The sequence below is a fragment of the Sinohyriopsis cumingii genome, chromosome 8, assembly GCF_028554795.1.
Source record: "Sinohyriopsis cumingii isolate HCF-2022 chromosome 8, ASM2855479v2, whole genome shotgun sequence".
NCBI classification, from domain to species: domain Eukaryota; kingdom Metazoa; phylum Mollusca; class Bivalvia; order Unionida; family Unionidae; genus Sinohyriopsis; species Sinohyriopsis cumingii.
In genome coordinates, this window is record NC_142968.1 from 27,638,713 (window position 1) to 27,710,801 (window position 72,089).

Sequence of the window (72,089 nt, forward strand, 5' to 3'; positions counted from 1 at the left end):
GTGTAATGTATTTTGCCATAAGAGAAGAGGACGATGTTGTTTTAAAACGGCAGAGAATTACATTTATGATGGAACAAAATTTGATCTAGCATCCACCAACAAATACGGTTCACTGTGTATCATGACCTATTTTCCCACAAATGCATTAATTATTGTGTGGAGCTACCACATTGTCATAAAGACTTCATTTCAGAACGTCCACTGAGTACCCTTTATATATATATATATATATATATATATATATATATATATATATATATATATATATATATATATATATATGTGTGTGTGTGAGTGTGTGTGTGTGTGTGTGTGTGTAAGTATGTACATATCTATCAGTTCCTGTCACTCATCTTTTAGCTTTCTATTAGTATTAATTTATTGTAATGAACTATATTTCCGTTTCCCTCCCTTCTATGTAATTTCGCAAATATAGAATATACATTTCCATCCACATCAGGAAATAATGATTCAAAGCTGAGATAAAGTACCGACACAATAAACTAAAGGAATTGATTGTTGTGTTTGTTGTGATTTCCAGGCGTAATTTGAGGATGCAGTCGATGATGTTGTCTATTATTCTACTTATGTGGTTTCTTCCTAGAGGGTGCTGGACGCCACTCTGGATGTCTATTGTGGTCTGGTCAGTTGTACAATTCAATTATACAGTGATAGATCATTAACATCCTCGTCACTGAACACAGGAAATTACATCCTCTGCTATCTGCTACTGTTTAAGTCTAACATTTTCCAGAAAGTAATCACTGTATAACATATATTAATGCACAAAGATGCAACATTAGACGATGTGATAATTTCATACCAGCATACTGGATTATGTATCTCTTACAGATAGTGCTTTGTTGCCTAATTTACGACTTTTCAGAAGGACGAATCGTGCAGGGTATAATTGGAAGAAACTTTTCTTTTTCTTTGACATTCAACAATATATGGAAGGATAGTATTCAGATAACACATAACTCGTCACTTTTCCTTCGGGTATGGCCTGCTTATAATTTTTTTTCCCTGAGTGCACAAGTTGACCGGGTAAAAGTTTTGGTAGATACATCTGCAAAAGGGACCGTAACGGTGACTGTTAACTATTTGAACATCACGAAAAGCGATAGCGGGATATACAAGGTGATACAACAATATAATGCAGAGGAACTTGACATCGTTGTTGTAGAAACGATTGGTATGTAGCTTAAATTTTATTTTGTTATAATTTTCTCCATAATAAAACAGGAAATCAAATTAGGTTTGTTGCCACAAAAAATACAAGTTATAAATTATAGCCGTGTTTTTACTTTCTGTATATAACCAAAACGTTAACTTCGAATTAATTCTTTTAATGTACTTTTCGAGGAGAAAGTTTCAAGTTATGTTTTAATAAATTATATCTTCGTCCCTACTTACATGCAGTAGTAATAATGCTAATTTTCTAGGGCAATTTAATTAACATGTTTCATCGTCCTCATGGACATTTACACAGCGTCATTCCTATGTTGATACAGACCTTGTGGCATGCCGATATATAACAGATTACTTTCAGAGTTCTGGAGACATACGTTTAAAAATTTGCAAGTATTCATTCCAGAAGCCTTTTCTGGTAATTAATTGATCAGGTCCTTAAAGCACGGAATGCTTGCACTGCCATCGTTGAATAAATAATACAGAGATATTCTACGATAGTGCACGTGTGAACGAAAAACAAATTGTTACTTTATGAGGTATTCCCCAAATATTCCTTAATCCAACATCATACGGTATGAATACAACTATTAAACTTCCAGTCATGTAAACGCTTCTGGGTGCAATTTGAGCTTCTGTTATCCATTCAATCTAGTTAACTTCAAACCAGTTTTGGGGACTAGATAGGGTTTATTCAAAAATTCTAGTAAACTGTTTTTGTTTATATAATACTTTTATAAATTGCAGAAAACATTAAATTTAATTTATTCAGAAATGTACATTTCGTAATGAGTTCGGAGTATTATTAAAATATAACCAGATTAAAGTGAGGAAAGTTAAATGAAGTTATATTTACTAATATTGTCAATAAATGAAATAATTCAACTATGTCCTTCACTTCATCTGTGGCAATGTTTCTGTAGTACCTCGCAAATAACTTTAGATAAGCGTACAGAGGTAACATTCTCCAACTCATTGTAATATTTGGCATACCAGTTCGGATTCATTCATTTAAATATTGCTAAATTTTATATTCGTCATTGAAACGATTTAAATGCATCTTTCTTAATTCTAAAATCCTCAACCAATCCTCTTATTTTTCGCAGACTTGATGCAGCGTTAGAATGTCACATCTAGACCACACGTGCCAAGATAACAAAAATAAATTGGAGACAAGCTATCGCTACCGGTGCAACATCCGCGACAAATTCTCAAACAGATTAACGAATATTAACCCATACATTAAATACTCAAAATGTTTGAACTACATTGAAACATATTGTTTTTTTACTTACATTGAAAACTGAAAACCTAACAAAACTTTTAATTTGACAAAAAATTAACATTCAAAATCTTACGGATACATAATTTGGTTATAAAATCTGGAATGTTTATTCAGTACTGTAATTACTTATTAAAATTTATATTTTGGGTGCTTAAGAGGCATCTAGAGGTGTCATACTGTATTTCAATTCGTAAATGAAAAATATTAACATGATATAATACAGATTTGATATGTTCCATGTAACAAGCAAACAAATTAGACAAATACTCAAAACACGGGTATGAGTTGATATTTTGTTGCTCGCATATATACCTGACTCATACAGAACTGAAACCTGAACTTCGATCAGAGTGCATGCCTTACTGGTGTCGCTGTGGATGTTACACATCCAGTCAATTGTATCGACTTCCATCCTGTGGGGCGCGTTTTATGATGACAACTCATTTCGAAGCTTGATAGTGACTTACCACCATAAAATATTTTAGATTTTAAATAAATGCGGTTTCAATGACAGTTTGGCCCGCAATTTTAAGGATTTTATATTTTCGCCGTTGGTATTTTATCATATAGACATTGTTACAAATTGTGAAAACACTACAATCTATTTTGTTTAGATTATCTGCTTAATTCTGTATGGAAAGATATATTGTGCTAAAAAGTTTTTGATTTTGTATGTTTATGTTTTTGTAATAATATAATTGTAACAAGCAACGTCTGGAAATATTTTGTCCACGTAACGGTACATGATATACATAAATTCATTCATCCACGCATGCATGCTAGAACACTTCGGTACATACAAAGATACAAACATACATGCATACATACATACATACATACATACATACATACATACGTACATACATTTATTAATTTATACGTGTTTTAATAATGTCACATGATAAACACCTTTGCCATATTTCATTGTTGAGTAATCTTATAGTTATATATGGTAACCACATTAAGTTTTAATAATCATGTTTGAGCCTTACTACCATAGAAGAAGGATCTATGGACTAGCTGAGTAAATTTTTAATCAATAAGAAAATGTATGGTAGGGGTACAGTAACCACATCTTAAGTGCAACTTTTAATGTACTAAACATCGTGATGTTCTCTTATGAAGCATCAAAGGACCCTACTTAAAGCTGCACATAAAATATTGCCGTGATCCAAAATTAGTCCGGATTAAGTTTATTGTTCCATGCAAAATTGTTATCCCGTTTCTTCCTGGTACTGAGAAAATTGCATAATGTCTATGATACAAGTTACAAAGGCATAAAACGTATTGCATATTCATATTATAACAAGATAGGACACTTTAATGTACTCATGTAAAATTAAAGTTTAAATCACGGGCATGTATTTTTTGAAATATATGATGTCAATAATAAGAGATATAATAATAATAATAATAATAATAATAATAATAATAATAATAATAATAATAATAATATTATAATGATAATAATAATAATTATATCTTACTTAACATGCAATATTTATGTTTATTTACTGAGTAGTTTTAGTACTCTTCGTATGTCAATAGTTATGTAATTATTATTTTGCTATAGAAAAAAAGGATTTATGGATCAATGACAGTAGTTTATAATCAGTGAGCACCTGGATATTAAAGATACATTTACTAATATACATGTATTAAACAACATGTTGTTTTGCTCAGGTAGTTAAAAATCACCATATTCGATCACTGCAGCGTAAACTAATGCCAATAGACTTATATCAAAAGATGCAATGGTCTAAGAATGTTGATTTTATCCTGTCTAATAGTCTGTCAGAACTGTTCCTGAAATTTCTACAAAATTCGATCATAAGTCTGGTAGAGGTCAACTTATATTTGTAGACAATGCATTATATATGCAGAATATTACATGACAGGACAATATAATGTTCTCAAGCGGAGTTAAAAATTAAATCAAAGGTTACTGTTTTAAAAACGTTGTATCTCTTTATATTGTCTGTGAGTGAACAAAAATCGTTTCCTTGATAGTCATGTGTATGTATTCTGTATTATTTGTTCAATGTTACGTTGTTTTTTTATAGCTGTAATTGTGCTTAATCGTAGTCCAAATTCAAAGTCTTTGTGTGCCCGACATTTAGTAAACAACAACTTTCCTGTAGGTACGATTCAAGAACAATGGTCTACAGAAAGTTTATCACATTCCTTATTATAACTTTAGTAACAAACTTTGACTTCTTTATAACTTAGAATGGAACATTCCATTAAGTTCACGGAGGATTTCCAGAAAATGGTAATTGCGACCTAGATCAAGTAGTTGAATATATAATCTTGTCTTCTTGAAAAATTACTTATTCGTGCGATAACGTATAAAGAATAAGTCATGTTTATTGTTGTGCAAATGTTTGATTTCTGTATAATTAATTATTCGAATCAGTCTTCTCTGGAATTAAAAAGTGCTCAATAATATTCTGGGACAGAATAAAATAAGCTTGAATTTTAGTAAATTCAGACATTGACCTATTACATTATATTATTTTGATTTATCAAAGGACTGTAAGAATATCACCACAATTCAGGCCCATGGTACATAAGTACATTTGTGACTACATTATATTTTTGGGAACACCATTATAATTTAATTGGAACTTTATTCATTAGGACTTGTGATAGAACAGTGTGAACTATACGGGATTTAAATCACATTACCGTTCGTTTTTAATAATGTTTTCACATTGTATTCAAGAGACATAAATTATTCGTTGAATTGAAAAAGATTTATTACTTTCCACTCATTTTGTTACTTATTTTAAAACCATAAAGTGGTAATAGAAATTTGATGGCCTGTTCGGGAGATAATATTTTCTCTAACTTTTTTGCGAATTTAAATTAATTTGTTTAGAATTTTACAAGTCCCGTGAATTATCTCACATATATTAGAAATGATTAAGGAAACCAGCAAGCGTATATTAAGTGGGCTCAAATTTATAACTTTATCTTAAATCTTACCAAGAAACAGTTAGAGTCATTGAAAAAGAATGCACTGATCCATCTTACCATACATTATGATCTTTCTGATGTGAAGGCATTTTTAACGAAGCAAGAATTAAACTTGTTTTGGTCCAATAATTGGTGGAAAATAATATTTTGGGATAAAATTGCTTCGGATAAATTTTCGGGATCTCACTTGAAATTTATGGAATTAAAATTAAAGCACAATACGGAAGAGAGTTAAGAAATCTTGAGCGTCAGAAACAGGAAGGAGAGAGGCAAATGCGGTTGAGGAAATAGAGGCAAGTGCAATGATATAAATATAACAAAGAAAGACAAATGCAGTTGCATATAGAGTAAAGACAAATTTAGTTACATAAATAAGGAAAGTGAGAGAGAAAAGAGATAGACAAATGAAGCTGCATGAAAGAAATGCAGTTGTAGAACGAAGACATATAAAGAGACAGGGAAAGAGGAAACAGAGAAAAGTAGTCGCAGAAAGAGTAGAATAGAGTAGAGTAGAGAGAGAGAGAGAGAGAGAGAGAGAGAGAGAGAGAGAGAGAAATATAACAAGTCGAAAGGGATTTAAATTTAGATTTAAAAAAATAGAGGTACTAAGTTCTCGCCATTCTCCAACTTTGCACACTGGTTCAATTTTTAATATTACTAAAAGTTTATGTTAGTTCCCCCATTAAAGAAAATGAAGCAGAATCAACATTTTCCTTAAAAATATGCTGAAAATTTGACATCGTCAAAAGAGCATGGGGATCTATTAATATAAGTTGTACTTACTAGCAAACCTCGTGATGTCTACACTTCCATGCCAACACAGCAAAGTGCTGAGAATGTTCTGGTTAAGGAATTTATCTTGAAGGGTTGTGAGTTGGTACCTGAGGCATGCCAATAAATGCTTAGGAACTATAAAAATGAAACTGGATAAACCCATTTAAAAAGGTCAATTGTTTGATCGGTGGTGGTCAGCAAGCAAATTATTTGACGAGTTCAAGAATTGCGTCCATAGTGGCGCTAAGATGTACTTTGATGAAGAAATGTAGAACACTGTTGAAAATGCTTCGCAAACAATAGGGGTTTATTCCTTATCTCACAAACAATTTTGTTGTCAGTAAGTCTTATACTCAGGATTCTTCTGGTAAATGGCAATTCAATCTAATACAAGCAGTTCTAAATTTATCTGGAGCAACGTTTGTGAATCAAAATTCTGATAAGAATGTTCAGACATTCTTATCTGTTTTTACGTGCATCTATTGCAAGAAGAAAGGGCACGTTATTACAAATTCCCCAACGATTGAAAAATAAGCAACATAATCAAGATAGAGCTTTTGCAAATGCTCTTATATCTAAGAGGTCAAGGCCACGGTTATTTATTGAAAGAAATCTAATGTTGCGGCAAACAAATCCCAGTCTGATTTTATTATGGATAATTATGAAACGTTCATATCGAAAGGTTCTATTTCACTTGTGTCATTCTGCAAAGCCTGTCCGTATTAAAATGTTAACGCTGCTTGTGAGAATATTTTATTATTAAGTAAGTGCCTTTATCTGAGAAGTCATTTCCTCATGTGTTTCTTATTCATGGAGTAGAGTGCAGCTTGCTAGTGTTCCTCTCGATTGTGTCAATTTGGCATCAGATTTAGTCACAGGACCCGTGACAGTAGTAACAGTGAGGTCTTTGTCCATCGAATGTATTCATTTCTTTTTAGACAATACTATAGCTGGAGATAAAGCTGTGGTTAATTCACTTTTGACTGACAAGCTTCGTTTGGATAAAAAATTCGATGCTATTGAAAACATCCCTAATTTATACCCAGCTTTCGCAGTTACTAGAGATGTAGCAAGTAAATCTCTTAAAAATGATGTTGATCAAGAACTTATTCAATTGCGTGAAATATGCATTTGTGTGGCATTCATGAAGTCAATTTTGCTCAATCAAATGGTATTAATCACAGTGATCTTCTTTTTACTACTCATTAACCTGATCCTAATCAAGTGACAAAAGAAAATCATTATTGTCTGGCGTGGTCATTAGGCTATCAAGTTGTTGTTCCTAATTTGTATATACTGGAAATTCATAGTGTATCCAATGAACATCCTTTGGCTAGTAATTTAGGGGTCATTAAGTCTTATCACAAGATCTTGAACATTTGTATTGGTCGAGAATTAAAAGTTATGTTTTTAAATACTTAAAATCTTCTCACACTTGCCAAATGGTTGAAAAATACCACAGGCACATGTGAAACCTATTACAGCATTTGACGAAATATTTAGTATAATATTGGTACACTGTATCGGTCCCATAACTAAAATCAAGTCAGGCAAATAATAATTGATGACCATACTGTGTACGTAAAATAAAATTTCCAGAGTTTATTCTTGTGAGGAATATTAACACCAAAACCATCTTAAAAGCTTTCATAAAGAAGATTACACAGTTTATCTGTTCTAAATCTGTCCAATCCGATCAAGAGTAAAATTTTATGTCGGGACATTTCCAACAGGCCTTGCATGAATTAAGCAAACAACAATTTAATCTTCTGCCTATCACCCTGAAGCCAAAGTACCTTTAGAAGGATTTCATCAAACTTTAATACAGATGATTCGGTCACATCTATTTGATGCCTTACCGCAACGATTGGTAAGAAGGTGTACATTTACTGTTGTTTGACGTCCGCAAATCAGTTTAAGAATCTCTAGGATTTAGTCCCTTTGAAGTATGTTTTGAACATACTGTCCATGGGCTTTTGAAGTTTTTAAAAGAGAAATTTCTTTAAAAGAGAATTCAGAAATTAATCCTTTTGACTATGATTCTAATTTCAAATATAAATTATCCGAGGCTTGTGAAGTATCAAGAACGAATCTTCACTCGATTCAGCAGTAATGAAATTAAGGTAGGACATAAATAAAAGGGAGAGGAGTTCTCAGCTTGGTAATTAAGTTCTTGCTCTCTTTTCCATACCTCAAAATCCTCTTCAGGCTAAGTACTATGGTCCGTATACAGTCCATAAGAAAGTAACAGACTTAATAATACCAGTAACACTCCTCGGAGGCGAAAAATGACAACGTTTCCATATAAATATGTTAAAGTATCATGTTCATAGATAGTCCTGTTAATCATTCATTCAGTTTTGCTGTACCTGTCCCACCCAGTGTGGATTTATTTGAAAAAACGAAATCGGACTGTAGTGACTTTGGAGTTACAAATTCAGTAATTATGCATAACCTGGCCCAAAGACGCTAACATCTACGTACACCAGTAAATAAAGAACTAAAACAGCAGAAAGCGAATAATGCAATATTTGGCTTTAGATGAATATTATAGGAGACTTTGCTTCCTATTTGTCCTTAAATGCTGAAATTATGACAAATTTGTTGAGTAAGAACACACAATTTCGTTGGTCTGAAAAATGTCGGGATCCCCTTGATAAGTTAAAGGATATGCTTAAGAATGCACTAGTTCTTTCAGTTGAAAAGGTCAGTCAATGGCTTAAAATGTATGTTTATTGGGGTTGGTGGAGTGTGAGTTAAAAAGGAACAAAAAGGTGTAGATCATCTAGCGCTATTGGTTTTTAATAAGAATTTAAATTTGCTCCAGAGAACTTATTCCGCCCTCAAGAACGTGCTTTTAGTTTTGATATTGGCTTTTCAACACTTTGAAGTTTTACAAATCCAATACTAAACCTACAAACTTCAGCACCTTCTCCGATTATTGTATTCAGTGTTTCCAGGCCCCTTACTTTGATTGCATAGATCTTTCTATTTCTTTATGTATATTTAATTTGTATTATTTGTTGGAATTTCCTTAATAATATATTTTATACATATGACAAATTAACCATTCCTGAAGAAAGAAGAAAAAACATATGAGGCAGAAATCACTTGCATTGATGATTAGAAATTGGTTGATTAGAATTATTTATTAGAATCATTCTTCTCTGGAATTACAAAGTGCTCAATAATATTCTTTGACAATTATGAATCTGAAATCATAGTGAACTCAGACAAGGACATCTTAGTTTACACCATTGCAATACATGAAAAGACTGGTGGCATGTCACCACACGTCAGGTAATTTGTCCATTATTACACTAGAAACTACAGGCTCATCAACAAAGTGTTGGTTCTTTTTTTGGCTTACCACTACTATATATATAAAACTTTAGTCAATAGGATTTTTGAAAGAATGATGTGGACTATATTCGAATTAAGTTAATGGTATCGTATAATGGTTTAAACGTTCAGTTTGTAGTCTCGGTAAGTAAATTGCGTGTTGAATAATTCCAAAACCTCTTAGGTTTAGCCATTTTCTATTACTTATTTTATCATCAGAAATCATGATTAATTCAATGTTTGATTGTCCTCATTTTTAAATTCATTTTGGGTTCAATTATAAGACAATTTTTTGTAATTGTTGATTTAACAAATTTGACAATTTTGATTTCGTAGTTTCACTTGAACAAGTATTTATTATCGAATGTAGAATGCAAAACAGTACACATTTTCTCTTAAATATTGAACTGTTGCATTATTACGTGTCAATCGAGGGAATTGTGGTTAATTCTCTTCATATACTATGATACATGTTGCATACTGAAAGGAACATTTGAATCAGAACTAAAAATGCATCCATATGCAATCAGGGTTCGTTTGTCAAAGCATAACCTTATATATGATATTGTTTTTATCATCTAAAATAATATGAAACATCTAGACAGCTGCTTATTTTCGACTCGTACACAAAAGCTATACATTTTCATCTTTTTCATGCTCTATTCTAATTACAATATGCACGACGAATAAATAAGACAAAGAAAGATTATAGGCCTATTTGTTTTGCCACGGGTAAATGGCTGCACAGTTCAGAAGTTAACTGACGGTTTAACATGTCTACCGTATAATAAACTAATGTCTGCTGGATAAAATAAGATAATTATTTCATATTAAACTTATTAAATTCGCATATTTTCTGATACATCAGGTATAGTTCGAAGTGTATGAATCAAAGAAGCTCTTTTTATGTTTCGTAAAGGATAATCCATGCAATATTCACTTTTCAGAGATCACACCTTACACAACTATGACCACTGCACAGGAGGACGAAGGTAAAGCTTTTTGTAACTAAAACTCTTTTCTACTACCTATTCAGCTCCGATAAAAAGTTAAACATGATGGGTAAAAGAGCGAACTATTACAAACCTCATATGCTGAGAGAGCGGGAGAAAAAAAAGACATACAGGCAGTGGCACAACGACAGTAAGAATAGATGAATACAAAATGTGCTGAAGACAAGAAATACATGTGGAAAATGCGGTGTCGTTTGTTTATTTATGTTTGGTTAGAATTGCTCTTGTCTTTGAGTGTTCTGATTAAAAGAGAAATATTTTAAGTAAAATGTTAAATGGCTACTTATTATTGGATAAATTTGATTATATTTTGGAATATACACATATTGCGCTGAACAGGCAGTATATACGTTGTGTATCAATAACGTTCTGTAGTATTTATTCTGTTTGTTGCAGGAAAGGTTCATTATGCGGTCACAGAGTTGAGCCAGAAAGGGGATAATGAATGTACATTTGTTGCAGATAAAACTATTTTAAAATTGTTATTTTTCTAACTTTATTAAATCATTTGACAAAGCAGTTATTGACTTGTATGATACAATAATTAATCCACTTGAAATGTCTTCATAACTGGAATTATTTATTCATTAAAAACTAAGCAAAAGGGCAAAACCTTGACTATTGCCTGTCATGATATGCATCCATACAATATTTCTAATGCATCATCTAGTAAAGCTAATGAAACCTTACTTGAATGATAATATTCCTGCTGAAGGTTGGTGGAGAAATGACAATTAGTTGATAACATTTAACAGCACACCAACACATAAAATACTACTGTCTGCCCAGTTGATGAAGTAAGGTGCCTTGCACAGGGAAACAAAACATTATCAGGTGCAGGCTGGTCCTGACTGATTAATCAACATTTAGGAATTGCAAGATGCGATTTATTACAAATCTGTTACATTGAGAGACTAATATAATAATAATAATAATAATAATAATAATAATAATATTAATAATAATAATAATAATAATAATAATAATAATAATAATAATAATAATAATAATAATGTAATAGGACAAAGGAAACCATCCCCGGATATCAATTATGATTACTTTTGTTTTCACCTTTTCGGCAGCCTTGTTACCCTTATTGCCGACGAATTATCCTGTGTTCCCATACAAATGATTAATATTGCACAACATCAAACACGTGTTTTTGATTGGTCAGGTCTGGTATCTTATGGCAAAGCTACAGATGTAGATTATTATTGCTGAGGTAGTAATGTCCCTTGCCCAATGATAGCCACGGTAGCCGACCTCTGCTATTGTGATAGTGTAATTGGAACCTGCTCACTATAAGTTGCCGAAATGGCGCACATTAACAACAAGATAGCAACTGTGCCTCTTGTATATACATTTGAATAAATCAGAACGTCCATACAGTAACTGATTTGTTTCCTTCAGAAATCAATAACTAAACGATCACATGACTTACTGTTTATGAATAGTTTACAAATGCACGCATTCATTTATTTTTACAATAACGTGTTTCACTTTGAATAAATCTACAACTAGAAGTAATTTTTTGTTAAAAACTTAGCTGAAGCAAATATTTATCATTTTACTTCAGCCTATCATTACGGCTTACAGTTAATATAAATGTATCCATTTCGAGATTTCCCATGTAGAATATTTCTAGAAAATATACGGGGATGTTAGACTCTAACGTGGGTATTAGACACGAATGATTCCATAATAGGTTGATTTGTGCTTGACTTCACATCAGCACATTAATATTCTTTCATGTCAGGTCATTGGAGAAATGTACATTACCCATGGATAAAGATTGGTATACAATCAAGACTGATCTTGCTCTATTAAAAACATTTATTGCTAGAGAACAATGATTTAGAATATGTTATGCAGAGGGATCTGGGGACATAAACAAGAAAGGCATGTGCTGCCACTAAATAAATCAATAAATAAGTAAAAGTGAATAAAAATACCTCGCATAAAATAAATGTCCGTATTTAGAGATTTTGTTTCTACAAGTGTGGTCATTCCGCTTACTAAGCAGAAGCAATATTTATGTATGCAATATTTACTTTTTTCACAAAGGGTACAATCATACTATGACCACTGTTATTACCCCTGAAACGAAATCAGTGGTTACAGTATACTTGACGGAACTCATGTAAGGTACATGCATTAACGTTCTTAGTACAGTTCATTCTTAAAAGTCATCCGCTTACACGTTTAATAATAATGTCTAGTGGAAACCTATTAGCATGATATTTTCTTCCAAGATTAACAATCTCTTACAAGATTAACAATTATAAGCAAAAATGACATCTATTACTAAAATCAACAGGATAACAATCTATAACCTTTGAGAGAAAGAAGGATGTTACTTGAAGAATTGCAACAGGAGGGCACCTACTACCTAAATTATGTGCAGTGTTTGATAAGTTGAAATAGATAAATGACATAGTCTAATTTTGCTCTATGCTTTGATTGATAAAGCTATTTATTATATACTTTTTAAAATTTGTGTTAAGAAAGATATATTAACGTTTTCTTAATCCGTATGAAACGAGACTGCAACTAAGTGCGTTTACTAATGGGCTTCTCAACTAATCAAATTATGTAATTAATTTTATAGTTTATGATGCAATCCATATTACCAAGGTTAAAGGTAAAGAAAATTTAATTTGCTTTCTCTAAAAATTGATAGATATATAACACAAATAGCATATTTATAGCAATTCAAAAATGAATCAATTCCGAGACGAGATAAGTTGGACTAACATGTCTTTCCAGATGATACACTATGTTATCCAACCTCGGCTGATCTGCTGTTGGAATTCGAACCATCGTCCTGTTTGTGGTAATACTGTAATGTTAATCAGAGTCAACGTGGCTCCTCCTATATATATATCTGAATAAATGAGAACGTTCATACAGTATACACTTTGTTTCTTTCAGGAATCAATGGATACACTACGACAACACTCAGCCGGAAAAGGGAAAGTGAAGGTACAATTGTAAAAATCTTTTCTATTTTCATTCCTTTTACAAAAATAATTACAAAGTGTTTACACAGACTTCTTACACAACCTGCTTGCCTTCAGATGTGTTTATAACTAGAACTATTAATTTCGTTATACATTCGGCTTAAGAAAATCAACCAACAATGATTTCAGTCTACCAGCCTGGTGTAAATGTTTAAAAGGATGTATCATCAAACATCTGTCAATGTTGAAGGAAACTTACTGACATATTAAACTCTTAATGGAATGCTAAATCTGGTTAATTAAAGATTCGACTATCGGTTCAATGGTGCTCAACAGGACACCACCACGTGTCCAACTCGGACTGATCTTGACTTACTTGAAAACATTTATTGATTGAGCTGTTGAGATATGTAAACAGCGAGCATCAGGGTGGGTGAACAGACCAATATTTCAGACCGAAATAAAGCTTCCTACAATAGGTGAAACAATACAAGCATCAATAACTCTAAACTGAAACCTCTACAGAGGGGGTGACAGACCAATAGTCTGGACCGAACTAAAACTTCCTACGACGTGTGAGACAATACCGAGAATTCTAATCGGGTTATTTTTTTTGCATGTCCAATGTATTTACCGGGGAGCCACCCATGGAATCTCGTACAGCTAAACTAAATCGATAGCGACTAGTAGCAATTACAAAATATCTCCAAGTTCGTGATTCTGTCAAAATGTTTTTACAAGACCATGAGGAGTCTCAGCTGGTTGTTATAGAAGGTGCAGAACAGTTATTTTAAACAATTGTCGAACCAACACAGAAAATTATTACAGCAACTGAGGCAACTCAAAAATATCATGAGACGTTGCCTGGCCGTCTTAAATCAGCTCAATCACCACACCGGCAACCTCCTCTACCACAACTTGAAGTTCAGCCTCCTCCAAATGTTAAAACTGACATTACAACTGAATTTACGCTTGAGGGTATTGCTGCTATCAAAGACCCACACCAAATAATTAGTATTGCCGCGTTTGGATATCGTTATAGAGATTGGCATGTACAACTCGAATATATTAACACTTAAATCTGCAAATTGGGTTAAGGATGTATGTCGCATTAGATCTGAGAGAGATGTTAATCAGTTTAACATTTCTAACCAGGCAGTAGAACATATTGAACAACTAAGAAACGAAAGGAGACAAAAGAAAGAAGAAATGAAGATGCAACTTGAAAAAGCTCAATGAGAGAGGTTTTCAGCCTAACACAAAGCAGACAAAATATCTGTATTATCACCCCTACAAGTTCCTCTAGCATCACCTTCGCAACATTCTCTACCACAGTCATCGCCGCCGCCAAAAATACAATATATAAATTTACTCCTGAAGGTATTGGCGCTATCGAGGATCCAGACCAAACAATATATATTTCAACATATTGATACGATAAAAGAGAGAGATATGTAAAACCCAAATATGTTAAAATTATGTTTTGACGACGACGGCGTGCTTTTAATAGTGATTATGGCGATTATTCTGCTGTATTTGATTGTCTTTAATATTCTCTTAAACTATTGTGGTTTCTGACCTTATTCATAGAAATCATAACACTGTAAGGAAATCACAAGACAATAGTTTATTAAACGCTATCGGAAAAACACAATATTGATTTTTTAAGATAACGATGAACTTGTACTCTTCACAATGGATTGCATCAATTAGTTAAAATTATTCCACTGTTACAACGATATAACTTTGGTGGCAAAATGTTACATGGAGAAAGCCTTACGTTTTGACAGCTGCATCACATCCAATTCAGACTGCATTTACTGTGACATTTTATGTACAATTGATGTCTTGCAGAATTGGAAGATTGTCCCTTATAAATCGCAAGAAAATGTAATTCTTTAGTTGAAGTGACATAGGATCAGGATTATGAAACCTTCGATGTTCAGATGACGTCACAATGCTATGCTTTGGCTCTACCATAAACAATTAGGTTCTTTTACAATGGAATATGATTGGATTTCAATTAGTCATAAGACAAGTTTTGTCCAGTCAACTTGCTTTCGTAATGATGCACAGAGGATGGCATAAGGTCTTGATGACCACGGGGCCAAAAATGTCATAAGGCACCATGAAAGTATGAACTTCTATCATCTTGTTTGCCTCGGAAATCAATATCTCATCAAATTTCCATAATCTAACTATACAGAAGAACATTAAAGGGACACATACACAGATTAGTCACAATGTTTGTAAATATAGGGTGAAACACACAAGGTTCAGGTTCAGAATTTCATCACAGAGTGCAGTTACATTTTTACCATCATGGCACTGCAGTCATCCACATTAGAAATCTTAGCCAACATGTATGCTCATGAACAAAGACCTACTGTTTTACTGATAGTTTTAGATCAAGCTGGAGAGAGGTTGAATCACTCACTGAAGTGCGAGCTGCTAGCAAATTTGAACATACATAAAATCATTTACATCCTTTAATGCTAGAGCTTCCGTTTTAGATGAGTGAGGTCACGGTTTCGAATCCCCGCCGAGTCATACCAAAGACTTATAAAACGGTAATAACAGCTGCCTCGCTTGGAGCTCAGCATGAAGAGGTTAGTTTTAGGAATGGTGGGCCTGGTATCAGAATACTGTGACTGGATGGGACATCATGCTACATGTCTGCGGCATGATGGCCCAGTGCTAGACATCACTTTAAATTGCCACACGGCAGACGTCATAGCGATATAACTGAAAAAATGTGAAAGCTACGTTGAAAATCTAAAATCAAACATATATTCTTTAACGATGTCGAAATTTGAATGAATAACATGTTTTGGTCAATACAAATTGACTGTTTTTGACTGATCAAATGCGTCTCTTTTCTGAAAGGAATGTGGATTCAAATAAACACCACAGGCAGTCTTTCTGTACTTTGGATGAATCTCGTCAGTGCTCACTTTAAGTTTCAGGATCCAAAACTCAACAGATTAGAATTTCAAACTGTACAACATTTTTCCCTTATGTCATATCTAATTTCTGTTTACCCATCATTATAACCACTTCGCTATAAATGTGAGCTTGATAAAGTTGTTCTGTGTATGAGGTTGAAAACATCTCTGCCTTTGAATCTCATCACAATTCAAAACACGTATTTTAGTTTCAAAATACTCCCCTTGATCCAGTCGTCTACTGGAGGAAAAATGCATCTTAAAGCTTAGAACATTCTCTTTTATAAGGTATTGTTTCTACTACAAATTATTTGTACGCGTCCATGCACACGAATTTTCTGGTGATGATAATTATTGCAGTGTAATTGTTATTTAAATCATTTGACAACGTTATCTCAAAGAGAAGAACATCTCTGGAAAAAGACATACTGTAGCACAAATGCATCGACAGAAAACCAAATTATTTTGAGTTCCTAAAAAATAAGAGATTAGCAAGTCTGTATATTGTAACAGTCTGCGGTTTTTAGACAGTCTATCAAGAGCAAAGATGAAAAGTTTCGTTTTGTGCATTAATGCCAATCCAAATTATTAACTTGGGATAATTGATATATCACATGAAACGAAAATTTAGAGAATGAGTCCTGCACTTTTAGAAACATAGATTCTTACTTAATGAGACTGCCGTACACATGTATATCGTCCAACATATACACAGAGAATTTAACTGATTTGAACGATACGACTCGATCTAATTTTGGAGTTGTATCCCTTATACCAATAATAAAGAGTGGGACTGTGAATAGTCATTCCATTGCCTTTTGGGGTTTCTTACACATTAAATTCTTCTATTATATACCTAAAACTATTGGCAATTAAACTGACATCGAAAGAAAAGAGACTAGGATAATAGAAAGAGGTTGTATTTCATTAATTTTTTTCTTTGGAAAGTAAGAGGTCCACTAACATAGACTTAATAGCATATTCGATATATATATATATATATATATATATATATATATATATATATATATATATATATATATATATATATATATATAATTTTACTAATCTCAATTGATCGATCAATCGAGAGTGATATGGTAAAGATGCACAAATTCTGTACGATTTGTCAGATCTAATGGTAAGTCACAATCGAGCTGTCTTCAGCCAATTCATCTGCAAATCCCGTCTGACATAGAATCAAACAAGTTAGTCAATGATGCGGCCGATATTTCCTCTTGCTTCTATGATCTAAAAGTTTTATATCTGATGGTGTAGGCCTGTGCTATGCTATAAATTGTTTTCAAATTAACGTTCTTGCTGAATCGATGTGGAGATATTCAGAGGTGTTACACCTCAAACGATGCTTGTGGACGGTGTCGACACTTTCGCATATGCTATATAGATATCAATCTTTTGCCAACACTTCTCCCAAAGTATCAGGCGAAACAGACAATTGATATCGTTGTATTCGCAGTTTGATTTGTGGCTTCTTGACTGAGTCGTGCAAGCGTTTAGTGATGACAGTAGCTCATTGTTTAGAGTTCAAGGTTCCTCAAACAAAGACCATGACACATGAGTCCATGGATACGTTCATTCAGCAGAGCACAATTCACCTGCCGCATGCAGAGCTTGGCAATAGCTTTCTGTCCTGAGACATAAAAGCCTGATCAGATAATAACTTTCAAATTAAATAGATAATAGGACAAGGAAATCAAGCCTTGAAAAGCACGACGTCAGCTTGAAAAGTGTTCTGCTCAAATGATGTCTGATGACTACCCACGTTCAGTGAAAACTTCAAGGAAGGCATATATTCTATCGTTAAATGAATCTAATATGAAAAACCGTTCTGCATGATTGAAGCATGAAAAGTGATGATGATCTATTGTTTGATCTGTGGGTATGACTATGATATCAAGACCTGTGTTGGCTGTGAGGGAGTAAATGCTGTTACCTATTTCAATTGCGAAGAACAAACGTCGCAACGCCTTTCCCCGATGGGACCAAGAGAGAGGATTTTCACTATGACTGAACTGCACCTAAGGCAGACATGGTAACCTATGATATATCACACCCAGTAAACACTCATACTGTATCATGTCACATTAAACATTGATTGAAATATGAGCAATCATTTAGTGTACTTCAAACTTGTCCAAACTTTGATATCGTGGATTATGTAAACATCTGGGGAGTTATAAAGGTTAATTTGATAATTTGCTTTTACCTGATATAACATTTGACCCGCATAATAGCATGCGGGGTAGAAACAGCAAATGTGTCCCTTCATTTCTTGCAGACACGTTATCAAACTTTGGTAGTTTGAAAAGCTCGTAATTGTACTTTGGATACAATGTTATGCATATTGATAAATGTATACTTGAATGTTGTGTATACATTTCCCTCGCAGGATCTTCTGTATACGAGCAAAGTGAAACAAAGATATTTTAAGCTGCTCGAGTCATAAGTAGAAAGCGCAATATAAAATTTGCTATTTTTGCTGGCACATTTAATTAAAGAATTAAGATAGCTATATTTGACGACTTAGGGGTAAAAATGACACTTGATGGGAAAAAAAGAAAATCTTCCGTTAAAATACTTCATAGGGTAAATATGGTGGTTGCGTTATGGGGTCATAAGTATGACACGGTGTGTGTCAAAAGTGTTTATAAAATCAAAATATGACACTAAAAGGTCAAGTGTCTTTTTTATAGTCAACATATGGCACTTGGGGCTCGAAAAGGTTTGTGGGGATCAAACGAGAAGGGTAATGGTTAAAGAATTTTAAGTTTGACTTGAAAATACAGACAAAAGAACAAACACAGACACACCACGGGGATAACAAATAAGAGCAAATCGATTAATATATTTTATAGAGAGTTAAGTGGCCCGAGAAGGGTCGTTTGGGTTTCTTAACTTTGCTTCTCACCGGTCTTTTTTATTTTCCCCAAACTACTTCTCACATCTGGCCCGTACACACATGTCTATCCACATAAATCTTCCTCTTCCAAACACCGTAATCTTGATGATGGTCCATGATGATAAGTGTCTGGATGCTTTCATGCTTGCTAACATGATATTCACCTAGGGCTCTCAAATGTTTGACATTCTATGCATCTTGATCGTGCACAGTTGAAACCATGAAAATGGTCTCTTGTATTTATAGTCTAAGATCGGATCGAAACCGACTGAAATGTTTCACTAATCCAAAGTCGTGTTACGAAGTTCAGGCATAAAAGGGAGTTTCTCATTTTCAGTTAGACGAGAGCGACATAGTCTGATCATGATTTAATCTAGGAAGAAGATGATGTGGATACGAGAAGAGGTGGCATGATAGTTACGAAAGTAGCGATCATGTTTCAGGAAGAGGATGCCTTCAATTTAATTTAATCTGTTGGGGGAAAATTCCATCTCTGGTCATAGATCCACACTAATTAAACTTAGGAGAGCTGTTTGCTTATGTTCAGATTTGAGCTGTAAATTTCCGACCCCATCTTGAGGATTTATCTTTTTAATTTCGTATTAACTGAACATTTATCAATCTAAAGAAAAATAATTTGAAATAAATAAAGTTGACAACTATTCTGTCCCAGTGAGTCATTTGACTGGATAATTACCATAATGAAGTCAAATGGATGACAATTTCAAGGTCTCTCACTGCATTAAGAAAAAACAATTTAACCGGATCGCCTCATGGGCGACTGACTGTGTATGTAGTGTAAATATTAACCTTTCATCCTAAGCTAGCAATCTGACTGTTTATTATGCGATCAGTAAATATGCTTTTGTTTAAATTTAATGGGAGTGATGAGTCAGTTATCTGATTCTGAGTGATAAAATAGTCTCAATTTTATATTTCTTCATTGATATATTGTGAATCACGAATCGTATAGCCGATAGCTTATTAGGTTTGAATTATATGTGATTCATTACCACTACTCTGACCTTTGTAATTATTTCCTCTAGAACGAGTGATTTTTGTACACAGAGATAATATAACAAACGCACGGTATGTGATACTTATAATTACGACCATGTGTAATACATTCGATATGTATTAGCGGTTATTTGCCAGATCATTGGGAATTGGTGCAACGAAGATATTTCTCAAACTATCTTAGTAACCAGTTAGAAGGACCATTTGTCCTGCTTAATTGCATTCGCGATACTTTAAGGCTTCGTGGGTTAGTTTCTGAATGTGATTCTGATCAGAATTGTTTATATAAAGATATCCAATGATAAATATGTTTTGAATTATTCGAGATGGGAATACCTTTGATTATTCGGAGTTTTACGTGCCATGAAATACCAATTTACAAGATAGAACTGACTACTTATAAATCATACAACTGAATGGACAATAACCAGATGAAAAAGCGAAAGAAAATATAAATGAAGGAAACATTACGGCTCTTAATTTGATTGTACTAAGGCAATTTGGGGACAACGCGTTTTAAAACAATTCAGTGATAACGTTTTTTTTTAGTTTTTTATTTGGAATAAATGAGACAAAACGACAACGACTTAAAGTGACATTATGCAACATTTCTTCTCGCTCTGTTTGGATGCATACAAACAAATCCAACATTGATCGACATACGACTAAAAACTGATAGTCGGGATTATGGTTTTCTAAACAAAATCCTTGTCTTCCAATCATCATCATCATCATCATCAGTCCCGTAGTCCCGAAGACAGTTGGGGCACCGCACAAGACCTAACAACCAGCTTCCTCCATTCCTCTCGAATGTCCGTCTTTCTCACTAAGTCGCTCAGTGTCAAGCCTGTCCACTCTCGAATGTTATCTTCCCACCTCTTTCTTTGCCTGCCTCTCTTTCTTCCTCCTTGTACAGTGCCTTGTAGGATTGTCTTGGCGAGTCCTGATGATCGTGAGACATGCCCATACCACTGCAATTTCCGTTTTTTCACTGTGATCAGGAGGTCATCATGAGGTCCAATGGCTTGTCTTATCCTTTTGCCGTATTTCGTCATTTGTGATATGGGTTTTGTATGTGACGCCGAGCATCTCTCGGAAGCTTCTGATCTCTGTATCCTGTATCATTTTCTCCAAGTCTGCTGTTATGGTCCATGATTCGCAGGCATAGCGAAATATGGACATCACCAGTAAGTACATCAGTCTGACTTTTTAGCTGAGTGCGATGTTTTTGTCCTTCCAGATGGGCTTCAGTTTCGTCAGCGCTGCTGTTGAATTTGCAATCCTAGAGAGTATTTGAGGCTTCGATCCTTCATCTGTTACAGTTGCCCCCAAATACATGAAGCTGTGGACTGTTTCTACTTTGTACCTTGGACCCAGATGTCAGTGATAATGCCCTTGATGTTATTGGTCATCATTTTGGTCTTCTCTGCACTAATTTCCATGCCATAGGCTGCATATGTTTTCTTGAGGCTCTCTACTAAGCTAGCTAATTGTTGCTCATTTCCTTCTAGTCCATCAATGTCATCAGCAAAACGCCCTTATCTTCGTACAGCAGAAGGTCGGAAACTGCCTCACAGAAGAAAAAGATATTCTGAAAGGATGGACAGAGTACTGCGCAGAACGTTACAACCACCGGGCCACAATAGATCCAAAGGTACTGAACGTTCCTCCAGCAACTAACAACGACAACCACCATATCATACGCGAAAAAGCAGAAGCCGCAGTGAGATCACTGAAAAGGGGTAAATCAGCAGGAGTGGACAACATCCTAGCAGAACTAATCCAAGCTGGGGAAGAAGCAATGATTATCGCCCTCACAAACATCTGCAACAAGATATGGCAAACAGGAGTATGGCCATCGCCATGGACCCAATCACTGATCATCACCCTCCCCAAGAAAGGCAACTTGCAACAGTGTCAAAACCAACGTACAATCAGTCTTATAAGCCATCCAAGCAAAGTCATGTTACGGATACTGCTGAACAGGCTAAAGCCACAGGCTGAAAAGATCATTGTCGAGGAACAAGCGGTGTTCAGAGCAGTGCACAGCACAACAGAGCAGACCTTCAACCTCTGGATATTGTGTGAGAAGTCCCTCCTACACCAGCAAGATCTGTACCACGTCTTCGTGGATTTGAAGAAAGCATTTGACATGGTAGGGCATGCAGCCTTGTGGGCGACCGTGAGACTGTACACCATAAATTCCAACCTCATCACAGTAATAGAGCACCTCTATGACAATGCCACCAATGCAGTATACTTCGATGGCAGCATAGGGGACTGGTTCAGAACGACAGTCGGAGTTAGACAAGGCTGTCTGCTCTCGCCCACACTATTCAACATCTTTCTGGAGAGAATCATGTCAGACGCGCTTGATAAGCATACCGGGACGATCAGCATCGGAGGCAAGTCCACCAAGGACACAATTGAACATGTGACATGTAAAATGGATGCCAGTGAAACAAAGGACGATTGGCATTACGCATCTGAGTAAAGCAAAATGCCAAATAATACCCGCATTATTTATGATACAAATATATGAAATGATTTTATTATATATTTCAGTGCAGTCTGTTAATATTGTATATTATTCTACAGGAGAAGGTTAAGTGATGTTAATTAAAAATGTTTTTATTCATCTGACGTTCGGCATAATACGTTTTCAGCCCAATGGATGTACTTTTCGCAACTCACTTGCTTTTAGCAGATCAGATGTTTGCATTAACTAAGATCACCAAACAGTCTGGCATTACTGGTCGTAATCCATAATAGCAGTGTGGTCTTAATTCTTGGATCGTAAAACACAAGCGTTGGAAAGCCTTATTATCAAGAGAGTGGTCCCTTTGAATGAGTTCTTTAAGCAGTTCTTTGATGTATATACAGATCCTTCCAATTACTTTAGAGGCCCCTTTATAAAATCGAAAAATCATTCTTGTACATCAAGCGCATGCATTATTGACTTAAAGTATTAACTTATTATCCTTGTATTAGTGCTGTGTATTTGTTGTTCGAAGACAGTAACTCACAACATTTATAAAACCCATACAACATGCATTTAAGTTACCGGAGGCTGAGTAACAGCGGAAGTTTGCGCACAGCTTGACTTTGAGATGGACATTTTCAGTGGGGTTGTATATATTAAAGATAACATATATGTATAGTTTTTGAGTTTATTCAGCAAAGGAAACAAGAAGCTATATTAAATATAATATAATTCGACTTGAATTGAAATAAACTGCGTTCTTTTTCCTTCACCTAGATATTAATCAAATTAAAAGATCCGGCATAATCTTCAGTCACTTGGTATTTTGCTGAAGATATAGATTGAAACTATTCACGTGACTAGTGTAATTAACATGAAAGAAAATGTGCCATATTCTCCCAAATGATGCAGTATGCCATACATTATGAAATAAAGATAACACTTAGGGTATTTATTTAGTCTTTAAGTGTACCGATCCGGTGGCCTAATGGTTAGAGGGTCCGCCTTGGATGCGGGAGGTTGTGGGTTAGATCCTCGGCCGAGTCATACCAAAGACTTATAAAAATGGTACTACCAGCTAACTCGATTGGTGTTCAGCAGTAAGAGGTTAGTGTTAGGACTGGTCGGCATGGTGTCAGGATAATGTGACTGGGTGGGACATCATGCGCATGATGCACCAGTGCTAGACATCATTATAAACTGCCACACTGCAGACATCGTAGACATCGTAGCGATATGACAGAAAAATTGTTAAAGCTACGTTAAAAATTTTAATCACACACACACACACATGGTCTTTATGTGCCCTATCGACAAATATCCAAGATACAAATCAATAGTAGCTATATCCATGTAACAAATATCTTAGGTACTTTTTCCACAGCTTGAATTTCACGCTTCTCACCACGTTTTACCTAAATCTAGAGCCCAGACTATATTTGTTCTGCGTGTTCACGTCCTCCTGATTTCCTGTCATTGTATTATCGCTTACCGGGCATTCAAAGTTTGGTCAGTCTTTATGAGCAGAATCAACATGTTTCTTCAAAGCGACTTCCCGAGATAAAGATCGTAATTTAATGTAACTATTTTCGTCAGCGATTATTCAATCAAACAAAGGGTTCAAATTCTCCGTCTGTTTGTAAAGTTGATGAAGTATTACATCATTTAAATCACCAGATGTAATACAACTCTTGTATATTTTAATAATTGTAATGCTGTCAAGCGGCTGAGTTACGACAAAAGCTAATTATTATGTTGGCACGCGCGATCACACTGATGTACCGTGGAGATAAAAATTAGCAGGTGGCGATTTTATTTTCATGAAAAAGAACATATTGATTGTCAATCCAATTTTAAATTTCTATCTAAGAGTTTTAGCAGGTCAGTATTTTTCTTTATGTTTAAAAATGAGGAGGCCACTATTTATACCTAGTTACATTTTGCGACAGGTTAACCTGAGATGATATATGAAACCGGTTATAAATATTTTGTGCTACAAACTACTTGTTTTAAAATGAACACTATATATGACTTCTGAATTCCATTGTCGTATGAAACTATAGATCCCGCCACCATATTCCGTGATGTTCAGAGAGTGAGATTTGAGGTAGATAACACCGCAATAATGTGCACACATTTTAACATTTCTATTTAAAATGTACTTTATTAAGCCTAATTATAATTGCACTTGTTGGCATAGAAATCAAACAACTAAATATTACTGATGTAGTGTACCGTACTTAATGCATGGAAAGTGGGCAATTAGTTGCAACATCAGCATGGAAATAAAACTATTTCTCTCAAAACCTTGTTTAAATGCTTTCAACTACTACACTAATCTTGTACACATACACACGATTTTCATACTTTTCCAGCAGGCTAAACATATTTTGTCCCTATCCGGTGCAAAACCGATGAAAATTGTGGCTCAGTATCTTCTTTCAGGAACATTTATCTTAAAAAAATGCGGCCGAAGCATGTGATTATGATTGTTGGAAAAAGTGCACTTACGTCCGTAAATAAGTATTTGTTTTGTGTATTTGGTCATCTAGTTTGCAAATTAGTTCTATTTTCTCAAACGTTAATTGTGATATATACGGTAATGAATTAGTGTTCTCATCCTTTATTAGAAAGTATCCGCCATCTGTTATATCCAAGATAAAACAGGTACAAATAGCAAACTGTTTCAAACAATATGTAATGCACTACTTATACATAAAAATCTTAAAATAAGTTAATGTGTTGCATTTCGACAAAAATAAGTGTTTGATATGAAAATCTAGCCAACCTGTATCACAACACAGGTACATATATTTAACAGTACGCTACATATTGGTCGTCGTGTTACTGATATAATTCTCTACCAGTTCTCAGTCTCAAAGTCTTAAGGAAAGCATGTGTAGACGTATATTCTGACTTTATTGTTTTGTCATGTATACGGTTAGGAACACAATTTGACAAGAGGGTTGAAAATATCAAATTTTTGTACTTAATGTGCACTAGACACATCACATTTTGAAATATTTATGTAAAAAGTGTGGATGCACTTGGAAGTTACGACAATAGGAAAGAAAGTTTATTAATAGTGCTCAAAATGCAAACTATTACATATAATGTAAATATAATTTTTTGGACATTTTCCAACTTTGTCATGAAACTTTCAACATCGTTTCCATGTTAGTAAATATGGGTCTGTATCCCCGATATCCCCGGCTTTGCTACATATAAAGCTACTGCCTATTGAATAATTAATAACAACTTCACATTAGTCTTTATAAAGGTCGGAGTTTTGAGCCCTATGAATGATCCTTGTCTTTCTACTAGCTAATTAATCAAGTGCAGATATGACACTAATGGTGCTAGGCATGCATCTAGATGTGTGTTGATCTGACATTTCCCGATACAAAAATAATAGCATGTCGATGACATTTGCAAGATTACAATATACTACCACTATTTCCAATATATAATACTGATAATATCAATATCGCATGTTACTTCCCTGTCTGATTTTTTAATTATAACCCAAATAGTGCAGGACATAACTATATTCATATCGGGGGCAAACGTATTGGGTTATTTTCGAAGCAGCCTTAAATAATGTCAAAATACAAAGTGAGTGTAAAAGTGCACACATGTGTAGTAAACAGTGACTGGGAGATTCTGTTGCTTTTACACAAGCATTGCTAGTGAAGAGTTCTTTAATATGCCTAATTATTGCAAAGTAGCATTTTGCTATAGGAATCGAAGCCCAATTATGAAGTATGGTACCAGTCCCAAAATCATTGTACCTGATTCCTAAAGATCATTCATGGACGGGTGGGCACTGAAAACATATAATGAGTGACATAGGGATATACTATGGCCATGGAGGTATACAACTAAAATAGAAAGTTATTAAAAACGGTACTGTTCGTACAGGTCTATTAAAATTCAATCACATTAAGAGTGTCATAATCGAGTTGAGCGTCCGTACTCGTTACGTCCACCCTACTCCCAAACCCTCATGTCAGTGCACGAGGGAGTTCATAGAAATTCTGGATGGAAGTGAACAAATGCAATCGATAATAGATAAACAAATCAGATCTCTACCGACCGCTCCGATGGTCTAAGTGGTTAGAGCGTCAGCCGCGGATGTAGCAGCTACCTCGATTGGAGATCAGCGTTACGAGATTAGTATTATGACTGGTAAGACTGGTGTCAGTACAATGTGACTGGGTGGGACATGATGCTAAATATCTGCGCATTGATGCCCCAGTACTAGAAATCACAGCAGAGACAGAAATATAAATAATCATCACGATTTCGTGGAGACTGAAATAACTAAATTCAATAGTAAAGCTATTCAAGGAAAGATATTTTAGTTCATTCAAAATCTGCATTATTTTTTACTATTAGTGTTGTCTATGTACTGCAGCTGTTTGCATATATTATTACAAGATGATCTTGCAATTATCACTGACTTTGAAAGATTCATTGTTTTCGTCTCCGTTCAGACGAAACATTTGTTTCAAATATAGTAATAGCTGAATATAATATTGTGAACAGAACGCTGCTGTCAAAACTGGATATTGTCAAATCATCATTATGGGCAATATAACCCTCAAAATAATCCTTGCCAATTCGGAAATAATTCTATAGCAGTCATGTCGTTTTTCTCAGAGCAGGTTAAAGGAAATCAGTATCATATCAGGGCTATAAGTCATTCTAAAACACGGTTCGAAAGATGGAGACAAGGAATTATTTCTCGTTGCAACAACCATGACAACATTACCATTTCAACTCCAGAATTTATTAACATGCTGGGACTTTTCAAACACATTGAAACCTCTCAAAATACATGTTTCTTTTCATCTTTTCAGTTTTTCATTCGAAACTGAATATCTAACGAAACGTTAAATTTGACAAAGCATTAATAACCTATGTACATGGTGTAGCCACATATCTGAATCTTGCACAAATACAATATGTATAGTACGTACGTTTTACCATTGATATACCAGGAGACTTATACATTTTTGTTCATGGTAAGGAATGGATGCTTGCCGAATTTACTTTTAATGATAAATTTATACAACGAGTGGTATATCAATGCTACAGCGGCGTACATACTATGCATATATTTTATTTATATCACATACAAATGTACATGCTTGCCTTTGAACGAACGGAGTTAAGACTGACTAAAGGCAACTTATTATTGCCGGACTGAACGAATTGTTCACATCCTAGCTAAGTGTGTCCACTTCACAATATAGTTTTGTGCCGTTTGTGTTATTTACAATCCTCTTTGCACATTTATTAGTTGCTTGCTTTAACTTTTGAGCTTCTATATTCATTCATTTTGATTAAATAAATGTAAAGCACGCTTATGTTTTAAACACGAAAGATGGCTTTATTGAAGAAAGAAGAGCACTAGAAATGCATGGTTTGTTCTTTTGAACACTGAACGCTCAGCCATTCAGGTACCGGAGAATCTTTGGAAATGAGAGTCGAATATTAAGTAAGCAAAATGACGAGCCATCAAGGCTAATTCAAACATTTTCATATACTTACAGCTGATCTAAATCATTATTCTGCTTTTCTTAACATTACTACTGACCACAAAATTGCTGTTATCCTAAATCTCTATATCTTTTTCCCAATTCCGTTTATCGGTTTTACTGTGACTTGTACTATCATTCTTAGGTCATAGAGGCAAAAAAGTATCATGCTACAATGATCCAGAGAGAGAGAGAGAGAGAGAGAGAGAGAGAGAGACTGTTTACGGGTCAAGGGAGAATTACCATAAAGACATTTTTTTATTATCAATCCCTATGGTTATCTGTTAATCGATTAGTCTACTGCAATTTTCATATTTATTTTAGAACCTTCTTATAGGTTTAACAAAAACAACAATCCCAAAAAATGAATTAAATAGATTGCAGTGCATGCACCTCGTAACCAAGAAATTTACTGTATAGCGTCCACTTGTAAGTTACTTGCTCTAAGTTCAATTTCAAGGGCTTCACGAAGCCCAAACTCTTTTTCTTTCATATATGTGATTTTTTCCTATTTTGTCCCTTATGCAGGCGGAAGCGAAAGCAGAAAATAATGTAATGAAATTGAATAATTGATTAATCAGCGGAAATTCATTATTGATCTGTATAATCCATAGCATACAGTTAAAACAATCTTTATGCTCAATTTATATCAATAATGCTGACTTATCAAATTGCTTTTTATCAACACTATACCAACCATGTCATTTATAATATTTATGATTGTTTATGGTAACTACTTTTTATATACCTCAATAAGATTATTGTCAAAATAATATTTCAGTTATAACAATAGTATCACCATTAAATGCGGACACGCAGGATTAAATATAGATAGGGAATATCTCACAATTATTGATTATATAGCATATGACATAATTTTAGAATTATGCCTATGCGCAAACTATTTTTTTATACCAAACCATATAACATGCAAAAAAATCGTATGCATAATAAATGTTTAATACCACCTTCAATTCAAAATTGATTAAGGAATAAAGTATATCAATGGAGACACTACTTATCAAAAAATTAAACTAACTGAAACCTGCAAGCTTTGTGTCCACTTTTGAAATTGACATATATATCTAGCGAGAAAGTCTAAACAATACTTATTTCCAAGTTACATTTAAATTAGACATAAACCCACAGCAACAGAGTAAAAACCTTATTATTTCAAATTATGTTTGAATTTAGATATCATACCTTTGGTTTATAAAATGGTATGGTTTAACATCTCTTGGTCTGTAAATGTTCGTTTTTATTGCGCCGAATCGAACATTCATTCGCAAACTGTAAGATTCTTTTATTCCACAGGCACTTATGAGCTCCCACATCAACTGTTATTGATATCCATAGGCATTTATGAGCTCCCAGATCAACTGTTATTGGTATCCATAGGCACTTATGAGCTCCCAGATCAACTGTTATTGGTATGCATAGGCACTTATGAGCTCCAAGAACAACTGTTATTGGTATCCATAGGCACTTATGAGCCCCCAACTCAACTGTTATTGATATCCATAGGCACTTATAAGCTCCAAAAGCAACTGTTATTGGTATACATCTGAGATATGGAATGATATGTTTGTTTCTTTGAAATATACCGCTAGTGTTTTACTGTATGAAAGAAACTTCTGAGCTCGAGCTTAGAGTACATTAAAAAGGCAAGGTATTAATGGAAAACACGTGCGAATTCTGAATCATTTGTCTCTTGGAATCAAGTCAATGGGCTGCTGTTTGGAAATGACGTTCTCAAACACATTGTTTGTAATGGTGATGGTGGGTGAGATGGAGAACAAACTAGGTCGGATGGATCAATGTGCGGTCATCTTGTTATTGACGAGTTTCGTGGATTTGCAAGACAAAACCCCGCAAATACTTATTGATTTCACATTAAAGTACGTTTAATTTTATACAAAATGTGTATGAAAATGTACTGTTGTTGCACTTCACAAAACACGGTGTGATGTGGATTTTAGCAGGTTTGCCGTCAAAGCGGATTTTACTGAATTTTCTAGTCGTGTTGTTGTTGACGTTAACAGCTGAGCTTGTGACTTTTTCAGAACAAACTGGTTAACTACAAAAGTATAATGCTAACATTCAAAATATAATTCTCAAGTTAAAAGACGCTGTTGCAAAGAACCTGGCTGAGGTCACTGAAAACGGTGGAATCAGGGACTCTGGCGTGTCAATTGCGTTTGTTGAAAAGTATACTGACGATAGTAATGCTGCAACTGAACAAGGCGTGGATGATAAAATTGCTAAAATGTCGCCACTACCAGTCGTGGTAACTTCATGGAGTCAAACTCCAGGAATATTAATAAAACAAGAGCAGAAAAATTTGACCTACCGTTAGAAAACGGTCGACTTCCTTTAAGTTTTACTAAAGTTGCTTTTGATAGACCTAAACATCACATCTTAATGGTTTGCCAGTCTAGATCATAATTGTTTATCAAAACCGGAAGTAAGAATTTGTGGGGTCGAATGGGAATGTTGATAAATGTTAAACGGCATCTTAGTCTTGATTTTGTACCGGAATATTACATATTGAAAAGCCGAGCTGTATTGCTATAGAAATTTACACAGCATCAAGATCAGAAAATGAGTAGTCACTGTAGATGAAACTCAGTTCGAAGCACTCAACGTGTATCCAGTACTTGATTCAGTTTTTATGTTTAAGATTAGTTTGATCATTGTTATACACATATTCGATTCGGACCACGGTGATGTGATTTACCGACGGCGTATTGGATCAGTTGGCATCGGATGCTAACATCGATAATAATTTTGCTTCACTTCTCGATGAATATCTACCTCCAAGTGGTGGTACCAAACCGCATATGAACTGTCATATCATTTTCTTAAGGGTCAAGTAGGAATTCCCATGATGTGTCAGTGAGAACTCGAGGTCAACCTGGAATCATCGCACGTGTGAAACACTCTGCGATTGTTTCTACAATGGTGAAGCTTAGTTCATCTCTGTATCCAGAATATTTTATACAAGCATTAACTCAGCTGAGACACAAAAGTCCTCTGCTGTTATTCAGCATAGACGCACTTGTTCGGGTAACAGTTGCAAGGCAAAGGTGATCATTAGATGCAAAAAGTACAGGCGTTATCGGCGTGTTTTTAAATGAAAAGGGTGCCAGATCTTTAGAACGCACAATCACCAGAAATTTAAATACTTCCCAAACTGATATTTTGTATAATTTTGCGACAGTTTTATTAGTGAAAAGGATAATTGGCTAAGAGTGCGTGTGCCTATTCCACCTGGGTGTGATGAGTTTGGACAGGGTCTACCAGTCACGAAATTGTACTAAGCAATTGTATTATTAATGTAAAAATAATATAATGGACCCTCAATGTTACCGACGTGAAAAAATAACCAAAGTGGAGTAACAGCTGCAAGAAGAAATACAAACGTGAGTGCATGGCTGCAGATGCAGTTTGTAGACATGATGCAGTAACAACTGCTGGTCTTGATGTGGCTGTAATTGCATCCACAACAACCAACATAGTTACCACCAGTAGGAACTATTGTCGGGGTTAGATTAATACAAACCGGTGCCTTTGGTGGTGCTATCAAATAAAGTTCGATAAGATTACATTCTCGAATACGCGTCAGTTCATAACTGTTTACAGCGGCATAAAATATTATGTTGATGATCCGTGAACTGCATTCAGTGGCAATCAAGAATAAAATTATTAGGGCGGCTGAGTTGAAGATTGTGGTGGTGGAAATGGAGAATCAGCACCAACCCCAAGAACAAATTATAAACCGTGTTGCGGCTGATTTACATACGATAAAAGTGGAGATAAAGAATCTTTACGTTCGTGGAATATTAATACTCCACGGGTTGAACATAGCATGTGACTTGCTTGCCAAAATGGGTACAAGTCACGCAGGATAGAGTCTATTAAGATTATCAGGACCCAGAAAGGCAAAATTGGCAAACTAGACAATCTGACTCTACTACATTTGAAAATAAACATGAAATGTGTATGCTGATTTTGACAATACTTGCATTTGTTTCTATTAAATTTACTAAGGCTTTCCCGCAAAGAGATGTTGCCATTCACACCGCACACATTTGTTGATCCAAGTCACATTTTAATCTACACATATTAAAAATAGTCGTCACTGTAACAATATTAAGAATACTTTTCAAAATGTTCAGTGAGTTGTATGTGAAAAACATCTGTTCAATGTATTCAGTCTTTTATCTCGTTAATGGCTTTTGTTATGTTAGTTTGGTTAAGGTGGGTTAATAAACTTAATGCACTAAACTTAGTTACAGGACAAGGTAGGGATCTGAATGATTTTTTGAGGAAAACGTTAATTTGTATTTTCAATTACAAAACAGCCACTTCATATACATAATAAATATGTGTTCAATCTATCATTGTATTCCAGACATTTTATCTATGTTTTTCGAAATCGTCGTAGAAATTGAGAATTATTCTCGTAAAGCTTACTAGATTTTTAATTTGTAACGTCAATTTAGTTCAACACTAAGTGGCCTGGTGCTGTAATACATATTTAGGTTTGGATGAACAGAGTAGATAAAATATAGGAAATCAGAAACCATTTAATTTTCATTCAAATTTTACAGATTTTTCGTTCACTTCATCGTAAACCTTTGTTCATTGTTGACTGATTTGGTGTGATGTCTTGCTTTCTGTTAAAATAAATTCGCACAACGGACATGGACTCCAACCGCACCTAACCCAACTTCTGCTTCGCATTCTCATTTCTTATCGTTGGTTAATCACTACGCATGGTTTCGTTTTTATACTGGAAATATGTCAAAACAATTTTGGTTTTATTCTCCTAATGGATAATATATTTTCACTAAGATAGCCACACCTTGGATTAATTTAATAAACTTCTGCTGCTCTGATCTCAACATAAAATATACATGAACGTTACACATTTTGACAGTATTTTTCATCTGATTATCTTAATAGTATGTACATTGCCCTTATTTATGCAAATAAGTCAATACTTGTCTTCCTTTCTGTACGTTACGTTCAAATACGAATCAGTAGTATTTTCATACATACTAGAGATTTTTAGTTGGTGGTCTAGGGAGATTAGAATGCGGTCAGCGGGTTTCGGCACCAATCACTAACCCATATGCCATCTCAGCCATAATCATATCTGAAATTCGATCACTTCGTTGTCTTTCCTTATATGTATCTAAGCATCGATTTCTTGAAACAAAAATGTTTCCTTTATCATTTCCTCGCATTCTTACAAGAATGGTACACATTAGTTTCGACCCTGGCAGGAAAGAGTAACTCAAGATAAAATACTGATAAATACAAACTGAATTTAATTGTTATTTCCATCTGGATTTCCACCCAAATATTGATGATGCAACCAATTAGATAAATGTTCCATTATGCTAACATTTTGTTACATATTGTAATCCCTAAGATGTTTATTCCCTTCATAAAATTAGAATAATGAATGTAAAATAAGCTGAGGAGTAGTTTATATTGTACATAAAGGTTAGAAGAGAAGTACTAATTCGATTTAATACATTACCTTTCATCGAAGGATTCGTATGTTATAAGGTTACTAGACTCAGGATGCAAGCTCTCATGAGATCGTCAAGTTAGACTAAAAATAAAATGGTGATTAATAACAATGTCATCTACAGATGCTAGAGACGATATCATTCAATTGTTTGAACGTCCTATTCATACCATCTGTTCGATATAAGCTCTGCCTTTTGTTCATTAATGTAGAGTAATGCGAACTTAGCCTGAAGTGCAAGACAGGAATATAATATGCATTTCTTACATATTGTGATCCACTGTTTAACAATCTACAGTGTCTCAGAAGGTAAAATTGTACCAACCATAACTGGACAAAACGTATCTTTCTCATGGACGTTTAAGAGTATAAGGAATGATGCTATCATCATCCTGCACAACGATTCAATAATCCATATGTTTTACACCAATGACAAGACGTCTGTTCAACGCAGACCACCGCATCGAGTGAATTTGTCTATAGTTTACATTCAGCCTGAAAATGTAATTTTGACAATGAACATTTTGAACATAACCAAAAATGATACTGGGAATTACAGGGTGGTAGAACAATGGAATTTAGAAGATTTAGCTGCCCCTGTTTACATACAAAACACTGCTATGTACCACAGTGATAATCTACCAACGAATGGTATGTACCTCAGTATCGATTTATGTCAACACAAATATCACGTGAAGCAAAACAGTATCATTTAAAGATTACCTCCTGCAAAATGGAATCAAATGTAAACAGTGACTAGCTATACTGTTTCTCAATCAGCAGTGTTACGATAGACGCCATACCTAATTTTTTCTTGTGTCGTATGTGGAGAAAGAACATAATTGTATACATTCAGTGTATGCGTATTTACATACAGTACTTAAAGATAGTGTTTCATCTTATATTTTAATTCTGAAATAAAAATATGCGTATTTTTCATACACTGTAATTAACCACAGAAGAATAATTTACTGTCCACGTGATTCTTACGTGGCAACATTGCAAATTACGTAATTTCCTTACTTATGAGACACACTTTTGATCTCGTTTCCTCACAGTACCTTGAATGTATTTACAGGCGTGTCTTTACACTCATTTCTAAATTGTGTTGAACACAACCAACATTTTTGATAGTTTCTGCGGGATATTTATAGTTTGTTTTGCCACCCCAACTGCTAAAATTATATGAATATATACCATAGTTTATGTATATTATTTTGTATAGTGTCTTTGACCCTGAGAGCAAGAGTTTGGGCCTACCTGACTAATGTGTGTGTGTGTGTGATTTGGACTTTTAACGTAGCTTTAACAATTAACGAGTTGTGAATATGTGTGTGCGTGTGTGTGTGTGTAATTTGATTTTGTTAAATGTAGCTTTAACAACTTTTCAGTGATATCGCTACAATGCCTGCAGTGTGGCAGTTTATAGTGATGTCTAGCACTGGGGAATCATGAAGCAGACATGTAGCATGATGTCCCACCCAGTCACATTATCCTGACACCAGGCCGACTAGTCCTAACACTAACCCCTACATGCTGAACGTCAATCAGGGAAATACAATTGAAATTAAAAGGAATTTGGCAGTCGGAGCACACTCCTTTACACCCATGTCCAGGTTTTGATGTCACTAGAAATATTAGGTTATTACCCACTTTCAAAGAAAAATAAGCAGAACAACACTTTCCTCAATTTGCGAATAAAACTATGAACTTGAAATGGTCAAGTGAACATTTAAAGTTTTTATTACAAAGTGTACTGTTTGTATTATGGACAAAGGGCGTGAAGCCTACATTTCACTGTCATAACAAGAAAGTGCCGATGATGATGTAGGTAAGGAATGTATGTTGAAGGGTAATGAGTTGCTACCAGAGGCTTATTGACAAGTTGTTTGGCACTGTAGAAAGAAACTGGACAAACCTATGTAAAAATAAGAACTATTTGATAAGCGGTGCTCAGTCAAGAAGGTTGATTATGATTAGGATAATCCGAGACAACCCATATTAATTGAAGGGTTTAATAATGGCGTCCATATTGACGTCATGATCTAGCTTCTCGAGTAAAAGCTTGAAACATTGGACAATGCTGTTCACACAGCTGATGAATATTCGTTGACACAAAATCTTTCATTTGTCAAGAAGTCTTCGTCTAAGGGACACGGGAGCTTTTCGGAGTCTTTACTTTTATTTGATATGTAATCGTTCTGTTTTGTGCAATTATTACGTGAGGACAACACTAAGCTAATTATGCCATATATGACCTTAAACCATGAGTATATGTTTTAGATACTTTACTTAAACTTCGAAGCACACGAACCATTAAAAACATAATGATAGCATGGATCTTTGATTAATCTAGAGACCTATTTGCAATTTTCAGGGAATATCCATTACACAACCACGGCGACTACCCATAAGGAGGATGCAGAAGGTATTGATTCTGCTACTACAATTTGTTTATGTTCCTACTCATAATCGATAAACATGTTAATGACTTAGAGATATAAAATAACGAAGATAAACTAATATTTCTAGTGGATAAAGTGTCTTCTTTTATTGTCATGAACAACCAACCTTTTCAAAATTTTTTCTTATTAGAAGTATATCATTTTACTATGAAGAAAACCCGAAGTTCTGTGAATGAACATGTCCGTTAGTTAGACAACATTTGTTACTTTGGGGATCGTAGAAGGTAGGAAACGTTTTTAAAGAAAACTCGAAACCTCAACATCTTATTGGAATTATCGGGTTACAGTTATCAGTATTCAGCATATTAGACCAATGAGCAATATGTATCTTTATATATACAGTTTTCAGTTTCTTCATTTCCGTTCAGAAATCAATTATTGCACGGCCAAAGTGATGAAAGGATACAGAAGTTATTTCTCTAAATAAAACTGTTTAAAATTATATTTCTGTAAAAGCAGCAATATAAATTGTAATGATCATAATAATAAAGAAACAACTATGACCGAAATTCAAGTGTTTTTTCTACAATTGTCGGCCGCCTTAATTCTTGTTTATGTTTCTAAACGATTCGTATATCTCTGTTTATTTGTCTCTAAATATGAGTATGCTTCAAAGAATCTAGCATTTTAAAGCTAAGATATATATATATATATATATATATATATATATATATATATATATATATATATATATATATATATATATATATATATATATATATATATATATATATATATATATATGCATGCTTGAATAAGATAGACAACAGATGAGAAATTCTCTTTGTATCTAACAGGAAGTAGTCATTACTCGACTACTACCATGAGCCGGAAAGTATATACACAAGGTACTTTCGTTGGAAGTAAAATATCGTCTATCTTTTTAAAATACAATTTACACGATTAGCTGTAGAATACTAACATTTTTGTTTACACGTTTTATGTTGGACTTAAGATGCTGTCATGTTTGGAACTGAAAGTATAAAAAACAATTGTCCATAGTCTTCAAAGAAGTCACTTTATTGGAGTAAACCTATCAATACAATATTTGACAGTTAACATCGCGTAAAGTTGATGAAACCTTTGTAGAATGCTGAACAACATTATATAAGTATATAAAGAACTTTTTATTCTGGAGCTGCAGAGTAATAAGTCTACTACAGAGACACACTAAGGGATCTTAACGGACTGGCTCTGTCTGGATTCGAAAACAATTTTTTTATGATGAAAAAAAGTGATTTTTGAATCCGTTTTGTTGAAAGATTAAAAGTAAAAAGCAAATAAAGATAATGCTACTGATAAATAAATAGACGACGAACCAAAATCTACCGTGATGATGTTTTATTGAACTCCTATTTAGAATATTCTTTCCGACAAATTCTGATATTTTTGTTGTTTTTCCCTAGATAAGGACCATCACTTTGACAAGAAGAGAACATGCAGCTACAAGAAGGAACTTTTATAATTCATTAAAAAAAATTGTTTGCTTTGTAATATGATGGTCGAAGCAAAATTCATTGACACTACAAATCTTACAATGCCCGTATTCCATAATTTATATCATTTATGTATTCGTTGTTTAGACATGTATCTCTGATTAAGGCAAATGATTCATACAATATTGACTATTTTTCTTTCCAAGGCACCAATTATTACACGACAGCAGTTTTGATGCCGGAAGTGGATGCAGAAGGTTCTGTATACATGGCAAATCTTTTCAGTTTTATTCCTACCTATCTTTAATACCTTTACGGTACTCTTGCTGACTGTATTGATAAAATGATATGTTTGACATCCGATCGTTAACATTCATTAATACTATTCTTTCTATTTAAAGTGAAAGTCCCATTATCTCGCTCTTTTTGTCCTCACCGAATTTATGATCACTGCAAGCAGAACGAACATTTAAGACCAAAATCAAATGCTTACAGTCTAGAGAAAATATAAGGCTTAGGCGCATATGACAAGCTCACCTGTACTAAAGTTATGTCCCTTGATTACAAAATAGCATTGTCCCTTGTTGCTCGATCAGATTTAATGTTTTAGTGTTGTAATCTCATGTATCGTACCATTATATTGCAAACTTACTGTACGGTTTCACAGATTAATCCATCCTCAATCCATCGTTGTCATATGTTGCCGATAGTTTGAATTCGACCTCTTCGTCTGTCTTTTCACGTATTGTTGACAAGTTAATTGTTTGCACAACATAATGACTCCTATTTATGTTCTTTGAACAAAAATATGTCATATGCAGCATAGATTCGATCAAATTAATGTGTTGCCAATTCACCATACATATTTACTTGAAAATAAAATAAATTTTTATCCGCCGTCTAGCGTGTTATTTAGACATATAATATTTTTCGTCTATTTGCAAATATTATCCACGTATATTTTATTCTGAGGCAGGTGTTACATTATTCTTGATCCTATCAATAATAAAATCCATGAGATAATATTGTAGTAATATATTCCTGGATGATAGAAAAATTCCATAATAATAGTAGAACTCTTATTGTCAAAGATAATTGTGGATGATATTTCAAAGATGTTTGATAAGGTATGAACGTATGTTATATATGTTGTAAGTTAAATATCTCATCTTAAGGGGAGAAAGATAACTCATTTGGTTTCCTAATTATCCTATTAACTGATAAACAACAAGGTTGGAAGTAAGATGAGTGATATACGTTGCAATAGTTCGAACATATGTTGTTGTTGAACCAATAACGGGGCCATTTCTATTGCCCTTTTATAATAATGTTGAAAAAGTTTCAAAAGCTTCCAAATGTTCTCCGCAGAAGAATATTCTTTGACTTAGAATGTGCTCCGATGAACGACCTTGAACATACTATTTATGAAGATCTTCCTGGGGTCCAGGAATGACCATCAGCTTCGTTCGCTAATTTAGTATAACAACAGCAAAAATATAGAGCGAAACATGTTTTGGTGTTTTATAAATAATTGATAAAGCTAAACGATCTGATGCTAAACGCAATTTTGAACGACATTGAAGTGCAATTTGTTAATCTCCACAAACACTTTACAGTAGCCGTTAAATCAAACTGAAAACAGATTAAACAGATCTTTCCTTATTTCTACTGCATATAAAACCTTGCTGTGTTACGGAATCTCCTTTATACCATGTCAAGATAAGGTCTTTGTGGTATCTATATCAGAGGCTCATTGTAAAGGTTCTGATCCCTATAGATAATTCGAACAAGTCAACACTGGTAGAAGACCAAGCGGCCACAATTATGTTCTTAAACAAAGTGAAAAACATTTGGATCAAGTAAGAAATTATTTAAGGTGTGCTTGTTTTTCAAGGTGGTACAACTAAAGGCTACTGCTTATATGCATGAGATTCTTTAGGAAATATATGTAGTTATCTTTCCATGGACAGTAATTCATTACAACTGATGATAAAAATGTTAAATCTATATTCCTCGTCTTGTTTCTCGGTTGAATTCATATTTGAAATTCGATATACTTTATCACCATCGAAAATTAATTATGCCAATAAAGACATATTTCACGACGAGCAAAATAAATAAAATATTATCCTAACTAAAGTAAGATACATTTTTAATCGTTAGTCGTTTAAATTTAACATAAGTCTGGCACACTTTGCAAATATGTTATATTGCTTATGCGATTTCATCTTCGCATCCTTATATAATGTTCAAATTATCAAGACACACAACGAGAACTGCATTTTTTTGATGTTTATGATATTTTTTCAGTTCTAGTTTTCAACATTTAACATTGTAGTGTTGGCTAAAGATGATGTCTTTATCCACTGTTTTGTTATTTTTCAGGCACCCATTTGTTTCTCTACATCCTATTTCTTGATTCAATATCTTCTTTTACTGTTTGTATTTATGATGATATACACATGGCATGTCATATGCTACATTTGACGTACATTATGCATGATACTGCTTGATTTAGTAAAACGTTATTACAAGGCAGAGGAGACCCAGCAAATAGTCGCTTGGTCATTGAGGAAATCGAGGCAGTCCAATTCTTGAAACGATTATGTAAACAGTGATGAACAGTCAATTTTCATTTGTCATGTAAAAACATGTTTTGTATTCTTTCCAGGATTTATTTCCAGACCATTTTTGCTGTATATTGTTTTCGGAATGGGAAGTCTTCTAGCTGTTGCATTCATGACTTGCTGTCTGCACACAATTAAAATCTGGTAATAATACATATTAAGATATCAAATACATAATAGAAAAGTCGCACGACAAAAAAAATGGAATTCATTATGGGAAGCGTGGTTTCTCTTCTTGAAATACATACATATTTTTGTGCCTATCATTTATCTAACATTATCACAATCATTTTACGTTTTGACTGAAGATAAAATGTTGATAATTGATAAATAAAACGCACTGATAACTATTTAGCTGAAATTTGCAACTTTATCGAGAACACACAGGCAAAACATAAACAACTAACGCAGTTATTATTTTGATACATTTTAAAATATTGAGTAATCTCACCACATCCTTCGTTTTTGAGTTAAATGGACAAACACTATAGTGGAGGAAAACCTAAGTGTAATATGCCCTACGATTATGTACCAACATTTTAAAAAAAATTATTTAACCTATTATGAATACTTTTCTAGCTTACGTGTTCATCATCCAGTTGACTTTGAGCTTGGGAATGCAATTTTTCTATCGTCACATCGATCAACAGATAACAGCAACTTGTATTCACCATCGCCATAAGCCAATGTATTAAATACAAATCACTATGATGTATTGAGCCCTAACGACAAAAACCTTGAATGAGACCCTCACGTATATATATGGATACACATCTCTAGATTTTTATGGAAATATTTGTGAAGTTCATGATATTTATGAAAATATAAATATTAAGTTTAACCTTATAACATTTTAATTTTAATATTTTGCAATAAGTGAAATTCATCTTCCATTTTATAAATGTCATCTTGAGCACAGTGTGTGCAACATATTTCTTCTTTTATAAATATTACTTCTCTTCCGCTCTTCTGTAGCCACACAAAGACTATATGTAAATGTATCCTACGCAACTTGCAATGTAAGTGTCTTATTATGTATGAAGTATGTTGGTTTATGGATATCAGCCTTTTATGAATATTTCAGTTGCATTGTTTGTTAGCTTTTTAGGTTTTTATTTTTTTTAATTTCATTATATGCAATGGAAAATTTTAAATCTTGTACAAATTTAAGTTCATTTCCTACTTGACCAGAATCATTGATTTTTTTCTGTAAACAACTAATATATTGCAAGACTTTTCCTATGAATATGGGTTAAATATTATGATTATTATCAATAGAAGTCCACATATTTACTTGGGTCTGGGTTAAGGTTATTGTAATTCCTCTATACGTATACATGGCTTACCCAATTTATTCAACATTCTCTATTTTAATTTTAGAAACAGACTATCTAACTATAATTAAGATTTTATTTTGTGAACATTAGGAACCTTCGAGAAGGTTATTTTCCATAAGTTAATATTTCCTTTTCTAGAAAACATTAATTGTGACCTGAGATCAAACAGCTGACTTATAATCGTTTTTTCTAGAAATTATTCATTCATGTTTTAAGATATGAACATATCCAACTGCATTATTGTTTTGTCGATCGCTTCATTTGGGTTGGAAGAATTTTATTTATTGAAATTATTTATTTACTGGAAATACAAAGAGATGTTATAAAACTATATTCTTTAACATAGAGACTTGAGTTGATAGTGAAACTTCAAGTAACGTTATGTTCTTTGATTGGATTACTGTGATCTAACAACAGTCTGTTGGCACATCATCACTACATGGGCCACCACATGCACATCAACACTTCCAGTTTTCATTTAATTTGGATTTCCTCAAAGATTATTTCAGAACGTTAATCATTTTGACTTGCGTCTGTAATTCGAGGATTATTTTGGATTTAATTCGCAATAATGTAAGTTCCTATCTTTTACATTTTCACTGTGTTTTCTAGGGAAATAAAATGTTTGTTGAATTTTACAAAACCTTTGTAAAGCTTCTATGTCTTTTCTATTTTTGTTTGATGACCACAGAGGCAAAATAATAGCGAGTTTTTAAGATTCATTCTGCTGCATCTTGGATAATAGGGATATAGATTCACCTTTCATTATCATCACTGAATTATTTCGTCGGCTTTGTATTGTATCCATTTACATCTATGCTACTCACATATGTACACCTGTGTACAAAATGTTTGAGAACTCGAAAGATGCGCTTTATAGAACAGAAGTCATGATCATAATTTTCTAAAAATGTAAAACATAAAAATTGTGTCAAAAATATTGGAATAATATACCATATATCGAACAATTCTTTTACCGCCTCTGTTTTCATCAGATGTCCATTTAACAATTTTATCCCCTTAGAATCTTCTATTTCGTATATGCATATTAATTTTTCAACACAGTGATTGCCCACAATTGCTATCAGTGGTGTTTGGTAAATGTCCTGGTTACCATACATAACAAATTTTAAATATTCAAATATAGATAAATATAATTAAAGTATTTTTTCTGATATTTTTGGATTGGAATATTATTTCAATGTAGTAGAAGTTAATGTTAATATATTAGAAAAAAATTAAAAAAATAATTTCTGCACTAGGCTCGCATATCAACCAAGCATATCTGAAACTCAAGTGTTCAGGGGCATCGTTTGGAGCATTGTCCCTAGTCTACACCTAATAACAGCATCGCACCAAGAGTTCATATGAATTATTGTCAGTACTCATTGAATACAGGATCTAAAAGTAACAGGAGATACTTGTATTTTGTTGTCAACTATAGAACATCTATAGAGTGAAGCTTATACAATTAATAATGGAGAAGAAAAAAACAACATTTATTAGCCAATAGTTGCACGTCAAAATATCACGTTTTTATTGTATACCAGGGTCCCAATTCACTGGTTCGATTCTCTGGCTAATAAATAACTAGTGGTCATATTCCTATTTTGAACATCCGTTCCTGTACATTTTGGTGTATTTACGTCCGTAGACAAGAGGTAGACACTCTACTGTACTGTTGTATTTTGCAAAGCATACTGAATGACAAAATTCAACACTAATGCAGACAGATGATAAAAATGGTTATTGGCATTGAAAAAATGTAAATATATTCGTATGTTAAAGATTTATAGAACCTATTATGTGCAGAGGGTTTAATAGTGTCTTGTGTTTTTCATTTGTTCTTGTTTATTTGCGATTAAGAAGTAAATACCTGTTTCTGAAAATTTAAAAGTGACGTTGCTATGTCCATATCAATAAAATTAGACTTTGTGAGAGTGGAGTTATTAGTTTCATAGGTAGTTGCTTTAGTTGGTGTATCTGATTCTGTTAGAGGCCCCGTATTAGCCTTCACAGCCACTAAACAGAAAAAGCACATTAAACTGTTTTAACTTTTACTTATATTGTTTAGAGTATTGTGCTGTTTGAAAGGGCAAATGCAGTGTCTGCAGTTAGTACCATATTATTGCACCATGGGTTGATATGACAATGATCAGCAGAGAACATGTAAATCATCTCAAAAAGGTAATATGTTGATGTAAGCTATAATAAGTAGCACAGATTTAAATCAAAAGTTAATCAGTTTCCCAGCCAATGAGAGCATCTGAGAACAATTTGTGATAATAATGACGGCGAAACGTTAATCCATGTTCCAGCCGATCGGTACCTGTGGATGAAATTTCGGACGGGGACACAATATAATGAACGTCCACGTCGCGGAGCTCATCTCAACGTATTAAAATTACACTGAACGGGATAAAATTAGCTGCGTAGAAAAAGTTTAGAAATGTTAACATTTCGATCATATTCGGTTCGAACGATGATCATAACAGCTGCACGGATCGCAAGAACCATTATTTTCGAAACAAAAAAGAAAGATTCGCTAATATTGCTATAATCATTACTGAATAAATATCAAGGACGAAATTATATATGTAGATATGTTTTTTATTATTACTATAGCCCAGAAAAGGTAACATAGCTTGATATGTAAAATGTCTGAAAACGGATTAGTTGTAAACATTATATTTTATTCGCGTCAATTAAACATGTTATTTGTTGGTTATTGTAAATCTGAATGTAAATCCCTATATGTAGTATCCATTATTCACACTCGATAACATATATATGTATAAAAACATATATCCTGGACGTGGAAGACAAGATACTAAAGGCATGTTGCTATGAAAGAACGATGCAAACGTCTAAGATTATTGTGGTTTCGGCTGTACTGAAAGCCAATTCAAAACTATGACCGACAAATGCTTCCATAAATGATGAATGAAATAAGGTGTTAAACAATTGCTTGGGTAGATCGCAAAAGTATTATACTGCGAATCAATGGAGAAAAAAAACAAGCAAACCCTATGGTGTTCAGAGAGGGTAAAGATAAACAATATAGTTCGACCAATACATCTCATATCAATGACGAAAACTCTTTTTTAAAGATAAAACTGGAGATCGTGATTTTCTAAATGACGAACATTAGGGCTCCCCATAAGAAACGCAATTTGAATTTCAGATAACAAACGTACATTCTAGTCTTCGTTCACAAATTAGCTGATCATTCATAAAGACGCTTTCAAAAAATATCAAGGAGAAGACAAAAACAATGGTACATAATATAAATATATAAGGTTTCGGCCAGCGAGTTATAGTTAAGTCCCTGAAGTATAATCAGGAAGTCGCTGTAAAAGGACTAATCCGTTTTGTTATAACTTTAAATACATGAAAGACACATTACATCGACTGGCAATACGATTAGGTGTTTAAAACTGTACAGAAACACTTAAAACATGTTATTGACCTGGCACCTACATATTACCGAAAGTATATTTACCAATACTAAGCCATGATAGGTTTAATTAGGCCGATTGCATCTATTTGGCCTTCGCAATCACAGGGTCCCGCGCGTTAGTAATTTATACATATAGAGTTGATGTCAATAAGCATTGACGCTTGCAGTCCTTTCAACAATTTCAATTTATAATTTGTAAATATCTCATGAGAACGAATTTGAACACAACTTTCATGATTCAAATTTACACAATTTCTATATGTTCAAGTGTGCAATTCATAATCATTCTGGCATGCCCTATGCTTTTGGAACCTTTCTCTGTTTGTATGTCGTCAGCTTTGCTTTCAGGTCGATGCTATGTCCTTGTATTTCATTATAAAGAATAGTATTCGATGGACATTGATTAGGTTAGTAAGGTGAACGATGGAAATATGTTTACATTTTTCTAAACCGAAGCTGATAAATAAAGTAACAGAGCCAAGCGTATTATTTTATTTAAATAGGTAAAACAATAGTTGCAAAATTTGCAATTATTTTCATATCATTATAAGCGTCATAATTGTAAAAACCCACACAGGTAAATCAATCAAAAATGCGGCCAACAAGTGAGGACAATGTATTAAAATACATTGTAATAATCCCTGTTCCTAGAACGCGAACATTATTGTCTTCTACTAGTTTATAAAGTACTAATTCCCAGGTTCATCGTTATTGCCAAACAACCGCAGAGGCTCAGATTAACCGATTTAGTGGTAACTAGGGAAGCATTACTCTGTAAGCAACGGACAATTTATTATTGTTCAAGATAGGGCTAAATATGGGTACACAAAGAAGCACTGAATACATAGTTATTATTGATATGTCACGCACTTCCAATTGTACATGAAGATTGTGCTGTCGAGTAATGCATGTCTTCATAAGGGTGAGTGAATATGCAGGTTGTTGAATTATAATGATTTATTAGCGTCTTTGAAGAACTTCAAAAATAAAAGCCGCATTTTATTAGCGTGGACAAATATTTGAAAGGTACATAACACACGTGTTGTGTTTTGTATGCCTAGATTGCATGTTTATGTTTTGTAAATGATTATAGGTTGTATAGTTCAATTATAACCTACATATTAGATAGCTAGCATTTGTCAATGAGTGTAGAATATATTGTAAAATAATTGCAGTAAAATGTTTACCTTTATTTGAGTTCAGACATTGGTATTCCCCTTTCAAAAGCATGGCCTACCTGATTGTTTTCAGGTATCTAAAATTGAAATACACAGACCTGACCTTCTTTATGAATTTGATGGAAGCGTCCGTTAAGATGGCATATTATTTCAGAAAATGTGTATTGCATCATAGAGCAGGTGGGGAGTGTATAACGTTGTTTATGGCAAACTTATTATTCTTATTTTAACATCGATCTGGCAGACTTATTCTTTATGTTGTGCTCAGTTATAATTTTAGGGGATTTTATTTATTTAAATTATTCATTGGAATTAGAAAGAGCACGTTGAGACTTTACGACTTAATCACTTTCTTGGAATTATTGTGAATTCATTCAAGGACATTCCGGATTATATCTTTGTGATACATACAGATTAATAGCACATCATCAACTTTAAGACTAATAGCACATCATCACATTCAAGATTTGAATTCATTCGGAACAGTCTATACCTTTGGACTTGTGATAAATCTTTTGGACCATTTCCGATTTAATTCATAATACTATAAGTTCATTTAAAATGTTCTCTTTATATTCTAGGGAAATAAATTATTTCTGTTACAAATGTTGTTAGATTTCAATTTCTTTGTTACAAATAGTGTTATATTTAAATTTCTTATGTTACTTATTTTAATCTCATACAGTAGTAACAGTCTGATTTTCATTGCAAAGAATGCGAGTTAGAATGTGGGAGGTGTTCGATTTAGAGAGGCCCGAAATCTGACGATCAGATTGTTTAGCACTGCCAGTGTTATATTCCATTTGTTATTTATTCTTACATTCAATGTGAGTTCACGATCAATGTATTTGTTACATAAAATACATTAAGAAAGAGAGACAATTTTTCACATATTAAAGGAATCAAGTACATATCTAGAAGGAAATATATGTTAAGTATTGGATTAAATATGAACATTTTTTATGACATAATAGGTAAAATTAAGCCTGACACTCAGTAAGAAAATGTAATTAATAAAGACAAAATTGGCTATATCAACAGTTATCACAGTGGTGCATTAGGTACTACTTTAAATTTGCAGGAACCCTTGCTTTCAAGTTGTTACATCGTAATTTATCTGAAAAAAGAGAAATTATAAACATAATCCCTTAAGCCTTTCAGAAGAAAACTGTAGAGATCATCGGAAACATAGCAGAGACACGTTACTGCTATAAAACATATCCATCTTAATAATAACAATGACCCGATGAAACTTTCAAGTTGAAAGGTCACAACATATTCATGTTGTACTGATATCTGTGGTTACTAGCGCCTGTAACAAACCGACTTTGTGCCCTTATGTAACGGTGTCTTCTTACATTAGATAGATCTTTCTGGCCTCAATAGGATTTCGTTTCATTGACACTTTTTACCTTCGTTTTCCATCCTTTTCCCTAGCACGGAATTATACATCAGCTTGAAGGAAATCGTTCTCAAAGTTATTGGTGTCTTTTTACCCAAGATTCGTGTTCATTTCAGTGTTTTGTTATAACCATAATTCGTGGTCGAATCACGCGAACCTACATATCTCCGTTAATTTGAATCTCAATTGAACAAGACTGACATCCTAATAGCATACGAATTGCACTTTCTTGAACGATATGAATGGTTGCTATCGTGTTTTTGTATAATCCTTACCACTTAATTCGTGTCGTTTCCAGAAATGTCTTGATAAACCTTCGAAAATTATAGCCAAAGATAATTATGTGAAATGCGAACTATATTCATTACGTGCCGGACCACTGTACTTGTCAGTTAAATAGCCGCGAAGTCTTAATTCGTTCCCAGCGATTTCCTTCCTAAAATAATGGACCGCACCGGTGGTTCAGTGGTTAGAGCGTCCGCCTTGGATGCGAGAGGTCACGGGTTCGAACGACGGCCGTGTCATACAAAAGACTTATATAAAATACTAACAACTTCCTCGCTCGGCGCTCATCGTTAAGAGTTAGTGTTGCAACTGGTCGTCCTTTTGTCAGGATAATGTGACTGGGTGAGACATGATGCTATATGTCTGCGGCATGATGCCCTAGTGCTTGACATCATTAAAAAACTGTCTTTCTGCAGACGTCGAAGAGATAAGGCTGATGGGTTGTTATAGCTAACAATCTAAATCACGCACAAATACATACGCACCTACCTAATATAATGCATTTCTTTTTTAGGCTAAAAATATTTTATCTTCATTTTCAAAGAGAGTTTTGTTAGTTTTACTTGGCTTACATGTTGATACAGTTTCTGTAATCTGCTTCACATACTCGTAATACATTTTATTTAAATCCGTTTGTAATATATTGGCTCAAAGCATTTATTGAAGAATTTGTTTGAATTGTCTATAGCTAAATATTCTTGTTTAAATGATCATATTGGTTTCGCTGTCCTTATCGAATCACAAAACAAACTTCAATTATGTTTATTGAGTCATACTTTGGGATACATAATGCTTACCGTTCAATCAATTTGAATTGAGTTTCAAAATGATTTAATCAATTCTTGAAATATTATTTGTTTTTGATCTCTTCGTTTACGACACTATTCAAGACAAATACTTTTCTCCCTAACAATGACATTTTTGTTTCGATTAAATACATTTAACATGTCAGTTTTGTTTCTCGTAACGTAGCTCTGATTCTAGAGTTTTGTCTACGACTTCCAAAACATTTTTAAATTCACGAATGTCATCTAGTTTGATTAGGCTATATACGTTTTATTGCGTAGTGCACACTTTCCTTGATACTGTTGCATGCACTACTATGCAATTTTATGTGTGCATTTCATTCATATTTATCACTTAATTTAACACACATAAAAATAATTTGTGCATGGAATCATCTACATTTTTGCTGATCTTGCTATGTGAACATTCGTCAAATCGTCAAATCTGTCACTAACAACCTCTCATGGGAATTGGCAACCAGGCCGTTCCCACAGGTGAAATACTTTTTCCGTCATCTTGCAAGCGAATCGCATCTCGAACTTCTACTATAACGATAAAGTAACTGCGTCGCTTTCGAATTTGACATATGACACGTTTGAGTTACACTATAACGTGACTTGATTTACGAGTACATATTGACACCTTTGAGTTGCATTGAAGATGAAAATGTACGGTAACTGCATATGAAAGAAGTCGTCCTCATGTAGCATAAATTAAGTACGCATAAACTGAATGGTCAATGTAGATCTAACGGACGTTTAAGACAGGGTTAAACCATTGTTTGATTACGAAATAAACGGCCACTGACCGATGAAGGAAGGTGACCTGTACAGACAAAACTTTATATAGGAAATTGACCATGAGGAAATTAGAATGGCCGTTGTAATCAAATGACCGCTGAATTAATGTGACAGATTATGACAAGGTATTTATTCTAGAACTCTTATCAACATGCGACTGTCGTAACAACGTCACCAGCTTACATTGGTGAGATCGATTAAATATCATGTTGAATTCAATAATGTCAGTAAGAAATATGACGTGTACTTTCAAAGGGAAAACTTGTTCATTATTAAAACGGAAATAAAAACACAATACTAAATGACATGACTATATTCCTTTTATGATACATTGAAATACCTGATCCATTTACTTGGCTATTGGGATGAAAACACTAGCATGTTCTTTTCGAAAAGACAATCAGAGCAAAACTTTGAAAGAATTGTGGATTACTTTTTTACTTTGTTTAAACGTGTACTTGATATAGCTCTTGTTTATCATATATTTGGTCCTTGGTGCATGGACGAATAATGTACAAGTTTTCATGAAACGGTAAAAATTGTGTTATGTAATGACTCGGCGTTTATGCGATATAGATGCAGAGAGAGAGAGAGAGAGAGAGAGAGAGAGAGAGAGAGAGAGAGAGAGATAGAGAGAGAGAGAGACACAGAGAGAGAGAGAGAGAGAGAGAGAGAGAGAAAGAGAGAGAGAGAGTGAGACAGAGAGAGAGCGTATCCCTACATATGACATCAAGGAACTGTCATTATTATTGAAATTATTGCCGCTTAACAATATTACTAGCTTGATGGGGAGAGGGGAACACATTATAAGTATGCACGGGACGAATATGTTAACTGTGTATTAATGAGATGATAATGGTTTTATCCAGAATAATATCCGTATTTTCAAAGTATGAAGTAATAGTGGGAGCATTATGAATGTAATTCTTTGTCTTGGTTGTTTTGCATATCTTCTTCAGTCGTAACTATTAAACAATGATATTATATCATCACGGTGATTTTATTTTTAAAAATAAGGAACTGCGTATTTATTAGAAAGTTTTGACATTTAATTGTGTCATATTCTTGTGCTCGCAGTTAGATTTATAAAGCTGTTTTCTTTACCAGCCCACGAGTGGACGAACTATCAAACAATAATCAAGGTGCTCACACTGATGCAGTTTCTGGAGGCGAAAGTCTACGAGGGGAAACTTTATCTGAACATTACTGGACAATTGCGACTAATGCAAGAGGAGAATTAAGTCCTGCCCTTGATGGAAATATCAATGTAGAATTTAATCCGTTAATCGGCCTCGTTCATTTACATGCCATACAACCTGTTGAAAGCATACACCCAAGTCATCAAAATTATGAACAGCTGGAAGCGTTCACACCTCCATTCAAGTTGGCTCTTTCTGAACTTGAGGGAAACTATTGAGATTCTGTGGAATATATTGATACTATTCTCACAAGACGCAGTGAATATATCCATCCAATACATTCAGATGATATGGAATTTAATGAATATATACATCCAATCATCCCTTATAATGTGGTGCTTGATAGAAGCCCTGATCCTATTCCTTCAGATTATATGGGACTCAATCAATCAGTCCTTCATATTCCTTTAGATCCCGAAGGACGCGATGGATATATCCATGTTATTCCTTCAGAAAAATTGGACTCTAATATATATGTAGACACGATTTCATTAGACTAGGTGGAGATTGATGAAAGAACCATTCGGATGCCATGGAACGCGACAAATATATCGTTCGAAGTATTTCAGACCCCATGAAACACAATCGGTAACGAAATCGATTCATCCGATAGGATGTAACTCAAAACCATATCGAGTCAATTAATTCAGATATCGTAGATCTTGAGTGGACCAAAGATATAATTTATCTCGGTCATTTCGGAAAACACCTGTCACCGATACATCATTAAGTTTTCTTCACCAAGTCCTCAACTCTACATCCATCAGTGTCTCTAGTTAATTTTATCGAGTTAGGACATTCTTATAAACCATGAAACAGTTCCCATTGCTCTATATTGTTTAGATTCAGATTGAATTACATTAATATTTTAATTTTATTTAAAAAGGGAAAACACCAACGGCTTCATTTGCAGATTATAATTATTATTTTGACCCATACATTTATTGTAATTAAGAATTGGATTGTTAAAAAAACTGACTCACGTGTAAGAAATAATCATCTGAAGACATAATATAGGAATTAAAAATTTATATCTGAAGACATACATACATAAAAATAATCTCAATACATAATCCAGCCATGTACATATATATATATATATATATATATATATATATATATATATATATATATATATATATATATATATATATATATATATATATATATATATATATATATATATATATATATATATATATATATATATATATATATATATATATATATATATATATATATATATATATATACACACAACTGTTAGATTCCTAGAGTTCCGAACGAGAGTCAACATGAGAACTCATTCAAAATATGATCTTCATATGTAATTAATAACAATTATTCCAAAGCGTTTTGGGCTTTCTTTAGCATATTATTCTTGATAGTTGTTCCTTTTATATTTCATCCCGGTGAGTTTTCTTGCTCATGCAATTATAGATGTGTGTTTTCTCATTGTTGTACATAAATGCATGCACTCACGCATACGCGCAAACAAGTATATATATGCATAAATACATGCGTCATATGAAAAAAAAATAAATATAGAATTACACTGTTATAAGTTTTTCATTTCATTTTGGTTACTATCTCGAACTTAATGTTAAGCACATAACACTATAGACGTATTAACTTTTCGAAATATTATCATCATCAAGCAACTGTTAAAAGATTAGTGTCTTGCTCCGCCAAATGACTGCAGATTTGCATAATTGCAGGTATTGAGATATTTCGTTTTGTCACTACGGAAGCTGACACAGTATTACTGTTGTATTTTTGTCAATTTTCTATTCTATTTTATGGTCTTGTATTGTCATGAATTTGTTTAATCTGATGTAATCTCTTTTTTAAGTGGAAATAAAGTCAGTCAGTCAGTCAGAAAGTCAGTCAGTCAATACATACATACATACATACATACATACATACATACATACATACATACATACATACATACATACATACATACATATATACACATGCATGCATGCATGCATACATACATACATACATACATACATACATACAAGCATCCATACATACATTCATATTTTCATACCGTGATGTTATCAAAATTACTCGAAATGGTCTGACGTTAAAAACAACGTGCATTTAAATTACGCCATTTCGGGCATCCATAGCCTTATTATATATTGGCATTGTATGAACGAGCAAACATAATAAAATTAAAAATATAAACTGATTACTAAATGATACATCAAATGTTGGTTAACCATGAGTGAAGAAGTAGTTTCAGTCATCATGCGCACCCTTGATGTCTTAGTGAGTTTCATCCATCAATTTCGTTGTACTTCCATTGTCAATATCCCAAGTATTTGTTTTTCGCTTGAAACCAACATCAAACCCACAACACACAAGAATACAAATTAGCGTATAATATACATTTATTTACACATAATTTGGTAGGGAGATAAATTTAAGGGCACCGTGACGCTAAACATATGCCAGTTTAATAACAAAAATATGGCCACAACGACCTTACTATTCAACTTATTTAAAACTCCCATGCCGCCATGTCCTTTCTAACCCTAAAATTATTTCTAAATATAGTCATATGGACAGTTGTATATATTCTAATAAAGGACGAATGTATAAATATTCTCAAAACAATACTTTCTCACTTATTTATATAAATCTACTACATGATCCATACTTAAATGTTTAAGCGTTCACAATACCCCATGCACGTCAGTATTTTCGTCCATTAAAACATAAGTTTGAAGAATTGGCGAAAACATTAAACATACTATATTCTACAATATAACTTTTGATATTTAAACATTTTTACTATGTTCTAATTTTTTTTTGTCTTCCAGGTTGTAAAAATGGGATCACCTATAATTACTTATCTAACTTAAACATTTCCTGGATAAACTAAGAAAGCTCTACGTACTTAAACATTGACATGTATTTGAAAGTTCCACCAGTTTCGAATTTAGTTGTACGGAACACATCCGTTTGCAAATAAAGGAAAAGACCATTCCATCATACTGATCGCTTTTTGTTTCCACTGCTTGCTTCAACTGTCATTTCTATTAATTTTCAGTGCTATTTTATTCCTGAGTTATCTCGCGTAAAACATCAAGGTCTGGTTTCATTCTGAACTGGATACTTCCACGTTTGTAATCTGTATATGATTTATTTTGGTCTGATTATGTGGAAAAGTGTTCGTTGTCTTTATTATCCAACATATCCTTGAGTTTTCTGTCGTAAATTATTTCCCCTCATCAAACGTTTTTGACTTCTCTCTTTGAAGATTTTTTCGCTTTTATTCCAAGTTTATTTTGAGAACAATCTTTTACTGTTATGATGTATGTAAATCTATCGTTGTATTTTCTATATGATTTTATTCATGTGATATACATAAACAGCTGTGCATGAAAGTCCATTTTGCCTTGTATTCTTTGAAGCGATTTATATATTTATTTTATATCACTTTATTTCCTCGAACAGTTGTTTTGTATTTGAGTAATGAACTGCAATTTTAGGGCCGAAAGAAAGGGAACTGACTTTAAATAATTTTCTTTCTCGTCTTCTTCAAAGTATATATCATCAGTCATATGCAACGTTTAGAAAGATGCAGCGAATAATTAATAAATTTATATCACATTTTACCACACCTGTGGTTTAATCAAAACAGCTTCTTCATTGTTTTAAAACAAAGTTTGTTTCCTTAAATTATACTTGTTTTAGTAGCCGTTGCATTTGAATTATACAGTATATTTGGCCGAATATAAACCTCTACAATCATTCACATCAAATACGAAATTTAACGGGTCATTGCAAAAGCATTGTTTTGATGATCAATGTTAATGCTACTTATCTGGGTGATATGATCATTAAGTAGAATTTGTAAATCTACTTCCCTTCGTAACCACTCCAGGATATATTTTTTGATGTTTATAAACAGACAAAGCAAGATATGTACTCTGCCTGATGCTATTTTGTAACATAGATATGTTTGACTATAAGATTATCGAATCCAAAGTTTTAAATAAATACACATTCTCAGTAAGATTGTTGATTTATTGTAAAACTAACTGAATATTTATTTCCCTGTCGGAAAATTGTAGCCAGTATTACATAATATATTTGTCACTTTATTTATGTTGCATAAAACATTTTAAACATAGTTTGTAATGTTGTACAAATAAATCAGTTATGGCCTATAGTCAGGTTTATCTCCGTTCATCGTGCTAACTGTGCTGAAGTATATTCGATGCAGTCACCGGTGTCATGGGTTTTTAAAATACATTTATAAACAATGCCAATCAGATTTATTTTGATCATTGAATGTAATTTTAAATTCAACAAATTGGTCAGAGGTTCGGCAATTATGGAACATTTCCGATAATATCCCGCCATCCCCAAATATCATATCACTTGCCATTTACTAATATATACTCGAAATTCAGAGACGCTTTGAACATATCTTCTACTGTCTTTTTCCCATGTATCACACTATGTCATACACTGAAATATAAGCACGGAAAAGGTCATCTTTACCTAAATTAATTAGCACATTGGCATCACTGAGGCAATCAAAGATGTTCCGAATGGTTTCAAATGAAGTTTATACTTTAGGTTGTAGACGATGATGTCATCTATGTAAGTATCATAATTATCTAGACTATATGTTATCTTGTTCATTAAACGCTGGACTGTTGACGGAGAATTTTTCATCTCAAGCGGCATCACTTTATTTTCATAAAGTTGCCAATGCCGAAATTTCTTCTGCATTTTCCCCTCAATTAATTGTCAGCATCCATTCATAAGGTCATACTTGGTGACATAGTTTGTTTTTACAGTTATGTCAATGCAGTCATTTATTCTTGGGATTGGAATCGAATTCCTTTTAGGTTCAATGTTCACTTGTCTATAGCGAGTAAGCGTACTGAGTATATTATATGGTTTCGACCCAATAATACATGGTGAACTTTAATTACATTTTGTTGGTTCAATACAATCATTCTCCATCAATTATTCGTATTTTGTTTCAAACAGTCATTCTTGAGAGGATTCATCCTCTACAGGTGTGTAATCTACAACGTCAAAGGCATGGTAGATTTTCTTTATTAGTGTTGAAACATCTGGAAATAAATGCCCATATTCACATGACAGTTCACTGTTTTCTTATGGCTATAGATGTGAATGTGTCTGCTTCAGATTGTTCAACATTTTTGAATTCCGGAGATTGGCTGATCCGATGCCACGACAAACCGATTTTAAGCTAATATTTATATCCTCATTGTGTGGGGCAGGTACAATTTAATTGATAGAATTATTAACAAGGCTATCTCTATAAAAATACTCCTTTAACATACTTATATGACAAAGTCGTTCCTGGGACCTCCTCCTAGGAGTGTGCTAACGATATGTCACTTACTTTCATTTATATTTTCAATTGTATAATGACCATAAAACTTATCCCAAAAGAGGATTTCGAGGTATAGACATGATCGCCAGAACTCTATCACCGGACTAAAAATTCCTTTCCTTTGTATATCTGTCGTAACCTTAAGTTAAATTCTGATTGAGATGAGTGTATAACAGTTCTTGCTACTTCATAAGCATCTGACAACTTTTATTTGAAATCAGGGAACTATTCAAGAAAATTAAGAAAATTCAAGAAAATTAAACTTTGAATCTTCGTTTCGAAGCAGTTTATTTTTTAAACAACCTAATGATCCACGGACAGTATGTCAAAAAGCTAGTTCAGAATGCTTAAATTCCAATGGTTCTTGCGCTGATTCCCTAACAGCAAACCACTGTAAATGAACGCCCTAATCGCTATCGTTTCCTGCATCAAAGTAATGTAACCAGATCATATTCCACGCCTTTTATTTAAATCACTCAAAACATCCTTGGCATTTGGGGTGATAATCCTAATCCATGCGTAACGTGCTGCAAAATTAAAAACATAAAATGTGACCCTTGATCATTTTCAATTGACTTGGAAAGTAAAAATGTTTATAAGAGAAAAGTATCAAAGCTTTTACAATGGCTTTAGTTTTAATATTCCTTAAGGAAGTGCCTCTAAAAATCTTGTGGACATGCACATTACGGAAATCAAATATTTGTTACCTGACTTGGTCTTAGATAAGGGATCTACACAATATATCATTATTATGTTAAATGGTTCGTCAAATGTAGAAATTGGTTCCATAAAATCCGTATGCATCTTCTGATTGGGTTTTGCTATGATATAACACTTGTGACAATATCTACAGTATTTAGAATATCACATTGAAGCTTCGGCCAATGAAAATGATTCAAGATCATGTGATAAGTCTTATTGACCCCCACATGACCAGCCAAGGAAGTTTCATGGGCTAGACTACAAATGTACTGTCGTTATGACTTTGGAACAACAATTGGAAAGCACACCGACCACTATTACCAGCTGATATGTCAGGTGGTCTCCATGTTCTCATACTGACCCCACTTTTCACAAATAATAAACTAGCTAATTTGTGGCCTGCGTTTCGCTAATAGCCCTCGGAAGTAAACAGGAAATCTCGGGATTTCTCCTGTTTGACAAGGAATAATTGTTTTTGCGACTGACTAGAATAGAAAATGATTAGCAAAAAGAGGATCAATATGATCAATATATATTGATTGTTCAATACTAGTAACAAAAGTGACCTCATCGAAATACAGGCCAATCATAAGTCAGAATAGGGAATACATTTCTGGTCAACATCATTCTCAAGGTCTTTCTTTAATAACTGCAAAAGCAGGGTATAAATCTGTAAGTGCTACCCACGGTCTACTTTGTAGAAACCTTACACAAAGTCCCATATTCGTGTGGGTTGGCGGATTGTACCTTGTTTTATGGTGTACGCCCTCGATATTATTCCCGGTTAGAGTAAATATAAATATAAGTGGTGAAACATATAGGTGGAATAGATAGAGATCTGAGCAGATATATAGAACAAACCAGCACGAGCCCCTGTACATGTAAACAAACAATTTAATCAATTTCATAAAACAACTGTGAGAAATCATTACATTAGGAATATACTCTGCTTTTAGATATAAACCTTTCACCGAATTACAAATAACACAAATATATTTAAATAAAGTAACCGATCTGTTTGACTGGTAGATTTAGTTCATCATAGGATCGAGTGAACAATCGAAGTCAATGCCGTGTACGATTGCATAACCAGTTTCTTTGTTCACTCCACTTCCCCTGTAGCAGTTCTTTCGACTTTCGTCAGTATTGCCTCTTTCGGTCCTCACTCTGCGCGTAGCACGTAGATTCACAGATACCTGGATCTCAGGATAAGTACATCTCACTATACGTCTCAGAGACAGTCTCAGAATACGTGTGTGTCAGAATTAATATGTCGCAGAGTTGATACGTCGCAGGAGCTATTAGCTCCCTTTTAAAAAATATAAATAGAGACAACCTAAATTTTCCGTTGTTTATGATAACAGGGGCTTGCGTTATCCCCAAGCGTTATCAGATCTTACTATCGGTGCTAAACAGATGCTAAGGCTATACGTCGGCTCCACATGACCAATTATGACCCTAGTTAGTTTAATGGCTAATTCATCATGCATTAACATCACTCATTGACACCACACAAGGCATAACGGTTCCGAGCCAGCCACAATTTACACAAGTTAATGAATGAGATACATGTCATGCCTTACTACGCTATTTCAGTCAATACACACTCTCCCTTAATCATACATGAAATCTTCTAAATTCGGTCGATTCACACGGATTCTCGTAACTCATATTAACTAATGTAATGCATGAAATTCTTAGAACCTAATTCTTATGCAAATCAGTCCACAAATTCAAACAAATTCGTCAAACTTGTCTAAAGAAGATTAATGTACGACTTCCTATGCATAAACTCAGTACAGTTATACTTCATAAAGCAAATTGATATACGAATGTAGCAATTAAATTCATGCAAATATAAGTAAATACATTCAGCAAAGCATTATATATTTCATCAACAAATTACATGGAATTATCACAAACACCTTTGAGCTTTCAGCGTTAATCGCTTCTACATCCAAATTTGTTCGTCGGGTTTTCTCGACAACAGTTTTACGAGATAATTTCTTCCAAATTCTCCTGGTATCTTCCTGACTTGTTTTCCCTTGCAGAAAAGCTTAGACTGATTAAAATTTTCGATGTGGCGATGTTAAAACTAGGAAATTTAGTGTGAGAAATACGCCCCTTATTTAGCGTAACCAATCAGAATCACATATATCTGCCGCCTTTTTCCAGAGGTGCCAAAGTCGGGGTCAACTTGACCTTCTACTTTGTGACTATGGACATTTTCAGTTTGTGACAGTTTTACCATGAACTCAAAGTTTACCGAGTCCCTAATATTCCGTCTGGCTGCTGTACAAACAAATGCTTATTTAAGAATGAAAGTCTCCCTTCGAAAAGACATCACTGATCATGGCAGTATGGCGATTTGATACGCGCCTGTCCCCATAAATCTAATTAATTGTTGTCTGGTCTCAACTAATGTGTTCTTCATAGATCGCCAGAAATTTGCCCCTTCACAAAATCATGATTTGAAGCTCAACATGATTAACTTTCTCATCCAAGCAATACTTATCAGTTACAAGTGAATTGCTCACAACAGTAGCTAAAGCTTTGTCATTGCCTGCTAATAAACGAACACCCTCAATAGGTAACGAATCCATTACTCCGACAGTTAAAGGTCCTGAGACTATGTCTAATGTCAAATATATATAATGGAGATGAACATTAACAAAGCTGAAATTTAATCCATGAACAAGAACACGTTCACTAGAAGGATTCTCAGATAAAGGCATTGCGCCTGATAATAAAATACTCCGAGACGCTCCTGAGTCCATAACTATTTTAATAGGTATAAGCTTGGCAGAATCACTAATAATGGATATAGCATAATTCGATATGAATGGTTCATAATTTTCCAATATAAAATCAGATTGGGATTTGTTTGACCCAGCCAATGTTTCGCTTCCAATACAAATCCATTGCCTGGGCCTCATTTAAATTAGAGCATTTGGAATAGCTCTGTTTTTATTCTTTTGTCTTTTTTTTCAGTGTGAATCAATCAGAAATTACGTATCCTGTCTTCTTTTTTTTTACAATAATCGCATGTTTGAACAGATCATGAATTATTTTCGGTCTTATCAGAGCTTTATTCCAAAACGCTGTGTCATATTGAGATTTGAAAGTACGCGCATGAGACTGACTTGATTTCCTACAAAAAATCTATTGAGAGCAAGACTTAATGAACAATTGAACGAATAATCTTTAGTTGTTAGACCGGTATTTTCTAAAGCGTTTATCATTTGCTCATCATAGTTCTTCTTGACGTCACTATGGACCCAAATCTTGAACTCTTACTTGTCTGAGGTCATTGTAATCTTGATCAACCTCTTGGTTGAACAAAACATATCAAACATTTGTTCATTTTCTATTTCAAATTGAACTTGAGTTTTTCCGGTTTATTTTCTACAACTCCTAAACCTTGGCCGATATGCCTCCGTTACCAATCCATAACCCTTTAAACATGCATTCTTAACCACGTCATAATAACGATTTCGTTGTACCGACAGTGCTGTGTAGACTTCACTAGATTCGCCAATATATACAATCTGAAATAATACAGTACAATGTTCTTGTGCCATTTCAAAGTTTCAGGAATGTTGTGAAAGTAACGAAAGTCTGCATATGTTTCTGTAAAAGGGGTTACTAACCTAATATTTATAAAAACATCAAGACTTGAACTTCTGTGTAAAGGGGGTACTTTCCCTACCAGTTACAATTATTTTAATTTCAATTGCATATCTCCCTCTCCCTCTCTCGCTCCATCTCTCTTTGTGCACTTCTATCGCTTTTCTCTATATTGTATTTTTCTTAATATTTGAGCTCCATCTGATCTCTCTCTCTCTGTCTCTCACTATCTCTCTCTTTGCACTTGCCTCTCTCCTTGCTTCCTCTCTCTCCGTTTCTAATTTCTGATTTTGTAGTTCTTAGCCTTAAGTATTCTTAACTCTATTTTCATCTGAGTTTTTCACTGCAATTTCTGTAAGAGTCTAATAAAACCAAATACTAACTCAAAGTACTTTTATCCACAAAAAAAGAACATTTTTCCACCAAATACTAGATCGAAATATTCTTTATATCTTGCTTCGTTAAAGAAGCATTCACTTTAGGAAGAGCATAATGTCTGGCGGCTCAAGCAACTCGACCTTCTTCAAGGGTTCTAGCCTTTCCTGGATGGGATTTAAACCAAAGATCTTCACTTTAGAAGTCATCGTGAAAGTCTGTTGGTTGCGAAAACGTTCTCAAATAAGTTAATTTAAAATCATTACCTGGGACTATGACAATTCCAATACAAAATCAATTTAAATTCTCTGAACAGTTTAAAGTAAATTACAGGGTATGCGAAACTTAGTCATCGGAAGCAGTTTCACCTAACCTTATGATTCTTTCTTTCTCAAAGATCTATAGCATGTAATTTCAGCCCAATTGTACTTTCACAGGGACTATAATTGTAACACATCATTGAATCGATTTGGCAATAACCTCCCTGGATGTGTCAAATAAACAAATCAGTGGAATATCCATGTCACCCTCGGTGAATCCAGATGCGGTAAAGATAGACAAAATACAAACAGTAGTACGCACACCGGAAATATCCAACTAAAATAACAATGACCTCCAAAAGGGCACTCCAGTGCCTTTGGAATGGAAGATTTTATTTGAAGTAATATATATATATATATATATATATATATATATATATATATATATATATATATATATATATATATATATATATATATATATATATATATATATATATATATATATATATATATATATATATATATAGATAGATAGATAGATAGATAGATAGATAGTCAGCGGACTATAATGTAAAATTAACACCCCGGTGTTTGATGCGCCAATACGAATTTAACTAAGAAAACGAAATATACTTTCCATTAATAAGCTTTTAAACTATTAATTATAATGCATCTGCATAGATAATTTAAAAACAATCATATCGAAAAGATTTATTCATTCTTTGAACTAAATTTTATATCATTTCTAGTAGAAATAATAACAATTTATATAAATCATTCAATAACAATGGACATAATTTGAGATAGCGTCATATACATTAAATCCATATCAAAATCATTTATCTTTGTCTTACTGCCATGGATTTGATTTTTTCTTGAGCATATATATTATGTCTTTTATATTCACAAGCTCGTGCTATGCGACATGTATAATGTTTTGCTTGCATTTCGTTACTGCGAATTGTTTTTTTAAATAATTTTTCCGAACTCTCTGTTTTAATGCCAGTCTGACTTTCGTGCTATAATAGTTTCCTCTAGGTATTGCCCTTTTCATTTTCGTTTAGAAGAAACAAGAATGAAATTTGTAGGACCTCCATTTTCCTATTTTCAAGACTCAGAGAGCCTGCAATGTGTGGCGTGTAACACTCATTGGATTTTTTACATCCATGGAGAAGACTATCGATCATTGGATTTATCCTGCTGTGCGTGGATACAACTCTACGTAATACACACTTGAAAGAAAGAATGAGCGATGAGGAGCAAAATGGCGCTTACTCTTATCGCGAGAGAGAGTGAGAGAGAGGTGGAAGGGAGAATCACATTCTGCATTAGGTACCGGAATAAAGTTGCTTATCAGTTTAACTTTTAAGAAAGGATGGTATCTTGAGTGGCGTGGATATTCAGTTGTACAACCTAATATCGGATCCTGTTCGACACTTTTTGACAAAGCATACACATCACCTTTTGTACAAATGATAAAATCGTGCCCCGTTATTCTAATGTAGGACATCAGTTATCTCAGAGTATCAAATGTATTAACGCAATGTGTTTCCAAATACCAGGTTATCAGACCATGCGCGCTCATAGTGTTGCTTTGTTTAGGATGGGGGTATTATAATTATTGATAGTACATAGTTCATTTAAGGCCTGGTATTGAACAAAAATAAAGAGAAGACAAACAATGAATGAATTATGCGCCTAGAATTAACCTTTGTCAGAATATGATGCATGTACATGCCTGTTGTGTATATGTATACATATCTGTCTCGTGGTTTATGCGGCTATCCTGTTTATGAACGCAATTATTATTTAAGTACCGTATTTCCTTGTGATGACACTATGATCAGAGTACAATGGTTAGATAAGAAGTCGTGCAATTCATTCTAAAGGATGTGCTTGTTTCGTATAGTATCTTGCTCAATTTAATAGGTCAGTTATGGCGGAACAATCCAGATAGTGTCAACATATAACGAGTAATTACTGACTGTGCAACATAAGTTAGCCATATTTGTCGAAATCAAGAACTTAGCGTTCTCAACGTTCTTATTTTCATGTTTCCCTCTTTCTGCAAATACCATATTAACACATATTTGTTAAACGAAATTGCTTTATGTGTCATATATCAAGCTGTATCTAGCTCTTTCTTCAGAAGGATACAATAAAAACAGTTTGAGTATGCATGAGCTCACATCGCCATCTTAAGTTCGGCTTTTGGCATCTGGTCAATTTGTATGCTTTTTCTTCATTTTCGTAAAGACACCTATTAAATTGAACAAGATATTATACGATTTACCCGTGCCCTTTACCAGGAAAGTTTGATATAACTATCAAAATATGCCCATCCGAAATTATGACTATATTAATCTATGAGGAAATTAATGCAGGCTGAATTTAATGACCCATATCATATCATACTTACTCTGAAGTGCAAACTGAAAAAGCCCACTCATATATATATATATATATATATATATATATATATATATATATATATATATATATATATAACTGTGTGTGTGGGGGGGGGATAATCATGCCTGGTCAGCTATGACCTCGTATCCAACCTTAAATATTTACGTTAATGAAAAGCAAAATCGGTCAAACAAATACCTATTAAACACCCATAATTACTTTATATTGATTTTGCCCTTCCTCTTCTTCTTCATTTGTAATTTTTTTTTCGGTCGAGTCTGTTGCGTTTATAAAGACCCTCAGTATTGCATGACACAAGAGAGAGAGAGAGAGAGAGAGAGATGTAAACTATATCCAGGTGTTATACATGCCGGCACAAAAATACAAAATGTTCAATAGTGTTGTCATTAATAATCTCTGTCTCCCTCTCTCTCTCTCTCTCTCTCTCTCTCTCTCTCTATATATATATATATATATATATATATATATATATATATATATATATATATATATATATATATATATATCTATATCTATATATATATATATATATATATATATATATATATATATATATATATATATATATTAATGTAATTATTTATTTATTTATGATTTTAAAACTTGTCTAATTCAAATCGATTTAGCTTTTGAAAATTGAATAACATGTTATTTTGGTATTTCTTCAAAATATGATATTTTTGTGGTAAATTCCAATCAATCCGTTATGTTGCCATGACTATCAACATGACATTTGAATTCGGTAATTAAAACACTAAACCTGTACATATAGAACTGAATGAAAGATTCAAAATGCATTAGGTCAGTATGGTATTAACATTTACCTGACAATGTCAGAAGGTAGTAATAGCAATAAAAACAAGTTAAGTATGAACAAAATATATACTTTCAATCTCTTGTAAATGAAATGTAATTATGTCATGGCAAACACGTGTTCTTTATGAACGAAAGCAACACACAAATTTATGTTTCAGCACTCATCTGTACAAATTAACTTATATTGCCTTCTATGTACTTGTTCTTTGATGATACCATAACGCAACTTTATCATTCGATACTATATACATATTTCTGCTTCTCAATTTACCAATCTGTTATCATCATTATTATTCGTTGTTACAAAAAAATTATACAAGTTCTGAATCAGGCATGACTCTTCGTGTATGTTTATATTGTAGGAAATTGCAATTCTCTGTTTTTAAACAAGTGACGATACATTATTTTGTTTAAGATTAAGGAAGTGTACACATACAATATATGTACTAGTAAAATTAATGCACATGTATGCTATTGAAGGGAAAAATAAAAAAATAATAAATATTTCCAATCAATCGCTGCTTCAGTGATGCTATTTAAAACTAGCAGAAAAAATGATTATATATATATATATATATATATATATATATATATATATATATATATGAATAGAATAAAAAGTGAAATAACAAATAAATTGGGTAACAAATAAAACAATATTTTGGCACAACAGCTAACTAAAGCGAGATATTTGAAATGCAATTAAATGATTGCTAATTTATTAACTTAAACCAAATACTTGTTGTTTTTTTTTCCAATCCAATCACAACACTTACACTTCAAAAGGTAAATGAATAGGAAAAGGTTATTTTTGCGTATGAAGACACAAAGTTTTACACTCCAACACTCATACTTACAATCAAACACGTATGACAAAGGCCTAGTGCTCGCATACAAACATACATATGTTACATGAATAGGGAAGAGGTGATGAGGACAAACTGGCTCTTCAATTGCCACCAGAGAGACACACTCTACATTTCTGAGTTTGCCTATTTATCCCCAGGATGACAACTAATTAAGCAGATTGTCGGTGGGGAATGGATAATCATTTGCGGAACATAATATCTGATAGTGTCCTTCCTTTTGAACCCATGCAAATTAGTCACCTTTGGCCCCATGGAAACACTGACATGCCAGGTTACATTTCTTTAGGCTGTCAGTCTTTCTCCGGAGATCTGTGGTGGAAAACATTACTTGAGTCCCTTGAACCATGGCCATATTAGTTGTGTTTGTTCTTCTTATTTTAGAATCTGTACTAGTAAAAGGACTGAATAAGGTTCGCTGTTACACATAAATGCCGAGAAGAAATGAATGTCTGCATGATTGATGGACTGAATCATAGTCTTGAGCTTTATCAAAAGTTTTAGCCTCTATCTAATTTTATCGTGACTCGGGTGTTTTTCTGCCCAACAACCTGTTGGTTAGGGTAGAATAGGAAATTCATTCTGAAATATCTTCTGATTAATCCTGATAATATGAACGATATAAATCGTTGACTGTACATCACGAGTTATGCAAATGTACGGTCAGCTTTCAGGATACAAATGGATGTTCTAATGTTTCTTATACCTTAGACTTAAATACAATACAGGTCCATATTTAAATATTGGAAAGTGATAGACTGGGTACAATATCAAGCTTTATCTCTTAAACGAAGATAAAATAAAAATAATTATAAATGCATTTGTGATGCAAGTTCGTGTACTGCATTTATATATTTCCAATTTGTATTTGAGCACTGATTTGATATTAATATTACTTGGGACGCTTAGTTCCGTGATATTGCAGACCTCGACCTCTCTCGTAATTATGCATATCACGCCCAAAACATATTGTTAGGAGCGATGTCAACAGCACGCCTACTATCTGCTGTGAATAAGGGAGTACGTGGTAAGACTCCACCTTGCTTCGTAAGTTTGGATGTTGGCAAAGGGGGGGGGGGCGGAGAGCGGTACATCGAAATGTAGAATATTTAGACAAACGTTTTTGCATAGATATCTTGGGGGATGCATAATAGTCCTCCGCCGCACAATGCTTTTTCTGCATCGCCTGATATTGCTCGAGAGGCCGTCAAAATTCCAAGAGATCCAAGTGCCGGCAATACTGTTGTATCCCATGCCGCAAGAAGATGTATGATTGCTTGGAAAGTGCCACCTATACGATATATTTGTTTTGCTGATAATTTCAAAGTTAATACTTATCCTGTAACCCTGGCTAAACTAAAGTTAATGTGCGTACTGTTTTCTTGCTAGCGCAAGAACGTGTTGTCTTCGGAGCAGTTGGCTGTTGTTAGGCTTCATGGGTACGCCAGAATTATTATTTTATATAGCTTGAAAAAAATACTTTGTGATGGCGTTAAAACAATTCATACTGTAAGTAAGTTTTGGGCCTCTAAAGATTGTCCCATGATAATAACTCACTTTATGATATTCTTTCGAAAAATGAGCTTATAGTATGATATGTCTGTCTGAGATAATAAGAGATTAAACATGATAATGTACAGCCACAGTAGGTAATATAGCCCATCGGACTTAACACCAGCCATTGAAATCTTTGTTGCGTTCCAAATGCCTTGAAATGTTGAAAACAAAAGACATTTGAGTTCCTGTATCAACATCCCGATACTTTTGCTTAACATCCTAAAGCATGAGGAAAGCTCACGCATAACGTTTATTTAGCAATTCAAAAGTTTATAGCTTGTAATTTCAGCACAGGGACTATAATTGTCATAAATCACTGAATCGATTTGGCAACAACCTTCCTGGATGTGTCAAATAAACAAATCAGTGGAATATCCACGTCGCTTTCGGTGGATCCAGATTCGATAAATATAGACAACATACAAACACTGGTATGCACATCGGAAATATCCAACTCAAATAACAATGACCTCCAAAAAGGGCACTCCAGTGCTTTAAAATATAAGAAGTAAGAAATATATATATATATATATATATATATATATATATATATATATATATATATATATATATGTGTGTGTGTGTGTGTGTGCGTGTGTGTGTTGTCAGCTGACTATAATGTAAAATGAACACCCCGGTGTTTGATGCACCAGTACGAATTTAATTAAGAAAACGAAATATACGCTCCTTTAATAAGTTTTTAAACCATTAATAATGATGTATCAGCAAAGATAATTTTTAAAAAATCATATCGAATAGATTTATTCATTCGTTGAAATAAATTGTATAGCACTTCTAGTAGAAATAACAACAATTCATAGAAATCATTCAATAACAATGGACACAATTTGAGGTAGCGCCACATACATTAAATCCATATCAAAATCATTTATCTTTTTCATTTTGGTTCTTGAGCATATATATTATGTCATTTCTATTGACAAGCTCGTTTTACGCGACATGTGTAATGTTCTGCTTGCATTTCATTACTGCTAATATTTTATTTTTTATTTTTTTTCGAACTCTCTGTTTTATTGCCAGTCTCATTTTCGTGTTATAATAGATTCATCTATGTATTCCCCTTTTCATTTTCTTTTAGAAGAAACATGAATGAAATTTGTAGGACCTCCATTTTCCTTTTTTCGAGACTCAAAAAGCCTGCAATGTGTGGGTTGTAACACTCACTGGAATTTTTACATCTATGGAGACGACATCTGCTCATAGGATTTAACCGACGGTGCCTGCATACAACCCTACGTAATACACACTTGGAAAAAGAATGAGCGATGAAGAGCAAAATGGCGCTCTTATCGATCGATCGAGCAATTGAGCGAGAGAGGGAGACGCACATTCTGCATATGATATTAGCAGAGAGCTGCTTATCAATTTAAATTTTAAGAAAGGATGGCTGGTCAGGCATGTATTTTGATTTCGCGTGGATATTCAGTTGTAGAACCTAATATCGGATTCTGACAAAGCATAAACTTACTGACTAAGCATAAACGTCACCTTTTGTACTAATGATACAATCGTGCCCCGTTATTCTAATGTAGGACATCAGTTATCTCAGGGCATCAAATGTAATATAAAAAATAATGTGAAACAAAGAATATTAAAAGTTAAATTGACAACTGCATTTTTCAGTCATGTATATGGGCATTATGATCTATAATAATATTTTCTCCAGTAAACAAATAAAGAAGAAATTTGGTGAAAAGTAACCCCCTCCGGTTCGTATCAACATGCCCCATGCTTTGGTAAGTTGGTACAGTACATGGGGCAAGTTGAGACATCATTAGTCGTATTAACAACTGCAACTGAGCACCCTGTTACATAACTGAGATAGCTGAAAATCAAACACATTCATGATTGATAGTCACCATGCCTTACAAGAAATGTTCAGCATTGGGCCTTACCAGTTCAAGAAACTGAAAAGTTATGAAAATCAGAAAAATGTGAATGAAATTTTAAAAAAAACATGTTTGTCACTGTCAGATCAGTTAGGCCTGCACAGTCACATGTCATGACTATAGTCACAGTTCTGGCAGACAAAGCTCAAACTTCCATCAGTGCATGCTTCATGTGCCCCCATCTCACAAACAATGCACTGAACACAACGCTCTCGTGACTTGCTGTTGCCATATGGCTCAGTGCAAATGAGGCAGAAATTTTCTGAATCAGAATCAGAACTAGCACTCTCGCTCTGAAACAAAGGTCTACGACATCTCTTGTGAGACTGCTGTTTCATAACAGTCTGAGTACTACTGTACTAGGCCATTTTGGGCGGTATTCTAACCATACTAAATGATAAATTTCAACACTACTGCACACAGATGATAAAGAATGATTATTGGCATTGCAGAAATGCAAACATATTCTTATGTTAAAGATTTTTAGAACCTAATATGTGCAGAGGGTTTAATAGTGTCTCATGTTTTTCATTAGTTCTTGTTTATTTGCGATTCAGAAGTAAATACCTGTTTCTGAAAATTTAAAAGTGACATTACTATGTCAATGTCAATGTCAGTAAAATTAGACCTTGTGAGGGTGTTCCCGTTAGAGGCCCCGTATTAGCCTTCACAGCCTCTAAACAGAAAAAGTACATTAAAATTTTAACGTGTACATGTATTGTTTAGAGTCTTGTGTTATTCAATAGGGAAACTGCAATGTCTGCAGATAGTACCATATTATTGCACCAAGGGTTGATATGATAATTGTCAGCAGCAAACATGCAGAACATCTCAAAAAGGTAATATGTTATTGTAAGCTATAATACCTGGCACAAATTTAAATAAATATTTGATCAGTTTCCCAGTCAATGGATACATCTCGAATCAATTTGTAATATTGATGACGGCCAAACGTTTATCCATGCTCTATCCTATCGGTACATGTGAATAAAATTTTGGTAGGGGAAACATTATTTAACGCATTAAAGTTACATTGAACGAAATAAAATTATTTGCACAGAAAAGGTTTAGAAATGTTGAAATTTCGATCATATTTGGTTCTAACGATGATCCTAACAGCTATAAGGATCGCATGAATCATTACTTTCGAAACAAGAATAAACGATTCGCTAATATTGCTGGAATCATTACTGAATAAATATCAAGGACAAAATTATATCTATTGAGATGTTTCTATTATTCATATAGTCCAGAAAAGATATCAGAACTCGATATATATAATGTCTGAAGACGGATTAGTTGTACATATGAAATATTATTAGTGTCAATTAAACATGTTATTTGTTATTTATTGTAAATCCGAATGTAAATCCCTATATATAGTGTTCATTATTCACAATCGATAACATACATATGTATAAAAACATGTATATCCTGGACAGGAGACAGGATGCTAAAGGCAAGGTGCTACGAAGGAACAACAGCAAGAATGGACAATGCAACGTCTAAGATCATTTTGGTTTTGGCTGTACTGAAAGCCAATTCACAGCTATTACGGACTAATGCTTACATAAATGATGAATGAAATAAAGTGTTATGCAATTGTTTGGGTATATCGCAAAAATATTATACGAGGAATCAAAGCAGAAAAAATGCGAAACCTATTGTGTTTAGAGAGGGTAAAGAGAAACAAATGGTTCAACCAATACATCCCAAAGATATGACGAAAAATCTTATTTAAAGACAAAGCTGAAGACCATGATTTTTTAAATGACAAACATAAGGACTCCCTATAAGAAGCGCAATTTGAATTTTAGATAACAAACATACAATATAGTCTTCGTTCACAAGTTAGCTGAGCATTCATACAGAAGCTTGCAAATAATATCAAGGAGAAGACAAACACTTGTACAGAATATATATTTATTAGGTTTCGGCAAGCGAGTTATTGTTGTTAAGTCCGTGAAGTATAATCAGGAAGTAGCTGTAAAAGGACTAATCGGTTTTGTTATATCTTTAAATACATGAAATACACATGAGATCGACTGGCAATACGATTAAGTATTTAAAACTGTACAGAAACATTGAAGACATGTTACTGACCTGATTCCCACATATTACCGAAAGTACACTTACCAATAATAACCCATGATAGGTTTAATTAGGCCGATTGAGCCGATTTGGCCTCCGCAGTGGCAGAGGCCCCGCGCGTTAGTAATTTGTATATATATATATATATATATATATATATATATATATATATATATATATATATATAGAGAGAGAGAGAGAGAGAGAGAGAGAGAGAGAGAGAGAGATAAATTACTTCATCTAAGCCTAAACATTGGAATGGGGTGACAATATGTATTATTGATGTAGATTCATTATACCTCACCATTAAAAGCCATTACATTAAGATTTGTCACTAGTCAGTAAAATAAATCTAGAATATAAAATGAAATAGACCAATATATTGAGGAATTGTAGTGCTAGAGTAATCCATCTGATTGGCGTACGAAGGGTTGCAAAATGTCTTCGTCTATATATTGGGGATATAATGCCAATACATATTACATATACAGTATGCCTTGTCTTTAACAGAGAACTTTTACATCATTATAAACAATAAAATCCAATGTTTTTACTCTAGTGACTGTGTAAATCACAATATGTTTGCTTTCCCACAAATGAAAAGAAAGCTTCTGTCATTTTAAAGGAACAACTAAGAGGCACGCCAGTTAGAGTGATTTGTGGGTTAAGATCCTAACTTAATTCAGTTACTATTGATAAAAATGGAAGACAATTATTCAGAGGTATAACAAAATCGTGAATGAAGAGAATATAAAATTCAGAGTTTATAGAGATTATCTTGTCGAAATTTCTATGATTAGATTCAACGGTCAAATGAATCATGATGATCAACAGTGGTATTATTCGGGTATAAAAAATACTTTGGTTTCACAAAAGATTCAAATTTGTCTTTGTCAAACAGATTTGTTTTAAAAGATATCTTTCTTTTCTGCTTGACTTTAAACTATGCGTTTTTCACTTAACATTAACAGAATCAGGGAATAAAATATAGTCACGATATATTGCATTTTCTTCAAATATACTTGTGTTCCAAGGACAACTTGAGGATTGCTTGAATTTATATTTCAAAACTGGAAGGACTCCGCG

General features: G+C 33.7%; 1 protein-coding gene across 4 annotated transcripts; it reads left to right on the forward strand.

The window, feature by feature from the left end:
- Positions 1-563: 563 nt before the first annotated feature.
- LOC149793191 (uncharacterized) lies at positions 564-52,059 on the forward strand. 4 transcript variants are annotated; one of them, XM_089967143.1, is made up of 7 exons: positions 564-1,195; positions 10,519-10,563; positions 13,516-13,566; positions 36,371-36,421; positions 38,101-38,151; positions 40,566-40,665; positions 50,877-52,059. In XM_089967143.1, the coding sequence occupies exons 1-7, from the start codon at positions 838-840 to the stop codon at positions 51,184-51,186; spliced, it is 966 nt and encodes a 321-aa protein (XP_089823269.1). In that variant the 5' UTR covers positions 564-837; the 3' UTR covers positions 51,187-52,059. The 4 variants fall into 4 exon arrangements, with proteins under 4 accessions (XP_089823269.1, XP_089823272.1, XP_089823271.1 ...); XM_089967146.1 differs by having other exon boundaries at positions 564-904; XM_089967145.1 differs by lacking the exon at positions 50,877-52,059 and adding an exon at positions 41,101-42,505.
- The last annotated feature ends 20,030 nt before the right edge of the window (positions 52,060-72,089 follow it).

What these genes read in the sequence shown, in the direction of transcription:
- LOC149793191 (XM_089967143.1), top strand. Translation starts at nt 838, where the DNA reads ATGTATCTCTTACAGATAGTGCTTTGTTGCCTAATTTACGACTTTTCA. An exon ending in CCGGAAAAGGGAAAGTGAAG is followed by an intron (nt 13,567 to 36,370) that starts GTACAATTGTAA and finishes TGCAATTTTCAG; the next exon opens with GGAATATCCATTACACAACC. An exon ending in CTGCACACAATTAAAATCTG is followed by an intron (nt 40,666 to 50,876) that starts GTAATAATACAT and finishes TTTCTTTACCAG; the next exon opens with CCCACGAGTGGACGAACTAT.